We start from the raw sequence: 53,046 nt of genomic DNA on the forward strand, positions 1-53,046 counted from the left end.
GAGGCTAGTTACTAGGGAGATTAGGCTTAAATTATTGTTATTTCTAAGCATAAATATTATATTAAATTAACTAAAGACATATTAACTTCTTTAAGAAATTAATATAATTTATATAAAAATATAGAGGCTAGAGGCTAGTTTTTAATTTATTATTAAAATAATTATAAGCTATTATAATAATATTATAATTTAGGAGTTTTGAACACTTAGTAGTAACTATAAAGGAGTTAACCTACTTAATAGTATCCTTATTATTAGTAGTATTATATTTTATATAATAATTTCTTAATAAATTATTTAGAAGCTAGTTATTAGTCTGCCTAAAACGCTTTTATAAATCTTTAACTAAAATACTTAAGTTATTTATATTTAAAATTTAGTATTTATATTTATTAATAAACTTATATTACTATTAAGTATAAGCTTTATTTAAGTTACTTATTAAAGAATCTTTGCCTAGGAATAAAATTATAATATAGTTTAATATTATTTTTAATCTTTTAACTTTTACTATAGCTTTAATATATTTAATAAAGCTATAGATATTATTATAATTATTTTTATTAAAATAGTTAATATCTAATTAGCGAAAGCAATCTATTAATAATATAACTATCTTCTTTATCTCTTTTATATACATTTAATCTTAAGAAGATATATTTTAAAGTAATAAACTTAAAAAAATAGTTATAGCTATTTTCTTTATTTCTTTTTAGCTGATTTAACCTTAGGATTTATATTCAAATAATAGCTTATATAATCTATACTTTAAAACCTTTATATTTAGCTTTTATAGCTTATTTTTATATTTTAATAATATTACTTTAATTAGTCTAAGCTTTTCTAACTTATTATTTATTACTTTCTAATCTAATATTATTACTTTTATTATTTTTAAAAACTAGGCGTTTGTTGTAAAGGCTTTTAATTAGTTGTTTTATAAATAAGTTATTATTACTCCCTATATTAGTTTAGGAGCTATATAGAGATAGCTATTTTTTTCTATTATTTTAAGCCAACTAGCCTAGTAAAAGGGTTAGGGAAAAAGTAGTTTTTTAATAGTTGTCTACTAAGATACTAAAGCTGTTTCTAGATACTAATATTTAATAGGATAATAATAATACCTAATCTTTTAATATTACTACTATTTATAAGGAAATACACTAGGTACAAGCCTTAATAAGTAATATATATAATATAGTTAATTAATACTAAATTAATTATAAGCTATCTAATAAGCTATAGTAGAAGTAGAGCTTATACTAAGCTAAGTAGGGCTAAGCTAAGCCTAATTAGGATATCCCTATCCTACTCTTATTATAATCTATAATATTATTCCTTTTATTTAGTTAAGTATTACTTACTATAAATACTTAAAGAGTTTTATTTATTTTTTTAGCTTTTAATTAACTTTATTTCTTATTTTTCCTTTTTATATAGGAGTTTAAGTAAAGAGTATTTAAAATTAACTTAATTCTTATAAATATAATATAATTTTAGTAATAATATATAAAATATATTATATATTTATACTCTTTATAGTAATATAAGCCTATATATCTATTTATCTATTCTTTTAAATACTTTATATAGTCTAGTAAAGTATTTAAATAGCTTTTTACTAAGCTTTTATAATTTTAAATTCTTTATTAATAAAAGAACTATATTACTAATATAATATTCTATAAGTTTATACTTCTAATTATAATATTTTATTAATTTCTTTTAAATATTATACTATTTAACTTTAAGATTTTTATAAATCTTTTATAAATTTTATATACGCTATTTAACTATAGGTATTTTCCCTCTTAAAGGGCTATTCTTAGCCTATATCTCTATCTTTAAATAGTATTTATAAAAAAGAAAAAAGGGAGTTTTACTAATTACATTATAAATTAAATTATTATATATAAATTTAATTAATAGTAAGATCCTTACCTAGTTATTCTACTCTTTATTTATATATATATATAAATACTATTTAAGAGATTAATTTTACTTTTCTATTTAATTATTTATTTATAGATAAAAAGCTATACTTAATTACTTTTTAATCTTAAGATTATAATATACCTTTAACTAAAAAGCACTAGTAAATAGCAAAATATATTTACTTACTATTTTACTTAGGTTTTTATATTTAAGGAATATTTAATTTATAAGAAAGTCTATAAACTTAAAAGTTATAATAGTTTTCTTATATAAGAAGTAATAAACTATTTTTATAAACTTATTTATAATTATAAGTATTATATTATATATAGTACTACTATAAGCATTTACTAGAAAACTAGTAATAAAGTTTAATATACCCTTTTTTTTAAAATCTATTTAAAATAAGGAGTAACTATATTTTATTATATAGTTTATACTTATATACTTTTATTCTTTAATATATATTTTTATATTCTTTAAAATACTAAGCTAATTAAAACTCTAGTAAAGGAGCTTTAATATCTTCTTATAAGTAAAATACTTAACTAAAGGATTATTATAATATTTTATAATAAGCTCCTCTCTAAGGGTAGGTTTTTCTAGTATATATAAAGAATTAAGAAATAATAGATTTCTATTAATATTTATACTTTAATTGCCTAGTCTATTAGTTTACTTAAGCTCCTTTAGCTTGATTAATAAGAAAGTATCCCTGCTTTAAAACTATTAAATTACATAATTAATAAGGATTAATATACTATTATAAACTATTTTATTTACTATAGTTATTTATATAATAGAATATAGGAAAAAGTATTTATAATTATTATTCTTAATAATAAAACTAACTTTATAAGACTTAATTAAAAGTATATTACTTAACTATTAAGTAGATATTAAACTATTATTATCTTTTAACTTTATTATAAAAGATTTTTTAAGTTTTTTTTAAAGTTTACTTTTAACTTTATATTTAACTTTAAAAAAGTATATTATAGTAAGTATATTATTTAGCCTTTTTAAGAGACTTAACTTATTTTATAAGATTAGTAATATTCTTAATATACTCTAGCTTAACTTCTTATAATTAGGGCGCTAAGATAATATATTTATTAAATTTATCTTCCTTAGTCTATAAAAGATTTTAAAGTCTATAGTAGCTAGCTTTATAACCTAATAATATTATTATCTATTAAGTTCCTTAATTTTTATAAAGCTTTTAAAATTATTATAATTAAAGTATACTTTTATTAAGTAGAAAACGCCCTTAAAGTAATAGCGCTATTATTTAAAATATTTAATAATTATAAATAGCTTTTAATTGTATATTTTATAGTTTTATTTAGTATTAATTATCTTTTAAAACTAAGAAGCTATAAGCTTTTAATAATTCTTATTATCTTATTAAAATATAATTATAGCTATTTTATAACTAGAAGTAATAGTCTTTATTTTAATCTTTTTTTATATATAGAAATACTATATAAATAATACTTTTATAAAAGTATTATAAAGATTTTTAAAGGTAGTATTAGCTTTATTTAATTATTATAATAACTTAGGCTTTTTACTATCTTTACTACCTTTTAGTAAGTCTATTAATAAGGTTAACTTCTTAAAGCATATTTTAATAAAATAGTAATAAAAGTTTATAAAGCTTAGAAGTATTTAGATATTATAATAGCTTTTAAGAATAAGCTACTTTATAATAGCTTTAACTTTTTTAAAATTTATTAATACTTTTTTAATAAAGATAATAAATCCTAAGAATTCTAAGTAATTAGTTATAAACTTATACTTATTTAAGTTTATAAATAAGGAATACTTATAAAGACATTCTAATACTCTTTTAATATAGTTTTAATACTATTTTTTAAACTTAGAATATATTAAAATATTATTAAAATATATTATATAAAAAATGTCTACTAAACTAGCTAAAACTTAGTTAATATAGGCTTAAAATATAGCTAAGGTATTAGTTAAGCTAAATAGTATAACTATATATTTAAAATAATTATATTTAGTCCTAAATACTATTTTCTATTTATTAATTTTTTTAATTCTAATATAATAATAAATATTTTTTAAATTTATTTTAGAAAAGAATTTTATATTACTTAGCTAATTAAAAGTTTTTATAATTAAAGGTAAAAAATATTAATTCTTAATAATAACTTTATTTAATTTATAATAATTTATATAAAGATATAGCCCTTTATCCTTCTTAAATATAAAGAGGATAGGAGTTTTAGTAAAAAAAACTAAATATTTAATCTATTTTTTATTAAAAATATTATTAATATATTAATATAACTTAACTAATTCATTATTTAATAAGTTATAAATAGATTTATATAAGGGATTCTATTTATCTAGGTTAATAGTATAATTATTTACTTTAAGCTTAAAGAGTCTATTTACCTTTTTTTAAAAAAAGATATCCCTATATTCCTAGATCTATAATAGTAAGGTAATTAGATAAAGCCCTTTCTTATCTATTGTCCTAACTAGTACTAAGGTATAGATATATAACTCTATTTTTAAACTTTTAATAAAAGCTTTAGGTTTTTAAATATAGCTTTTCTATATATTTATACTTTAATTAAAGTACTATTCTAAGTATTTTATATTAAAGATAATAGCTAATAAGTATCTAACTAGTAATTTAATAAATAAGTCTTATTTAAGCTTATCTATAATATAAAAATAATTTTTATAATACTTTTAATAATTCTATATATTAGTAGCAACTTAGGAAATATTATATATAATATTATAATATATATATTTCCTATTAAAGCCTATTATTAATAATAGTTAAGAGTTCTTAGCTTTAATAAAACTAAGTTTAAGTATAAATATATTTAAAATAAGGTTTAACTTTAACCTAAAGTCTAGGTATATATTATTATTTTTACATTTTATTTTTATTATTATTTTAATAACTAATTTAATTCTTTTAATAGTCTTAATATAGGAATAAAAGTCTAGTAATAAAATTATTTCTCTAAGATATTCTTTTATCTTTTTCTAACTTTTTTAAAGCTTTATTAGCTTTGTTCTTAGCTTTAGCTTATATAGCTTATATAGTTTTAACTTTAGCTATATTCTTAGGTTTTTTATATTCTATTAATAAATACTTAAGCTTTTTATAATTTTAATATATATATTATAACTTATTACTTTTTTCTATAAGCTTTCTACTAAACATTTATTAAAATCCTAAAGAAACTAAAATATTAAACTTATACTTCTTTAAGTTTAATAGGCTAAAATTATTTTAAGGTTTTTAATTTAATTTCTATAAATTTAAATTAAAAGAACTTAATTAGCCTTTATTAAAACAATTAATATTTTTTAAGTTTAATATTATTTTTAACTATTTTTTTTAAATAATAAAATATATATAAGGGTTCTTTCACCCTTTTAATAAACTTTTAAGCTTTAAACTTTTTTATTAAAAAGTTTTTTATAAAGGTTTCTAATTTCTTTATATAATAATTATAATTTAAGATAGATTAATTAAGTTTTTAATAAGTAGTTAGGTACTAGTCTAAAGCTTTATTTACTTAATTAAAATTAATAAAGTATAGGTTTAAAAAATAGTTATAAAACTCTTCTTATATTATATTATTTTTATATATTTTTCTATACCCTATATATACTATTAAAACCTTGCTTTAAAAGGCTAGATAAATTTAATAAACTTTTTTAATATTATTAAAATCAACTTTAGCTATTTTAAGTTAATTGTTATATTTATATATTTATTATTTATATTACTTTATTATAAAATTATTTTTATATAATAAGTAATTAGCTAACTTAGGCTTATAATAATAAAAAGGTTTTACTTAAATAGGCTAAAGACTAAAAAAAATCCTTTAGTCTAAAGCCTACTTTTTAAATATTATAAGTATTATTACTAAGATCTTTTTACTTACTTATCTTATACTTATAAATAGTAATAACTAATTATAATATAAAGATCTATCTTATAACCTATTACTAGCTAAGCTATAATATTTAAAATAAGAATTTAACTTATTTATTAAATTATTATAATCTAATAACCTAGGAGGGTCTTTATTTTTATTAATATAACTATAAGCTAATATATTTTATTTATATACTTACTCTAGTCTAGCTTACTATTTATACTATATAATATCTTAATTAAGTTATTTAATCTTATTTTTAATATTTTACTAAGTATTATTAATACTTAAATTATTTAAAGGAGTTAATACTTCTTTATTAGAACCCTCTTAAGAGTTTATTAGAAAACTATTACTTTATATATAAATATTTTATATCTTTATTATAATACTTTAAAATAAATTACTAGCTTTAAAGCAGTATAATAATTATTATTATAATATATTACTTATATTTTATATATATTTTTATATAGGGATTGTATTAGCGGCTAGTATATATATTATAGCTATTCCTTAATCTTATATATTTAAAGTTATATTTTAACTTATTCTAAATTATATAAAGTAAGGAGGAATTAGAATTATTAAGACTTAAATAATATAATATAGAATAGTATTAGAAATATATATAAAAAGGCTCCTATTAGATTCTAATAGGTTTTTAACAAGTATTTAATTTTATAAATATTTTAGAAAAATTATAAAAGAAGAATTAATTTCTATTATAAGAAAGTAGGGATCCCTATTATTTAATATAAGTTCCTCCACCTTTAGTAGTAGGTCTCTAAGACGTTCTCTTACTCCTTAGTAAGCTAGATTACTAATCTACGTTTCTATATACTAGTAAACTATAATATAATAAAATTTTTATATTTATAATTAAAGTTTAATAAAAAATATTTTAAAGAATATTATTAATAATTTATTTATTTTAAAGGTATAAAATACTTTAATTCTTTTAAAAATAATATAAAACTAATTAATATACTTTAAGAATATTAAATTATAAACTATATAAAATAAAAAATATTTTATTAAAAATATTTTTCTTTAGCCTTTATAAGTAAAAGTTCTAGTAATAGTTTATATAAATACTTATAAAAAGTATAAATAGTAGTTTCTACTTTTAACTACTTATATATATAAGCTTAGTAAAAAATTATAAAGTTTTAGTAAAGTAAACTTTTTTTCTTTATTTTAAAACTTTTATAACTTCTTTAATATTATATATATTTTAAAAATTTTTAAAGATTTAAAGTTTATATTAAAAGTAATTTTAGTAAGTAATTTATTAAATATATATACCCCCTATTAAATAGGGATTTTTTATAAAAGTTTTATTTTTTTAATTTATAATTTATATATAGCTTATATGTAGTTTATATATAAAAGTAAATATATACTATTTATACTTTTAGCTAGCTACCTATACTTTTTATATAGGATATTATTTAAAACTTTTTATTAATATTAATAGCTAATAAATCTATTATAATTTATATATATTTATTATATTTAATACTTAAGTTTTTTTATAATTAACTTTAATATTAATTTAAAAGTTTTAATTATTAATATTATTATTAAAGTAATCTTTATTATTATTTATCTCTACTTACTAACTTTACCTCTTTTATAAGAATTATATTAGTTTTTTTAAACTTATTTTATAATTAATTTAATCATAAATATTATTATTATAATAAAAAAATATATATAATAACTTTCTATACTCCCTTCTTAGTACTAAGAGTTTTTTAAAAAGTAATATTAAAGTTTTTTAATTAGATTTAAAATATTAATTATTAAAAACCTTATATAAAATTAAACTTCTTTTTAATATAAGTTTAGCTAGAATTTTAGTTAATATTATAAATTAATTAAAAGAACTTTTAGGCTTATAAGGGGCCTAGTATTTAAGTTTATATTTAGTTTTATCTTACTTACTTTATAGGCTATTATAATAGAAACTTCTATAAGCTATTAAAGTAATATTATTAAAAATTTATTAAAGAACCTTTTCCCTTTATTACTTTATATATTTATATAATTACTTTAAATTAATAATGCCCTTTAAGCTCTAGTACCAGCGGATTATAGGACCTTGAGGGACATAGTAGGCGTTAAGAGAATTTATACTATATTATGAAAGGCAAAGTTCCAATCGTCGATCAATACAGGACTTTAAACTTGGCCCATGTGTGAAGGCCTGTCATTGAACAGCAGATTCCTCATCATGTACGAACTTCAGCTGTTCTATCGCCTTTGATACGAGTCCCTTGATAGATCTGCAAGGGCAACGCACGCAATCTTGACTGATGTCCATTTGTTCCTGTGCGACTTTCATAAGGTGACGGCCGTCTTACCTGAACTCACGACCTGTCCAGCCGAGATGATAGAGCTACATCGAACGGGGATGTCTCCATGCAGAAAGTGCAGGGCTCCAGTCACTACTTGGCGTGGTGATACTCCCACGGAACACCGATACGCTGATTTCTGGGAACTTTTATCGACCCCGACAAATCTGTCCCCGCAAGAGCAAATTTTGCAATGTTCGAACGTAGAGCTGAAGATACCACCTGTGACTTGCGGTGTCGGCGTAAGCGCGCGATCTGCAAAGCCACAACGTGTTATACTAAGCTGACAGCGGGATCATCACGGCCGCGGTCCGTTGACGTAAGTCTGGCGCCCAATTTCTGTGGTCAACAGGAGGGTGGTTGGCTGCATGATGGCGCAGACGCTAGCAGCATTCTACGCGCAAACAAAGAGTCAACTCTGGCTTACTCAAGCCACTTGTCTTGGCTCTCCAACACTATCACATGGTGGTAAGCATTTCGTGGTTCGGTCTCCGTACGCTGCCTTACGAAGGCTTATTCATCCTGTTTTAGAGGAATAGTGCTCAAGGATACTTGGATTCTCCATCTATACCCGGAAATCGGAGATGCTTCGTAGAGGTCCTGCCGAAGATTGACACTGTGTATCCTTGAGCAGATTTGGAGGCATGGATGAATCTTGGATCGCTGATTGGAACCGGGACATTTTTCACAGCAGTGCCGACAGGTGAAATTCTCCGCACCGCCGATAGGCATCCTCAAAGCCCGATTTGGCAGCATCTGTGAGTGGCTCTAAGCTGCATGAGAGTCCCATACGCAGGTCCATTCGAGACATCCCAATCCAATGTACAACTGATCGAATCTCTGGATCCAATGATGGCTAAGAAATGGGGGACCACTCCTTTCCCTTGCCTCATTTTTGAATTGGTAGCGTTCATTGCTCCATCAAAGTCATAAATAGATGATACATGAGAGGCCCAGGCCATCTGGAACGTTTCATCACTCTCTCTTAGATACGTATCATGAAGTGACCTCTCTCTAACTTGTAATCTATACTTGTGTTCCCTATACCCCTTGCTGAAAACTTTCACAGCTATCGACTGTTGGTGACAGAACATTCAAATCATACCAAGCACACCGCCGATCAGGAAAGAATCCTGGAAGCCTTCTGGTAGCCTTATCTGTCAGACATGGACAGCGCTCTAATGAACGATATTGACCGCGTGAGTGGGCTTAGCAAGCAAGGACACTATGACTTCCTCATTGTTGGAAGTGGCCTGGCCGGCGGAGTTCTTGCAAGACAACTCATTGGGAACGACAAGAAGGTTCTCTTGATCGAAAAAGGCGGATTAGAATTCTCGACTCACTGTCTCAATACATCCCGCCCTCACTGGCAAATCGGCAGCACCGAAGGACCTTCTCAGGACAACGATGCAGTATATGCAGCAGTGAAGCAAAAAGTCCATACCGCTGCAGGCTCTGACCCTTACGCCGGCGGTCCAGTCTACAATCTCGGCGGTCGAAGCAATATGTGGGGCTTGTACAGTCCAGCACTGGCCGAAAGAAAGCATCGCAAATACTTTCCCAGCGAGATTTCCGACTACCTCGAAAAGGGAGGTTATCGGAAAGCTTTCGGCCTCTTTATAAATGAATCGCAAGATTATGTCAAGAACGTGTACCCACAAAACGACATTGCAGTGACCGAGATGAGCGACGCTGAGACGAACTTGAATGAAGCTATGGAGCAATTTTACAAGAATTGGATGCCTACCACGAAATCATTCCCGAAAGTTTCTTTATCGCCAATGGCAGCAGAATTCAAATCTTCCGAGCTGTACAATTTTCCACAAGGCGCCTACAGCACCGTCGATTTTCTTCTCGATCGCACCTATGCTCGAGATGCGAACCTAACCATCCTACTAAACACCGAAGTCTTAACTTTCCCCATCGATACCGATAAAGATATACCCTCGGTGATAGTAAGATCCTCTTCCAACAGCGGTATCTATCGCCTTTTCGCCAACAAAATCATCCTCTGTGCTGGCACCCTCGGAACAGCCGCGATCGCCCTCAACAGCGGTCTACAGAAGTCGGTTCCCCTCGTCGGCAAGGGACTAACCGATCACGAGATCTGGGGTATTCGATTCCTCCAAAAGAAGAAGTCTGACGATGTACTCAAAGACCCCATGAAATGGCAATGCAGAATGATAATCGGATAATCGGATACTCGGACGAAGGCGGGAGCCGCGACGTACTGCTGAACGTCGCGATCAATGCCAACTCCTTCCTCGCCCGCGGATTTTGCACATCTTAGATCATCAGCAAGAACGGTCATCTTGTCCACCAAAACGCCGCAGCAGACGACAACGACAACGACGAACACGACACGATCAACATCACCATCGAAACCCACACCGACCTCTCCCAAGTGAACGAGGTCCTGAACACCCCCACCTCCGACCCAACCGTCTATATCAAACACGAAGTCAAGAACCAGAAATCCTACGCCAACAAGCAAACGGAGATGCAAGACCTCGCCACCCAGATCCGCAACAAACTTCTGATTATCAGCTGCACCGATCCATCGTCTCCGCTCTCCAGGGCAGGATTCGGAGCTGTGGCGCATGAGGTCGGGACCATGCGGATGCAAGGGCCCAAGACCAAGGGCAAGGGCGAGTATGTGATTGATAAAAACTTAGAGTTACAGGGTGGTGGCGGGCTGAACGGTATTTATGTGTGTGATTTGTCTATTTTTCCCTTCAGCCCCCCTGCAAATCCGTCGTTGACGCTGGCGGCGATTGCGATGTGGCTTGGAGATAGACTGGTTCAAGGGTAGGGAGAATGGTGGTAATCTGCATAGCTTCTTGGATAGGTAAATGTGTGTGTGTATTTCTCTCTCTTTGTGCATTCTCTTCTTTTTTGCGTTGTTATGATGGACGAAGCTTGGTAGGATACGAAACTATACGAACGATTTAGGTAATGAGAAAAAAGTCAGCGAAGACTAAACTAAAGATTCAAAGAACGGAGAATTGAACTGGCGGGGGCAATCCACACTCTACATCTCGCAATATTCAAAACTCGCTCATCTCAATCACAGTCTATATTTGCGCTCCGTCAATGTCAGTCCAGCGCCCAACTTCTATGATTCATCTAAGGTGCGTTTTCAGCGTTGATTACGGGCCCAAGTATTCTCCACTCTGACACGCACAGTAAGCGATGGCGTGATGACAGGCTGGCAAGGCTAAGAGCCTAGAAGGTCCATTTGGTATCACGTTGGCAAGAGAAGAAAAGTCACCGAGACTCGCAACAAGGATGCTGGGGAATTCCCTAACCCTTGATTTGGTTTGACAGGTCCAAACAGGTATGGTGCCGTGCTGGAAAGACTTCAAAAAGTGGAGCATTACCCAAGGTGGGCGCTGGGACCGACCTCCCGATCTCCTTTCTTCTTCATTGGCTACCTTGACCGGGCATCCCATTTCCTCATTCTTCCGCCGCCGCCCAAAGATCTCACCCCTGTTTTGTACTTCCTGACCACACCCCACAGCCAACAGAGGAGCTCGCCAAGCAGCAGCAGTGCTATAGGCAGGAATGGTCCGCGGAAATCCCGTGCTACTCGATGAAAATGGTACCATGTTGATCAGAAATGGCTGGATGAGATCTAGAAGACTTAAACAGCCGCATAGATAGATTAACCCCATCTCTTAAGTCCTCAAATAGGAATGAATCTCGCCATGGAACTTGATGCTAAAGCCCGATTTCTCCTTGAAGATTCTTTCGACCACCAATGGAGCAGAGCGAAGGGCATCTACCAGAGTCCAGCCGTCTAAGAACATCACGTAATTCAGACTAAAACACTGCAGTGTATGCAGGTCATTTCTCTACTTGACAGACGGACTCGAGGATTCAATCCTATTGGGACAACATGCTATAGAACCGTATCTGTAGCTAGCTGACTCCACACCGCTGAGGTTGATGTAGGTCAGGAGCATAGACCTCCTCTTTACTCATGAAGATCGGTGAGTCCATGCTCATTGATTTGGCGAATGACAGATAATCCACGATTGTCTATGTGACTGCAGGAGTGTATGCACAACTAGTCTGAAAACCTTCTCAACCAAGTAGGCTGGTCTCCCAAAAGAGACTGACACTTGCATGCTGGGCAAGAAACTTCTACCTCTCTGGTCAGGCGACTATACATCTGTGGTAGGCAAGTTCGCTTTCGACTTTGACACAGTTTTCACTTCCGGCCCGCGGTAGGACCCATCACCGTGATCGCCGGCATGCATTAGCCTGATTGAAACGAAAGAACTATACTCTCGGCCAGCCACTCAGAATGCATCTTTGCCTAAACTCTCCGATAATGAGGCTGGCGCTAGATCAATATGACAGCTGACACATACCTTATTTAATGCAGCTGAGCATGCTATGCATCTACAGCAGTTGGCCACGGAAGTCTAGCCCTAATGAACTTAGTGCAGTTGTTTTCTCCGCTACTAGTTGCAGGTGCATGCACAGGGAACGCGAGAGGACGAGCCCTTTCACCATACGAACGGCTTCTTTCAAGCACACCTTCCAAATTCTAGACAAGGATCAGCGTCTTCAACAGCGATTTCAGCTGCTCAGAATGATATGAGGCGTTCTATCGCTAGACAAGTTCAGTCCATGCAGCTTTATCACGTAATTGTCCCGAATCGATGATGAATCTTTGACGGATCATGGATGTATAAAAAGTCGAGAAATCGTTGGCGAAACAACACGGTATCTCTTCTGACCAACAGCCAAAAAACAATCTAGGAAGGAATTTTCTCAATATCACTCGGAGCTACAGTGCCTCTGTACGACAATACCCTGCCTGGAAGCTGAACCAGATACTGACCTTAAGGGGCAGACAACGTTCTACTCCTCTGCAAACATAACTCGCTTAGCTTGACATCTCCACCACAAGATGGCTTGGACCTCAACCCACGGCATCGGAGCCATCCTAGGATCAGGCTCAAAGTTCAACATCGCAGTCAAACCGGGGTTTGCTCTCATCACCCCCAGCGACGCCAGTCAACTCAGCGGAGAGATCCACTTTCAGATCCCCCGCCCACCAAAAGGCTACAACTCCGTCTACGCCATCAAGCTGGAGTTCTCTTCGCAATCCGCCTCCGTGGACAGCTTCGCCGTCTACATCGGGAACAAGAACAAGCAATCGGAATCGAACCTGCAGTGGACTACGACGGAACAATCTAGGTTCGCCAACGTACTGGCCCTGGGAGAGGAAAGTGGAATTGAAGTGGTCATTGGGATTTCTTTTGATGCCATCGGCTCTTTGCTTAAGTTTCAGTCCGTCGATGTTAAGTATGATTGAGGAGTTATTCGATGGGCTCCAAGAAGCTGTGGCATAATCGCTGCCAGCACCAATCCAATAAACTGGTCGCATTTATCTTAGCCAGCAGCGCCAAATAGTTGATGGAAAGCAGATATTATGATGAGATGAATACGAAATGCAGTAATCATGAACCCTTTCATTTCATCCAAGACTTGCTTGATTTAAATAATCTGCTCAAAGCCCTCCCGACCTCTCGAATTTCCATTAAACTTGCCTGACTGGTGGCAGTGTTCGCGCGCAACCCTGAATGAAAGTGTGCCTCTAAAATGATGTACTAGAGGAGTGTGCTGGCTGAGCCCTTCATCAAGCCCTAAGCCCTCCCCTTTCCCTCCTAAGTATTAGACAAACGGGGGCTTGCCTCTCGCCACCTACACCTAGGCGCCTTTAAGCCTCCTATCCCTGAAAAAGCAAGGGAAGACGAGCGATAATGGTGAACATCACACTAGCGGATCAAGAAGCCTCACTGCTGAACAGTCGAAGCCAAAGAAGAGGAAGAGGGCAACGAGCTTAAAGGTAGTAAAGAAGGAAATATCTAAAGAAAAGATAATAAAGAAAGAACTAAGAAAAGAGGGGATTTAAGTAGAAAAGGTAAAATAAAAATAGAGAAGTAACTTTATAAGACGCAGTATTATTTATTATTATAATTAATTACAATAAAATAATAAGATAAATAAAACCTATTGCCGGATAAAGAAACTAGAAGATCCTATATTATAAATTTATATAATATTCTATCCTGCGATCTATAGTAATAAAAGATAAGATAAAGTGATAACCAATTACAATAGACTACACGAAAGACGCTTATATAGCTATATATTAGTCATAAAGACGAAAAAACGGTTAGACAATACCACTACAGACTCTGTAAAGAATGCATACCGCGCGTGCAAGTCGGGAAAAAATGTGCGTGAGCATCTCTGCGTTGTCCCTCCCTCCCTCCCTACCCTTCCCTATACATGTCACGGCAAAACATCAAACATCTCACAATAATTTTCATCAATCGCAAACCTCCATCCCGTGTTGCGATTAAGTGGTAGACCTATGTCCCTGGAGAATCTTGGAACTTGTTGGAGGGGGGGGGCCTTCTTTGACTTGGTAGTCAACGAACGCGGCCGGAGCTCAAGAGGAAAGTGCACATATTCGTGAACTCGGGTCTGCACTCGATCAGAGGGTGAGGATATTCAGGCAGATTCCAAAGGTATATATGACACGCATTGTTTGGGTTTTCTATGAAGGAGGGCTAGAGTGAATGGCACGAGAGCTGTGTAGGAGGATGGTAGAATGTACGAGAAACACTGCATAAGATTGTGTGCAATAACTTCATTCATACCAATGAAGCACTTACCCGACTCATTACCCCTCCCGATTGTCTGGGTACCATCATTACGCTTGCGCCACCTTCCTTCGTGACGCCAGACACATCAACCCTCAACAGCATCCACGGGCACCATCTTCGCATACGAGAACGCATTGGCAGCCTTAATCTGCAGCACAGTATCGACATGCTCAAACTTCAACGGCTGATTCTGTCTGGCGGCCAGCAACAGCGCCGGCTTAACGACATTCTTAATCTGCCTGCCATTCAACTTGTGCTGGGCGAGCACGCGCAATTTCTCGTCCGAGAACTCGCCATGAGCCGTCTCGCAGGTCTGTAGGAAGCTCTTCCACACATGCTTGCGACCTTGGGGCCCGAGGTCTTCGTATTGCAGCGACAGGTGGATGCGCGACTCGAATGCGGCGTCGATGTCTTGGATGCGGTTCGTGGTCAGGAAGAGGAAGCCTTCGTAGTACTCGAGCACGCGCAGGAAGATGGAGACGAGCTTGTTGCGCTCGAGATCGTGCGCGTTGCGGGAGAGGAGGAAGACGTCGGCTTCGTCGAGGAGGAGCACGGCGCGCCATTTGGTCGTCATCTCCAAGGTTCTGTTGAGTGTCTTGTCGACCTCCACGGGATCGGTGCCGAGATCGCCCGCCGAGAGCATGTACAGGGGTACTTTCATGACTTCGGCCACAGATTCTGCGGTAAGTGTTTTGCCGACGCCTGGAGGCCCGGATAAGAGCATGATGGTCCCACGACCTTTGCCTTTGATAACATCATCAAATGTGGGTTGACGTTTGACTTGGCTCTCGGCGAAGGCCAGGATGAGATCCTTGGTATTTCCATTCAAAACCAAGGAGTCAAATGCGGCGTCGTCCCAAGCCACTTCAGTAACGTCATTGATGAAGACAGAGAGCCACTTCTTGTCTTTCAGAGAGTATGCTCGCACGGTGTCCCTGCTCAAAAGGAGGTTCTCGCGACTGAGCGGGCGGTTCCTGCTTCCGCCCTTCTCGTTGTTAGATCCCTTGGTCTGGAAGCTGCTGACTTGGACTTGGGAATTGGGGTTGAAAAGATTGTACGCTGCGTGAATATTAGTCATCAGTGCACCAATGGTATCCCTTGCACGTACCAGCGGTGTCTATGATGATACGACCTTGCACGTTGTATCGAGCCGCCTGTCCGTCGACGTCTTGCTGTCCAAGTCCATCATAGGCTTTGAAGTGATATCCCCGTAGACTTTCAAAAGTCTTGCCACGCTGCAAGATTCGTTGCTCGATGTCCGTTTTGTTAGGGTGGCGCGATAGAGGCATAGCATTCAACCGTGTTAGAGGCTTGGTGCCCCGGAACGAGGGTAAAGCAAGAGACGTCATGGCCGTTCCGAAGCGCTCACCGTCCCAGTCAACGTATTGAGCCTCTATTGTACAGCAATCATTGTTTTCCGTATCCACTTTCAAACAACGATATAGTCGCTCGCTTCCGTCTTTGGAACTGAGCACAAGGCAATCAGGCTCAAACAGAGTCCACAGAAGTTCGGCATCAATGATGTTGTGGCGAGCATAGTCCTTCATCTTCTGAAGCTTGTCCTTAAGATCGACTTCTAGGATGTTCCATAAAAGTGCCAGGTGTTGCTTGGTTGCAAGATCGGTCTCATTGACCGTCGCTTGTTCAAATTCGCGCCATCTGTGGACGAATGGTGGAAAAGGGGCCTTGAACTCGAGACGTTCGAGGTCTGTGGTGATCCCGGGATAGCCTGTGAAAATGCCATGCAATGCGCGTTTGAGCAATGGGCTTTGCACCACGATCGATTCGATCTCAAACTTCTTTCGCGAGTCTGTGCTTCGCTTGTTACGCACAATGACAGCGTGCGAAATCGTCTGCTGATTCTCAGGTGGATTCTTCACGAAGTAGGGATATTTGTCGGTCCATTGCCCTCGTTTGTCCATGTAAAGATTCTTGACGGTGCATTCAAGCCCGCCACTAGAAGCTGCATTGTTCTTGCCCTTGGGTTGGGCATCCTCGCTTTTTGTTGATTCGGACTCAAGTATGGTCTGATCAGCTCGAGCGGTTAGTTCATCAGCAGACAAGGTCTTCGGAGGCTTCAAGTAGTCCTTGACAGCTGCAACGGTAGCGTTGATACCCATGATAGAGGTACTAGTCAAGCAAGGTCTTAATGATGAGGGTTGAAAAAGAAAGTAGATAAGTTGGACGAGACAAATTGAGGTTGATGTTGAAGTTAAGTATTGCCAGACAAGGCTGTGTAGGGCAGGCAACAACCCCACCTTAACGAAAGAACAGCTTCATTGGAGGATTGAAAGAACAACATCATGAGAGGGTTTGATGCAAAAGTGCGATAAGAGAAGGACCTGGTCAAGCACCACACAAATCAGGCGCTTCATTGCTGGCAATTGATTGGAGAATGGAGCAAGACGTGGGGCAGAAGTGAGCCTTGTGGTCAGTCTGGACAACGACCCCGCATCTTGCTGCCTGACACAATGCATCAATGGCACTACTCATCTCCATTGGGCATCGTGCAGAGCATTCGAAGGACCTAGTGCATATGGGAGCCTGGAGCGGCACCTTCCATCGTATCTAGGTGGCCTGAAAGATGCGCTTAAACGAAAGGGAGAGTGATAATCTCGCTATTCCTTTACTCCATATTCATATTGCAAGATCGGAGGTTTCGCATCAAGGAGCTTTGTGATCGATGATTACCAGGGAGAGGAAAGATTTAGACAGCAAGTTCACTCTTCACACGGTGTTAAAATTAAGTCCGACAAATCAAGTCTGGCCTTCTTGGCGCGCCAAGAAGACTGCAGGGCTTGGCAATGCGAATTTCACCGCCAGACCCCTGCTTGCGGGTGAGGAGAATGTGCTACCATCATCTACATTATTTATTACTGCATCTATAGATAGGTAATACCGCGACAGTCCTGGTGTGATTCGAGACAATGCAGGGTTCGACGATTCTGGACCACGATCATTTATTGCTCGTGTCTACTGGCGTTACTCTGCCCCGCCGGTTCACGCTGTGCAGTCGTTGGTCTAGACACCACAAGGCAGCTGCCATGGTGCAAGTCGTGTCTAGGGCTTGTGTCGTGTCTAATACAGACATCTTGAGGGCTCACTGCCCTCATCAGCAGAAGCAGACTCCAAGTCTCATTATGCGCAAGGCCACGGAGTATCTTTTCTAAAGGCTCCCCCACCATCCATTGTTCTCGATCCAGCCACTGACTTTCAGTTCGTTGTCAGAGCTCAAGAACCATGGTAAAGCGTGTGTCCCACTCTTCATGTGAGGAATAAGGAGATCCCTAGCAATTGGCGTCTTGAACCAAGCCCAAGACCGGTGATGCACTGCGAAGGGTACGGCAGGAGCGTGAAGTTCCCGGAGCATGTACGGTCCAGTGGGCATGGTCATTCTTAAAGCCCAGGATCGATAACGTGATGGTAATTTGAGGAGGGAGTCGATGTATGGACCGAGATGCGCTTGTTCTTCGCGAGTCGCTGGTCTCTCGGGAATTGGACCGTTCGGAGGACTCCCTGGCTGCCGGGTTGTTGGCTGGAATCCTGTTTCTTTTTCTTATCACTGGCCTCTGCGATCTGCCATGGGGCAGGCTTAAGACCATAGTGCAGAATCATGTTACCCATCTGCTCAAGAGCCGGATGACTGACCGTGCGCCAGTGTTTGCTCGCTTGTGAAAGATTGAGGAGGGTTTGAGCTTCCTCATCAAAGCTCGCTAAGTCTTTAGCAGCATCTCGCCCCTCTGGATTCGAAAATTGCTTCAGGGAGTTCGTTGCGCTCTCGAGGAGGCACTCGCAGATAATGATCTGGATCTCAGGTGCGAGCCTATTCATCGACTCCTTGGCTGGTGGCAAGTCCAAAGCTGCAATTAGATTACGATTGTGGTTTTTGGAGTTTTTGAGATCGGCGTGGGTGATGAAGATGATGGTACTTTAGCGATGATTGACGGTGTTTAAAAAGAAGAGGTGGGGGACTCAAAGTATTGTTGTAGTACGAGATTGACATTGCCCAGTACTACGTTTACAGATGGATGGTAGTGCAAGCAATCGGCCCAAGCTACTAAGCCCAATCGAGAGTGTCAAGGAGTTATAGATCGAGGACTTTGATGGGAACGTGAAAGAAGGTCATGTCGTTTGACTGACCCAAGCGTGTTACGTACCTACGTCCATAACGGGCTGAAGAGTACAACACGAATCCTCTTTCGCCACGGGTCTCTCTGTACATTGGAGACACAGCAGCGGCCTCGTACCTCAAAGTGAAACTACATTGATACCGTCCTCTGCCGAAGCATGATCCGAACAGCAAAGAATTTGGAGACCAGTCTCGAGAATATCACCTCCGAGTCTACGCACGGGCGTTCAATGTCCGTTCGCTGTGGAGACCATCACTCATACAATTTGAATGGGATAGAGACAGTCAATCCTACTGTTTGGTTAGAGTTTCTGGGTAAGTCCACCTGCAGCCCCACAGACCTGTTGCGCTGGAACACTTACTCCACAATTCTGTCAAATATGCCTGCTTGTCTCATAGTATAGCGCAACGGTTTTCGGACACTTCTTCTACTCGCCAAGGGAAATGAGACATTCAAAGCGTGCATGACACCTGTCGGCAGACCTCTCGCGACCGCCAGAAATCCCACCACGGACAAAAACCGGGCAATTCAAATACCTACATATCTCACCCTGCTTCACGGCTTCAGCGAACGAACGGTACACCAACATGTGGCTCCACCCAATCCTCACCTTCCTTTTCACCACCATCCTGCACGCACATCCTTCTCTCACTTTCCCCACCAACATACCCAACCTTTCCTCGGACACAGACGACCTATCTTCCCTCTCCATCCTCAACACCACATCCTCCCCCATCCCCATCCCCATCCCTTCAAACAACAGACCGACCTGCTACCCACCCCCACCCCCTCTATCCCCCTACTTCCCCCCCTCCTCCTCCACTTCCCCCTCATTCACCTACAACGCCTGCGCCACCGCGCTTCTAACCTTCCATGCCTCTCTCCTCGCCCGTATCACCAACCCTTCCTCCCCCCTTTCCCCCCTTCCCCTCCTCCCCCCAACCCCAACCCCGGCCCCCCCATCCGCTTCTTCTACCCCCCCGCCCCCCTCCGCCGGCCTGGAGCTGCAACTCCCCGTCTTCCACAAAACAGCCAGCTGTGCCTTGGCGGTCGTGAGCACTAAACTCCTCGACGAATTTTCGAGGAGGGAGAGTATACCGTGGGATTGGGGGCCGTTGAGCCCGAGGGCGGTTAGGGCGTCGGAGACCACGGCGACGGCGGGGATGGTGCTGGGCGATCGAGGATTTTTGGGGGTGTTGGGGTGTTTGGCGCGGGGAGAGGGGGAGGCGGAGGGAGGGGGCAGGCGGGGTGGGTCGCTGTTGGTGAGTTTTGTTTTTTCGTTTCCGGTCGACTTAGGGGGGAAAGGACGGGAGGGGAGGGAGGGGAGTGGAGTTGCAAGCTAACGCGATCATCGGCATGTAAGAAGGGACGTATCTGCACCTCTTTGTATGGCCGGGAGAGGGCACCAAATTGGCGGGCATATTCGACATACCTGGCGGGACGGTTTTGTGATGGGCGTTCGGATGACGATGGTGGATGAGAGGTGTTGGATGGATATCTATGCAAGTATGTGTGAGTGGGATAGTGAGGAGGGGATCGTGCTGCATTGAGAAGGAAAACTCCTCCTTGGAAGAATCTGGCAACTGTCTTGAATCATGGCAGAAAGTGTGTTGCTCATCGGAAGCTTGTGCGGGTGCTATCAGATTGATCGGGACCAGAAGGAGAGGCTGGGGTCATCGAGAACTGGGAAGAATGTCAGCGTCTGTGGGCCTGGCATTGCCACAACCCCCTTGCGTCCGCCCCCTTGCATCCGCCTCCTTGCGTACAATTACAACCGCTACGACGAAACGCCTCTACATCTCCTCCCAACCCTTCAAACCCTGTTGACTGAACATCCAAGCCTTCGCATCTAGCGAGACCAGAAGAACACCCGACGAAGTCCACAATGCAACCAAAGAACAGAACCCATATCTCAGAGCTCCTCTACGGACCCGCCGCGCTCCCCTGCTAAGTCCTCACCGTTCCCGCAGTCTTTATACCCTAGACTTACTACCCCTGCAAAGATCACTCTAGGTCTTAACGCAATTGCTTCCTCAATATACCTAGCGTCTACCGCACTTTCGATCCTGCGTCTCACTATTAGGCTCTAATACCCACCAGACATAATGCATTCCGGTCCAGGTTGGATGGCCCGATAATAAACGGGCCACTCCGTAATTAGGTTACCCCATTGTCAGTGTGCAGGGAACAATGTAACCTTCTATCCTTTTCATTAAGGGTGCGGCAGAGCGGTGCGGCACATTCTACCTTATTCATCGCATGGTCTAAGGATAAGGTAGACGCTGTCACATGTGACTGACCACTTGATTCCTTTGACCAAATGTCTATCTTGTTGACGAACTTATTAGATTAAACAGTCCATTAATTGACTACTTATCCATCTATCTTGTTCATACTAACGCTGCTTTTAGTGGAGCAACAGTAGTTCTGGGCAGTCTTACCTGATTAGTCTTTAGAAGGTATTTACCGTCAATATACTATACTGGCTTTGAATTCAACACTTCCGTTGATAGGCTGAGTATCAACCTTATCATCGATAGGCCAAGAGGTAACCGTATTATCCGTATGCCAAAAGAATAGGTCAGCCCAGTGTCATTTGAATCTTTAGATTAGCCGACCCGCAGAGGTACTTTGTATTGACAGGGGTATACAGAAGCAGCACTGTCTAGATAACGAAAAGGACACTTATCTATCCAAAGGGACGCTCATTGGATAGACGTTTGATCAATAAGAATAGGCCACATGGTCATTTACACCCATTGGTCAATGAGGTGTGACAGACGTTGTCATCGTCCACTAACGTTCGGGCGATAAGAATGCTTGTTTCACGACGATAAGGCGGCATCTTACGTCCATGAAAGTTGCCAGTCCGCCCATGTCTATGAATCCCACCCTCCAGGCTCTCCATCTGTAGACTCTCCTCGAACACTTTCCCTCATGGCCGTTCAGGGCTCTTGTTACGTGATTGTGTCGCCTGATCCGACCAAGTCGACACTAGGCATCGATGTAAGCTGAATTTGTGCTGTGCTCCCGAATTATTCTGACCGAGTTTTCATTAGGATGGTGTTGCAGGACGATATTTTTTTATCAAGTTCGGCGACGGCGCAGTCGCTGGGACAACTCGGTACAGCACAAACAACCCGTCGTACTGGTACGAAGACCTAGATTCTTTCCGATTGGAGTCAAGGAGAGTTACTTACGTTTGCGACAGGCAGGTCCAAAACAACAATTGCTTCAGTGGCTACCAGTATACTCACGGGATTACCGGCAGCAACGACACCAAAATTGGAATCTCTCTACAAACTACGATTCTACAGCGCACCAGAGCTGCCGGCGGCATGGGTCTGACACGCGTCGGTGGTGAGTCTCTCTAGCTTCAGCACCCTTTTGGCGCACAGATTTCTGACCCACCATTTGTACACAGATACAGAGTGGTTCGAGATCCGGCAGCCAGCGGGACACCCAAACATTTTAGATCTTGGGACAGATCTGAGCAACATGCTTGCCGGCTTCTCTACCGCCGACCTGGGATGGATTAATAGAGTCCCGAATCCCAGAACAACAGCAAATGCTTGGATGACCAACAGGGTCAATCGGTGGACAAATGTGGGACATATCTAATCGCTAGGCTTTACGAAAAACAATCTCAAAGCATGTCTCTAAGCAATTGGCCTTCATTTCTTGTTTTTCTTGAGACAGACGTTAAGTATTCCCCAGGCCTGCATGCCTACATACCGAAAAATGGGCTGTGCGAAAGTCAAGCGAGGCACTTCTACTGTCTAGGTCCCTGCGCCTTCTCTGTGAAGAAAATACTACATCTGAAGCCGGTGGGAGAAGCCTGGAGGACATCATCCTCAACGATTGAGCTTTTCTTCACCTTCATATCAAGATCATCATGAGCCAGCGCAGGCATAAAAGGGGTACCTGTCATCGTGTGATCGCCTACGAATAGTACCAATTGGCATACATCTGAAGCCTAGAATCGGAACTATCTAGCTGATGTTCGATTCGGGCTCGGCCGTGCTGTAGTAAGTAGAAAGAAAAGTTGACCCGGCAATCCAAGGGATACTAGTACTTAGTTATACCTCTGCCGTCGCAGAGGTGAGCGAGCCCGTATCCGTAACTCCAGTGAGGCAGTATTTACGCAACAGGATCGATCAGACCAAAAAATCAGGAATTCCTCGACGCCTTATCAGACCTTCAGAGGCCAACATATAGATTTTAGTCTGCTTAACTTCACTTGCAGCTCAACTTCAGACATGCAAAGTTCATATCAAATAGAAGCTCAGAAAATTTTTTGCTCGCGACTCGTCCTCAGAGGCTCTTTAGTCTGAACTTATTTACCTATTTGAAGAACACGTATTCATACTTCATACATTATTTGTCCCAAGAAATAAGAAGAGATACGCGTACAGTCCCATCCAGCATCACGAATGCTGTGTACAAACGCGATCTTCTTCATGACATACAACCAGTTCTAATGCTCGACTAGCCAAATGCTCTCATAACGTCACGGACACGAAAAGCCAGTACCGCACATCCAATTAAAGGTCCGACAGCTGGATCAACCTTTGAGAGTAAGCTGATCACTCGAGGCAAGTGGGTTTTTCCGAAACCATGTGTATATCTTGCCATGACATTCCATGCCCAGGAGACTTTGTAGGACAGTAGCCAATCCAAGAACGATGTCCACGAAGCGCTGTAGTAGAATAATAGCGCGATAAAAAGACCGACCAAGAGGCACATGAGCTCCGTCTGTCCCTGGCTACCGTCCATCGTACGGGATAAGAAGTTTTCCAATCTCATCATGTAATCGATGGGCTGCACTTCCGCTGCTGCCAACGCAGCCCTTCCCTTTTCTCCGACCGCCGTTTTTCCCCGGAGGAGCAAGGTAGTTCGAGCATTACTACTTCCCCCTTCGCCACACCTCCTCCCCCTTCCCTCAATCGTCTGAACATACCTTCGATGAATCCCCGCAAAGAAATCCCTACACGCGCGCCAACACTCCTTCCGATTGAGTACGACACGAACAGCGATCTGTACAGCAACATTCACGAGGAATCCTACCTCGCTTCTAGGTCGGGAAATCACCCACCCCCCATCATCCTCCACTTCTTGCACTTCACAAGCCGTCCCGCCCGTCATGATCTCCACAGAGTAGAACACGTAAACATACATCACGGTGCCGTAACAGCACAGCAGGACCGCCGCGAAAGGTACAGCGCGAAAAAGATTATTGTCGTCACTGATCCCCCCTCCCCCCCCTCCCCCCTGCCCCCGTTGGCGGTGCTACCGCCAGCGCAAGCACGAAGAGGGCTCCTCCTGCAATAATGAAGAATAGAAGGACTCCCCAGGCAGCCTGCGCGGCGGGGATCCAGTCCTCATTACAGACTTCTGGGAATCGTAGCCCTCGGACTTGGGCTAAGAGGTGTATGGTGGTAAGTGCTGGGTATGTCAGGACTACGAGAGCATCGAGGTCTATGGAGCCGGAGGTGCGTTTTTGGGGGTCGCAGGACCAGGAGAGGAGGACTGCGAGGGCGGTGAGAGTCCAGCAGGCCGTTGTGCTGGGGCCGTAGAGGATGTTGGTGAGGGCGTTGGTGTTTTGTGACATTGTGTCGTTGGAAGTTCGTGACTAGTTGATAAATTGAGAAAGCTGTTTGTTCCTCGGGAATTTGGGAGACACAGTATTTAATTCAATTTAATGCGCCGATTCGGGGTGATTTGACCAGTAGTTAAAGAAATGAAATTGATAAATATGAATTCGTAGAAGAAATACTTGCGAGTTATGCAAGGGCAAAGGACGCAAGGGGGTTGTGGCCATACACCCCAAGGTAGCCGGCTAGGCTGACTTGGATGCACCGGCACAATTTGCATGTCTCAGTACATACCTGACTGCGAAATCATAAGATACAAGATTCCACTCTTTGCCCTTGTTAGCGACTGGAAGCCACGTTCAACCCGTCCTCAAACCTTACTCCAGCATGGTCAAGCTGCTATTCCCTCCACCATCATGTCCCTGCAAAGCACCTCAGCAAAACCTCACATCGCCCTTCCATCCCTCGCCTTAAGGCTAAGCATAGCCCTCGGACTATTCGAAACATCATCAAACTCCGCACTCTTCGGGAACTTCCACTTCTCCCCATCCACCACTTCAACATCAAAACCCTGCAACAGAGTAGCCACAAACCCCACAATCTGCCTCTCCGCGAAAATTCTGCCGGGACAATACGAACTTCCCCCTCCAAAACCCCTGGTCGACGTCTGCGGATTCTGCCCCATGCCCCCATCCTCCTTACTCACAAATCGCCTCGGTATAAACGTCTCCGGCTGCGGGTTGATTTTCTCATTGTAATGCAAAGCGGAAGAAGGCATATTTACCACACCGCCCTTCTTGAGCGTGTAGGTGCGCGGTTGTTGGTCAGGTCCGGCGGGCTTCGTAGTGATTGATGTCTCTTCGAGGACTTCGCGAATGGAGGCGCTGACGGTGTGCATGCGGATGGCTTCGAAGTAGCATGAGCGGAGAAGCGGGAGACCGTGGGGAACGAATTTGTATTTTTCGGAGTCAGGGGCGGCAGAAAACCCGGACGCGTTCATTTCGGCGCGTAAATCATCTACGAGCCCAGGAACGTAAAGGATGTGCAGGAGGGTGAGGTATGTCGAGGGCGTGGAGTTGGAGGTGAGACTGGAGGGGAGAAGTATTAGTGCGTTTGCGAGGATGGGATGAGATGGGGTAGGGTGGGTGGACTGACCCAAACAGAAAACTAAATTGCTGCGTTGCAACACCTTTATCGCTGAGGACTGTTTTGGTGAGTGCGATCTGGTCGCGGGTGAAGGCAGAGACATCGTCGCGATCTTGGGCGGTTGCATCGTCGACGACACCGGTGAGCATGGCTGCCATGATTCGCTTACGCGCCTTATCGGCATTTCTGACAAACATGGCGGGCACGCCGGAGAGGAAGAGCCAGAAGCCTTTGGCTACGAAAGTGTCCATGTCTGTGGTCATGTCTGGATTGGCGTCTAATGGTTTCCGGCCGAAGTAGGCCGTTGTACTTGCTTTCGCTAGAGTGTCGAGTAGCAGTTGGAATGCATCCACGCGAAGAGTGCCCTTCTCGCTGGCGCGCACCTCATCCGAAAGGTGGCGCATGCGCTCCTGAAGATCCTTGAAGTATGCGATTACTACTAGAGTATACTGTTCTGGATTCAGGAGATGCTTGTTGTAGAGTGCATGCATTGAGTCATGAAGGCCCTCCAGACGGGTGGTTTCTGACTTGGTGTATCCGAAGAGTGTGACACTCAAGATCCGAATGAAGGGTGCAATGCTCATGACTTTGGCTTTGCGAAACAGTGTTGCGACGTCGGCAGGATTGCTGAAGACATAGTGTTTACGTCCGGCTAGAAGCATGGAGTATGGCTTATTGTTTCCTCGACGTCTGTACTGTCCTGTCAGAGGTCAAATTACAAGGATAGATCAGGTGCCTCACTCTCCCCAAATGAAAAAACCTCGACGATCTTTGGCCCAGGCTATGGCGTGCCCCAGGATTGGGATCGTGTGAGAGATAGGACGAGGCTCCTTTGGGTCATAGCTAGGGTTGAGAAACCACAACAAGGCAAGCAGCAGACCGACTACTGTTGTGGTCACAAGGGTTGAAGCCATGTCGGCAACGGAGTATTTAATCAATGAATGCTAACCAAAGCACCTTTCAATTGATGATGATGAGACTTCTTGATAGTGGACAGTTGACGAAGATGCTCGGTTTCGTTCGGGTGAAGGCAACAAGCAGTGAATGGTTGGTGGATGATGTTCTCGTTGCAGATGGCGCTAATGCCCAGCTAGTGCTATGGTGCGTCAGTCTGCCCCTCGCCTTTGAGGGGTATACTCAATTCAATAAATGCAGCGACCATAAGCAGGTCGTCAGAATGAAGAATTTATGGTAGGAAAGAAGGTCAATAATAACAATGTCAAAGTGCTGGCAGCTGAAACCTAGGTGAGATTTTAGTACCACGCCATCTTGAGCCTACCATCCTTGTTCCCGGTCAACCTAAAAGCGATGATTTGATGATATGCAAGACAGAGGGCACCTTTCGTAGGTCATTATTCGAGAAAGAAAAGATAGATTCGCTACTCCATTGGAAGCTTTAAGATGCTTGAAGGTGCTTGCGCGGCGTGCCCAGCCAAGCGGAACGCAAGCCGCAAGATGCAAATGATAGTAGCCAATAGGCGAAACAACCGTATTGAATGCAGATGATCTCGCATTGACTCTTCATATGGGACAGGTTTTCGGGAAATGTACCGCATATTCACTGCTCGGAGGAGGCAATGATTCAAGTCGTGAATACTATATAATCAGACACTTCTCAATGGCGAAAGGTGATATTCTTCTATAGCAACTCATTGCACAGACTGTGTATCGTTGAGGCATCAGAATTGTAGGTTTGCTCTAAAAGCGAATTGGCAATTGAGGAGGCAACAGCCCACCTAAGAATCAAGAAGCGATCCCATACGAGGCTTCGGGGCCAAGACATCAACAAAGCACGTGATCAGTATAGGGCTTCCTGAGAAAGGGATGTCACCCGAGAGGCTGAACCTCGGATCCCACGCGTGCATCAGTGTATGGCTTATGCCAAAGATTCATGCTGAACAACAGTGATGGAATCTCCGGAAGGGTCTCAGTGGCGAGAGTGTGAGCGCTACTCAACTGCGACCTGATATCGTGCTAGATAATATATGGCGCGCGCAAGTGACAGGCATCAAAAAGTACGACGATGGAACGATGGGAATGTTCATGAAGGCCGATGGCTCCAGTGAGCCAATTTCCCGGATGTCTTGGCGGATAGGCATGACGTAGTTTATGCAAACAGGCACAATTCTTATGCAAGCTTATGTTTGTTGGAGCTTGAGGGGGCGCAATGAAATTCAATTGTCTTCCAGGCCAACGTACTGGCTTTCCTTATGGGGCGCAGCGATTGCTTACTCTCAAGGATCAGACACTTTCGTCTCTATTCCCCATGTCGAAGAGGGCGACTATTGCTTTAGCGATGTAGCATCCAGTCAATCCGAAGCCTCGTGTGCGGCGTACCTTCCTATTCGATCAAATAAACAGTCGTGACTTGGCTCGTTGCTGCCATCGTACCTCCTCGATCAGTCCCCGCGGCAGTCTTGTTGAGCTCACATTACCATTGCTATCAATACACTGACTCATTGCTGCCTTGTTGCCTCTCCTTTCTATGCTTGACTCATCTGCAAGACTCACAACTTAGATTTCCGCACACCACATAAATAAGCTTGATTGATTCGAGAACCTCTAGATTCTTGAAATTCCATATCAGGCTGTATCTTTCCTTCGCCTGGCAAAGTGCGCCTTCTTTTACAGCCATCATGGATTCATCATGGCTGCAAAAGCCGACGAAAGACACAGAGAAGACTGAGACTGAGGCACGAGCAACTCCATTTGCCAATACACGGAAGCTGTTTGCTGTAGATGCGTCAGGCTCCACCAGTGGGGCCCCAATGGAAGCCGAAAAGCACTTTGTCCTTGGCCTTAGCAACCTCAAGGAGGATGTCGTATGCAAGTGGGGTCACAGCTGCAACATTCCCCAGACTATCGACTCTGTACCCTCAAGTTATTTCAATGGCTGGGATGGAACAGCGCCGGCTTGTATCCTACAACAGCCTGCAGCTGTTGACGCGATTCAGGCATCTGATTTCTGGGTGCTGCTCACTGATGGAGAGATTGCAGCTCGGGACGTCGAACAACTCACGGTCCTAGCAGAACAGCAGAATATCACCCAGATTCCGGTCATCCTGTTGATCGTTGGCCCACGCCGGTCTGAGCCAAGAAGTGAGAGCATATCGGTCGGTATCTCATTCTTTGCTGGCGCCCGTGACGCTATGATTCTTTACAAGGACATTTACAAGAAGACAATCTACCTGATTGATGCCAAGGGTGCTTTTCAATCTCTCAAGGGAGCGACAGACAGTGACTTGACAGATTGGAACAAGCTTCCAGCGTTCAAAAGCGAGCAAGCTCTCAAAGATGAACTCATTGCACATAATATTTCGTTTGAGGCGGATCGTAGCCAAAGACAGCAGCAAGGAATCTCACTTGGCCCAGAGTGGGACGCCGCAACGGATCATGCGATAGTCAAAATCGCAGACCTTCTTGACCAGGCTCATATTAGCATCGAAAATTTACGAACTCTGCTTCAAGAGGAAGCGACCAACCAGCTAGCGTTAGCCTGTAAGATTAGGGGGCGCCTGAATGACCTGCGTAATCTGTTCATTCGACACAAACAGCAGGAGGTTGTCGTCCGCCTAGAGGACCGCCATGGCGCCGGTGAAATCATGAGAAAGCTGCATGGGGCGCCGGATCCTATACAGCGAGCTCCTTTGGAGGACGAGTTGAGAAAGGCGCATACTTTCAATCGAGCCACGTATCAGCAGCTACGAGACTCCCCGAATGAAGACGCAAAGCGTGCAACAGAAATCAATCGGCTCATCGACCGGGCTCTGCGCATCATTTCGGGCTTTGAAAAGGCTTCCTACACCGCTGATATTTTGGATCGTAAAAGTAACCGAGCTCGGCGGGCTGAGGTCGTCTCGACTGCTGATACAGACGTCAAGCTTGCGGCTTTGGATCTGGGAGGGGATGTCCAGGCTTTCCGCGGCGACTGTCTGATATGTTGTGGAGACGATGAGATCATGTCCGTTGCCTTGAAGAAGCTTGATACGGTTGAAGAAAATACGAGCGACTTCGCTCTGAACTTTCCACTCGCTGCAGCTCAATCAAAGCGAAACACAAGCATTGTCTCCGCCCAGGCCATTTGTTTTCAATGCGCACTTCTGCTGGAACGATCGATATACCAAGAGGATATCATTTCAGTGATTCCTACCCTTCACTACGACGGTGCAAACAGAGCTTACATCAACCATCAGCTCTATCTTGCCTTGACAGCGGGACTTGCGACTGGTGTTTCAGGCGTAGTGCAATTGTTTCTAGGGATCCTCGACGCAACCCTAGAGACCAAGACTTGGTGTGCGAAAGGCTCATCCTCAGACCCGGAAGCTCTGGCTCGAAGAGAGACGCTTGAATGGCTTCTAAAGGACATGCTAAAGAACTGTTCATGTCGAGAGACCTTTTCAGAGACAGGTCAATGGGTGAAATATCCCAAAGCATTGAAGTGGGCCGCTGAGGAGTTCAGAGAAGCAAAGTTCGACAGCTGGATCATTCAATACCCTATCGCTGGCTTCACCCAAATGATGCGTTGGTTTGAAATACTTGACTTGAGCGTCGATGGCGAGCTCTTGACCGCAATCCGTCATGCGAAGCTCATGCATTTCATCATCAGCCAGATCATGTCCCATCTACTAAAGTCCGACGCCGACGAGAGAAAATGGACCCAACCATTCCTCGCACTACTCTATCAATCCTTCAATGCGCCCACCGTACCAACAGACCTCGGCCAGAACTCGATCGTCGCCGCGCCAGATTTCTGGCAAAGGCTCCCCGCCGCTCTGCCCGACTGGTCAGACGTCAAAAGCTTCTTGGGTCTCTACAACTCCGGGTGCGACGACCACGTCGTCAATCGTATCCAACTAATAACATTCTACGCCCTATTCACCCAGAAAGCCCACACAACACCGAAGACATTCTTCCGCATCACCGCACCAAAGGAGCCTTTAGCACACGCAGCTCTCGACACCACAACCCCCAATCTCCCCTCCGCCGCCGTGGCCTCCGTCCTCCTCTCAATCTTCACCCAAGAGAAGCGGTCCGACCCAGCCTTCATCCTGCACGACGAGGGCGCCATGGTCCCCTTCGTCAGCCCCTACGGCCCAAGCGTCCTGCACTGCGGCCAACCAGGCTGCCCTGTCTCATTCTACGACCCCACCCCCCACCCCCCACCTCCACCTCCACCCTCTCAGAGACAGAGAAAGCGAACGCGCTCCGCGAGCGCCGCGCAAAACACCTCACTGACGTTTTTAGAGCGAATAAGGATTTCGTCAGTCAGACGGGTCTGCCGGAGAACACGATCGCGCCAAGTCCGCCGACGAGTTCTCATAATAATCTGCATATCAGCACGGCGAGGGCGTGGGCGAGACTGGATGCGCGGCAGCGGGGGATGATTATTGTAGCCGTTGACCGGGCTGATGGAGGAGGGGATGGGGGGGATGGGGGGGATGGGGGTGGCAAAGAGCGCGAGGCGTTGGAGAATTTCGTGACAAATGTGATGGTGGAGATCTGCGCTACGTCGCGCAGGGGCGATGTTTATGATAGCAGGGTTGAGGGGCATGTGCGCGCTGTGTTGCCGTCGTTCGTGGAGGCGTTGAAGAGGGCGAGTTCGAGAAAGGGGATGGAGGATGTGAGTGGGGTGGCGTTTGAGTTTGTTTGGACTGATAATACTATTTTGTGGAAGATGGTGTATGAGTTGGGTCTTGATTCGTGAGTTCTGGGTAAGGGGAAGGGTGGGATTGGTGGGGAGGGGGGGTGGTGTGTCGTGCAGGAGGTAGATGTGGATGTGGTATAAAAGGGTTGAGGCAGATGTGTTAATAGGGGTTACATAGCAGAGTCAAATTTAAGTATACTTCATATGTGAGAAGTCAGATTTAAATTATAAGACTATTGCTTTAGCCTGTGACAGGGTCGTGCCAATTCATAGTAGGATGCATGTGTTTGTATTTTGATAAAGGCGGCGAGCACTACTCATCTAGTGATCAGATAGGGGTAAGTGCAACCTCTAAACTTCGAGGAGAAGGCGCTAAGAATAGCTTAGCAGAGGGTTCAAGGGATAGAGACGTAGAAGATAAAGGGGGGTAAAGGTTGAGAAGGGAAGCAAGTGATAGAGGAGAAAACTTCTTTGAACTCTAGAAAAGTAAAAGAAAACCACTTTCAAATCTGAATTATTAAAAGAAGTCTTCTGCAAAATTCAATTAGGTATGAGCAAATTTATTTTAAAAGTCTAGATATGTAAGAGAAGCCATTTGCACCCCCTCTCCACCCGCTAAAACCCCCTTGCCACACGCCAAATTGACGAACTTGCCGAATCAACCTTTGTCTTGGCGCGCCTAAGAGGTGTTCGAGGTAAAGACCACTAGCACGGCGGCATATGCTACACACCGCACATCATTAGCTCAGGCAAACGATGAAATCAAGCAAACCAAAACGTGACCTACCAGAGTAAGCCGTGAGTTGCTGCAGACGGGTTGCACGAGTCGTCATATTCAGCACCGCAGAAAACGCCATAGTAAAGCCAAGTATGATGAGCAATTGCCACCTGCGTTCCTTGACAGCGGGCAGAATCGCTGCAGGAGCGATGATCGTAGCGGCGGTGATGAGAGTGAGGAGGAGGCGGATCAGGAAATTGATTCGGGTACCGCTGCGGATCGTGAGGTAGCCGTCATCGACCTTTTGTTTTTGTGCCTTGCCGACGAAGGGGTTCTGGGGTGGAGAAGGACGTGAGTAGGAAATGCGTAGCGGTGGTGATGGGACTCACATTCTGGGGCAGACGATTCAGGATGCTGCCGAGCAAGGTGTCGAGATACTCGTCACCGTCGCCCTCCTTCAATGAGACGTAATCATCTGCGTACAAGAGATCTTCGCACTCGTCTTGAAGCATGGGTCTTTCGTTATCCAGCCATATCTTCACATCAGCGAGTCTTTTCTTGGGAGGTGGTCGCAGAGCTAGATAGGATTTAGATCTCTGGACGAGGTCATCTGGATGCGTCCGCATTAGCAAAGCGAAGCGGAGAACAGATGAGAAACGGGTATTACCATAGTCTTTCAGCTTCGTGGCTACAGTGTCAAGAAGTGCAGCCAACTCCCCTGGCTTCTCTTGCTGGGCTTCCAAATGCCATGACATCAAGCCTGTTTCCTCAGCCGCATGTACTTGATCGTCCAATTTGAGAATCTTCTCCTCGAGATACGCAAGTTCTAGTTCGCGCATCAAGAGCAGACGACTTCTCAAGAACCCAAAGTCCCTGACCATTGCGAAATTTGAGTGGCTGGAGAAGAATGCTGCTAATTTGCCGATGCCTCGGGGATGTCGATTGACTAGGTCTCGTCAGAATGTTGATTTGAGTGCTGAGATGATGCATACTATCTTGTACTAGGCGTCTGCTACTCATTGTGCCTGATGGAGCTGAGCCAGAAGTTGCTGGGTGTAGGCGGAGATGAAAGTTATGAGCAAGTCGTGTTCTTATGCTCTTGAATGCGGTAGTCTGCTGTTCACTGCGAGTTTTGCGTTCTGTCGGTAGAAGTTCTCAGACGCTTGTTCGCATCCAGAGTCGACAAATTCGTCTGTATCTGTACTACCTGGGCTCTTGGCACGAGCACGTTCACAAGGGTGCTAGTGGATGTTTCACAACGATTAGGCGGAATGCGCTTGGAGAGCTTTCATTCGCATCGTACTTTCGCCACCGACAAGGGCGATGCATATCCGGCACACGCTTGACGCCCAATCAGATCTGTGGCGCAACCTTGTTCCCCGCTCAGGAACATGAGAGACCCTTCCGCCAGCACGTGAGTATGGTCCGAAGAGAAGTCAGATGAGCGAAAACAACAGGCTCGAATGGCTTTGAGCGCATATTTCCTGGGTTTGAGATGACAGTGTTGAAGATTTTCAGATCTCAGGAACCCTGAATCCAACTGCACAGAGCAGAATACGGTTTGCTGTACAAGGCATCTTTAAAGGAGGACCATAGGAGCCTGCTCTATTCCAGCACTACCCGGTTATCCCATAAACGATCATTGTAAAAAGCCTTAAATGAAGGCGAAAATACCATGTCTCAACCAGCTTGAAGCTGAATAAGTCCTATGAGAAACCCACATATTGTTAGATGCTTTGCGGATATGGTCTGGAGGCCGAGGCAGTCACTTGACACGACGTTTGGAGACAGTGCCACTGAGAAGTTTAATGCAATTTACATTTATGGGACCAAGTCTGCAAAAAGGGGCAATGCTTTTAACACTGGCAGATTCCCTCGTCAAGATATCAAAAGGGCGGGCGCTAGGGATCTCGGGCGCTACAGGCGCCACCCGAAAGTTTGCTGGAGCTTGGGATGATATCGATCTTGCATATGCCTGTACCTCTAGATGCTGGAGCCCGTCTGCTTTCTATTCACCGGTTGTAGACTCGATCATGATACAACCCCTGTCTCGGAAGGTAGATTGTATGCAAGGATCTGCAGATCCATAAAGTGATGTAAGATTCACAAAAGCGGTCACGGCGAACGCCCTTTGTCCCATTGTCAGACGCTTGGTCCAACACACATTCCAAGAATGCAAGCATTTGGTAAGAGTCTCCCTCCCTTCAATGTCTGTCTGCCGCTCATGGCTCACTCTCCTCTCTTTCAGACCTTTCACCATTCACTAATCACCCTATCGATAGTCCCAAAGACAAGACGAGTAGATCCCACTTGCTCCTCTTGTCAGGGCCGAGGCTGACACAACTCGTTACAGCCGAAATTCGACCTCAACCTCACCATCCATGACCTGAACAACGTTCCTCTCGTGACTGGCACATCCTACGTGAAATGGCACATACCCTCCTACGCCGCCTCAGCCGAACACCGCGGCCACACACCCCGCGTCCTGATCCGAGACCACAAAGTGACGTGGGACTACACGAAGACCATCGGCGTCCGGCTGACGCTTGACAAACATGGCTCGCTGCAGGATTCTGAAATACACTTCGAGGTGCTGCAAGAGTACTCACCAAGCGGGAGGGGAGAGAAGATCGTGCTCGGCAACGTACGACTTAATCTGGCCGAATACTGCCTACCAGAAGGCGAATATGGAGGCCAAGACTTCAATGAGCAAGGTCAGGGCGAAGGCGCTGGAGCGGGCGGAGAGGAGGCAACAAGGCCTGGCGCTGGTGTCGTGCGACGATATCTTATGCGTGAGAGCAAAATCAACTCCACGCTGAAGGTATTTCTTTTTCCCCCTTGTCCCCTTTCCAGTCTTCTGCCTTCGCTAACGTACTCATCCTCTTTAGATAGGCATCCATATGCACCAAACCGAAGGCCTCACGACCTTCATCCCTCCCCCCTTAAAGTCCGGCGGCGCCTTCACCGGCATAGCAGGGATAATCGCCGGCTCCACAAACCCGTCTCACGACTCCGCCACCGACGATGACGGCCACATGCCCTCCATGTCTCGTGGCGCGCAAGAGTCTGGAAAACTGCAGGACATGTACCGTCAGAACCTCGCCGCCACCTGGGCGGCCCAGGCAGGCGAGCTCCCACCAGATAAATGCATCGAGGATATCTTCCGCGGCGGCGACGGATGGGGCGACGTCAATGCCGGCCCAGGCGGGGATCTCCACACGAGCGATGGTGCTGGTGGGAGATACGTGGGTGGGCACACGAGGGGGTTGAGTGGGGAGGTGGGGAGCGATGATGAGAAGGGCACAGTGAGGGGCCATAGGAGACACGGAAGCAGTGGGACTGTCAAGGCGGGGAGAGGGGCGGAGAGGAAGGGAAGTGCCGTCAGTATTATCTCGAATAGGAGTGGAGGGAGTGGGTCAAACACCCCGAGCGTGGGTGTCAGTGGGCGGACAAGCATTCAGCAGCAGGTGCAAGGGGCGAGCGTTGCAGAGAAGAGGATGAGGAGCCTGAGGGCGAATGAAGTGGATGAATTCGCGGAGCGGGAGAATTTGAGGAGTTGGGTCATTGGGGGGCAGAGCTGATCATGCTCTCACCTAGCCTTTTCACCGAGTCTGGATTTCCTCAAGCAAAGCAAACCATACATAGCCCTCCCCTCTCCCTTTACTTTCACACCGTAACAAGTCAGCAACAACACGCCTTAACCTCCCCATCCCTCCCCCTTTCAAAAGCCCCCCACATCCCCTCCCTCCCTCCCCTCCTATCCCCCAGCACCTCCAACACCCACGCCCCTCTCGCCTTCTCCCCACCACCCAATACCGCTCCACCCTCATCACCCAACCCCCAATCCCACACCCTCGCCCCTACCTCCTCAACCGGCATCCTCCCCACCAACACCGCCGTATCCACCACGGCCTGCGCAACCCACCTCCCCATCCCTGGCCTCCCTCCCCTCCCCCCCGTTTCCCCCCTTCCCTCCACACTACCCGTCCCTCCCAAACCCGAAGCAAACCCACTGACATCATCCCCCCACCTTCCCCTCCTCCCTCGATCCCTAAACCTCGACCCCTCCCGCACATACCCCGTGTATGAATGCGCATTTGGGTTTCGCAACGCCCTGGACGCGGTGGTAATGAGGGTGTTCGTGAGGATGGTCGCGATGTTGTGTCTGCGGGTGAGGTGGCGGAGGGAGAGGAGGAGGGAGGAGAGGAGGGATTGTGTTGATGAGGAGGGGGCGAGGGAGGGGGCGGAGGATGTTAGGAGGGGAGGGAGGTGGGAGAGGAGGAGGAGGCCGATTTTTTTGGAGGGGGAGGGGGAGGGGGAGGGGTTGGTGTTGGGGTTGGGGTTTGCGGGCGGTGCGGGAGGGATGACGGTGGTGGTGGTGTTTAGTGGAGGGGAGATAGGAGAGGAGGAAGAGGAGGAGGAGGAGGAGGAGGAGGAGGACTCTTCGCTATCTGCCACTTCTCGCTTCCTCTTCCTAGCAGGCGATTTAGGCGGCGCCGGAGCATGTGCGGCGACGGGCTTTGGTGCAGCCCAAGGGACGGGGGAGTTGATATCGCTGATCTCACCGATCGACTCGACCACGCCTGCGAGGTCGAATACGCGCATTAGTTTTACGCGGTCGAGGAGGTCGAGGGCTTCTTGCGTTGCTTGGTCGCGCTTTTGGAGGTTCGAGTGGATGTCCGCTGGGGCCCAGCGCGCTCTCTGGCTGATGCGGACTATTAGGATGTCAAGGAGTTGTTGCGGGGAGAAGGTGCCGAGAGAATCGATGTAGGCGATGTTGGGGCTTTTAGTGGGGGTAAGGAGATGAGATGCCATTGCGTGGTAGAGGAGCTGTGTTCTGAAGTGTCAGTCGATGGAGAGAGAATTGGGCGCGTGGAAAGTGGTGAAGCATTTGACAAGCTGACGCGTTCTTCATTTGGCAAAGATTTCTTAGCCTTTTACGGATGCTGTATCAAGATATGAACTGAAAAGACTTGCAATAGGACCTCAGATCTTGAGATCCTTTCAGCTCTTTCACGATCGTATTTTTCTGCTTTGGGCGAATGTCAAACAGAAATTTACGAAACTCAATGTACCAGATGTACAACACGTACTCAATGCAGTCAAGTTCGTCATACCAGAGTTCTCCCCTCTTCTGCCTCTGATCCCCCAGCCGCTATCGAAGTGATCTCTCCATAGCGAAAGCCTTCAGCTTGCAGAGCAGTCTTGTCAAGTTGCAAAGACCCAGTGCTGACTCCTCGGACTCCTTTCATCGACACACTGGAAAATGTTTTCCTCTCATTTTCTTTGAACTCTGCAGCTTCGAGCAGCTTCGAGCCCAATTGAACCGTCATAGCTGACAAAATGATAGCGAAGCCGTCAAATGCAAGGAGGCAGCACGTACCAACTGGTGCCTCTGGTGCCCTGGTGTACCTTAGCCATCTTTCTTGGCAAAGCTTGGCACCACAAAACATGACAGTACCTATCACCCCACATGATTTTGTGAAATCAAAATGATGGCGAAAGGAAGCAACCATTCTATTATATTGAAGAACAACACGCTTTTCAACCCCCACAAAAAATGATGATGCGTGAACCCAACCTGATTTGAACAGATAACCTTTCGATCTGGAGTCGAACGCGCTGCCGTTGCGCCATGGGTCCTTTGTCGTTCGTAATGTGCTCTAAGCTTGAATATATAGCAAATTTTAAAAGGTCCTTCACCATCCCTTTTTTCCCTCTCTGTTTTACAACGATTGCATCAATTCATCCGGTAGTAAAGTGGTGCTTCCTCGTCAAATTCGAACCCCGATTTTAAAGCCGACAATCCTACGTACTCTTCAGGAGAAAACTCGAAGCGTACTCTAAACGAGTCGAAAGTATGGAAATCATCATCTACTAATTCTCAGCTGCATATCTATGGGTCAATACTCAATTAGTGATAGCATCTTTTCGGGTCCTCTTTGCTCAAGGCAAAAAATGTGGTCGATTATCGCGACTGCCTGGCATTGATGGGACTACAACAAGACGAGGCTACAAAAATTGTTGAACCCATAATTGGATCGAATTACATATGTTTAAAAGATGCGAAGCTGAGGTGATTATAGTAACGTCGACTCCATTAGAGCTTCCAACCGTAAACATTCAAGCTCAGTCCTCACACTAAAAGTCGTAGCCTCGCGGGTCTTGTTCCATCGTCGATTCTCAGATCCCCCAGAGCGTCTCTTATCCGTGCTTGTGATATCAATATCCTCACGCAAAACTGTTGTAACCAGATTGGTCAATGAACGTGTTTTGACTGTGGAACAGAAATGTTGCGAAGTGGAAATCGTAAGCTCGTGACAGTCCAATGCTCAAATATCATCCTGCAAGAACAATGATCTGAGCTTTTGCTTTCTTTTCTCCTTTCTTTGGCCGCAAACCTGACTTCTGTATGGCGACTAGGTCTGGTCGTCCATCTCCCGTCATATCCGTCATAGCGAAGTCGTAGTCCACATGCGTGTTCAGAATTGCGGCTTTCACTTCAGCTCTGACGAGAAAGTCTCGATAGTCTGCAGCTCCAGCCAGAATATCAACTGAAAAGGCTGAGCCGTCGGAGGCCTTACTGATCGCGACTAAGTCTAGGGTTCCATCGCCGTTCCAGTCGGTCATGACGAAGTCGGCCTGTTCAGGGATCTCATCAAGCGCAGTGTACTTGTGAGCAAGCCAATTCTTGTAATCCGAAGCGCCATCTAGCACATGGATTTCGACCTTTTTGTTGATAGTGTGGAATTTTTTGATCGCAACAACGTCATGTCGCTTCTCTCTCGCCTCGCCTTTCCAGTAGGCCAGGAGGAATGACCAATTGCCATCAGTCCCTGGAAGTGGCGTTTCAATCGCATCTAGTCTCTTGTTGCCATTCGATAAGGAATAGGCTTCAATCACTGTGATCTTCTCGAGAGTCCCACTTTGCTTGAGGACAAATAGACACGGATCCTTATCATCCTTTTCAAGTTGTCCTACGACGTAACGGCTGTTCTGAGGAGATCCTTGTGGAATACTGATCTGCTGAGTGGTCACCTCCGCTGTCAGATCATCGACTTTATTCGTGAAAAGAAAGTCTATGTTGTTGGGGTCTGAGGCCGAGCTCTTAATGGCAATCAGTGCATTTCCGCCCCACTTTTGCCAATTGAGGATAAAGAATTTAGTGGTGCTATCAGTCAACTCAAATGACGTCGGTTCCTTTTGAAGCGGCAAAGAAAAGCTGGACCAAAAAACCGTCGATCTCATAGTTGTTAGTGTAGTCCTCATCATTGCGACTTGACCGTGAGTGAACATGACGGTCGTGTCATCATCACAGTAATCCATGTAATTCATAAACATGTCACCCCCTTCGTTCGCATTGGTGCTCCCGTTTGCCAAAGAATTGATCTTCGGATAAAGCGGCTTGGAGTAATTCTCCTCACTCCCTGGCAAATTGGTTGTGTCAGTCACCTTCCCCGCGTGCTCATCAAACACGTGTGGTAGATTGAGGTAATGGCCAACCTCGTGGACCAGAGTTCGCCCCAGATTATATAGGGGGAAAGCGTATTGCTAGCTGTTTGGACTGTGCCAAAAGCAGTATACTGAATCACGACCCCGTCCAGTTCCTTCTTGGCGCCCGGGAAAAACGCAAAGCCCAAGTTCTTGGCCATGTTGACGACCCAGATATTGAGAAATCGATCTCTGTCCCAGGTCGGTGAACCTGTCTTTACGTATTTCATCCTGACATCATTTTTACTGAACTGCTCGACATCGGTCTTGGCCCATGTTACACCATCGTGTGGTTGGCCTGCTGGGTCGCGTCGAGTGAGAAAGAATGTAATGTTGGGGTTACCCACTCTTTCCTTCCATGGTAGAGGTACGTCTTCAATGTCTTTATTTTGGGCGTTGAAATCCCTGTTCAATGCCTCGATTTGGCTAGTAACTTGCTCCATTGTGACTTTCTGCTCTTCTTCCTTCCATACCACGTGAACCACGACGGGTACGCGGATGCGTCCTGTAAACCTATTTGTACTTGTTGAGATATGGTCAAGGGTGGCCTGCACACTGGTACGAGCAGCCCTGTGTTGAGCATCGGTGGCCAGGAGATGGCGCTCAATCTCATGAGTTGAGCAAGAAAAGGCTCGGTGTACCGGAGACTCTTCCATGCTGCCAATGATTTGATTACTAGCGATGATTGTTTTCAATCACTGGCCTCAGGCCGCAGCAGCGAGGCTGTCCCAAAGTCGTTCTGAATACAAGAATCACAGCCGCCAGGTATGAAAGTTCTAGAAAGGTAGACAATTCTGCTCGGGGAGAGTGTGTCCATATGTACACTGTCCAAGGCATTGCACGTCGAGAGTTAGCGTTGCAGTTGGCCAATGCGAAGGCGAATGCGCTCTGTCCATAGCGCCACAGAACACGTCGCTCCAGAACGGAAACTCGATGGGTAAGCGACAATAAGCGAGGACTGCTGCCAGATATCCTGACAGGTAGCCACCCACTCACGTTGCAGAGGGGGCCACGATGGCTTCCTGAGGGGGCCTTGAGGCTGGAGTTCAGCTCTCTCTATCGAAGCCACCATTGAAATGTGATAATGCATGGCATCGGGCCAATGGTATGAACCTTAAGAGGTGCTCTAGGCTCAATGATTGATAGCTGAACGCCTCTGACACTAGTGCCGCATTAGCTCAATATGCAGTTGCTTACTTCAACAATATTCATAGCTTGCCTATATGCAGGATGAGAAGGCTTGCCATCTTACTGCGTGATTCATGACGCCGAGAAAAGATCGAAGATCGATGGAATATTGCCGCATCTTAACTTATCCCTACTCGCTCTCCCTCTTTCTTAGTCGATGAAATGTGAATGTAATGATATTCGAATTCCTTCGGATTAGAATGGGAAAGTAGCTTACCAAACTCGCAAGGTCTGCTGACTCGATGTGGGTGAATACGTCCACGCTCTCAACGCAAACACTGTTTGTTACTCCCTCGTGTGCCTATATCCTAAGGCAACCTTTGTCTTTCTGGATATATTTTTAGAATATTTCTAATAATCAGAAGACGTCGAAGTCCGATATCTGGGCATTTGTGCTATGGGCTTGAATATTATTTTTCACGTCCGTAGATCATTTTCAGCTAAGGGCACTGAAACGCGCGGTATGTCTCATGATAGCAGTCCGTCTTCGCATGATCAGGGCTGTCAAAAGCAGCGACAAGTGCAACTTGGAGCATAACAAGCAATTGACTGGCGCTAGCTATCCATGTGAACAATAAACTCCAAGAAGTGTTCGTAAGGTAAAGTGGTATGGCAACTATCGCGGAGAGAAAACCCAATGCTATTAGGATCCATGTGCCCATCCAGTCTTTTGCTGCAGCGCCCCAATAGACCGAAATTACTAGAGTGAGAAAGCCTGCTATTTGTATGATACTGTTGATGAGTTGCTGCCTAAAATCTGTATCATTGACTGACCCTCGCCCAGGGGGAGATAATGTCATTGCTCGAAACAAAGGGTAGATACTTCCGATGATCGTGACGGCGACTGCTGCTTGAAGCAGGAGGCTATCTTGACGATGCTGCGCCGGTGATCTGTTCATGGTATGTCTCTCATGCGTGGGGCCCACTTTTGCCTCGCTAGGATGATCCCGAAATGTCTTGACTGTACCAAGAATTGTAGTTGAGTTCTTGTCTTCCCTGGTTGACTATTGCCTATCATATAAAAAAGGGAACCAGTCTAGTGTGCCCAATTGGGTCTGGATGGCGCCGGATGCATCTGAAATTTTCTCTATATCGTAAACGTCGAAGTTGAGCGCTGTCACTATCCATTGGCCTCCTAAATATAGGAAAATTGCTGACTTCGCCTTTACTTGAAAAAAAGAAGGCCTCATCCTTGTATGCGTCAAGTTCACAGAGAATGAAATTTATAGTCCTCCAGACCCAAAGACTGTTTCCTTGAGTTGTAGATGCTATAATTTCATCGTCCGTCAGAGGTCGCGCTCGAGCTTAGCCTTACTGTAAATGTGAAACCACGCATTATATTTGTCAAAATGTTTGCTGAGACGTGGCTTCAGGCAGTCGTCACCTCCTATTAAGTCACTACCATCGATAATATACAGGGCTGCTGCATCTATACTTTGCTTCATCTTTGTTAGATCTTGCAGCCAATTTCTTCAGAGGCTGGACTGAAACTGGTTCGAAGCAGCATTTCCTTTCTCAGTGAGCTCCTGTAACCGTAGCTATGTTGAGTTGTGCCTCATCTGTCGACCACTGAAGAAGGTGAAGTCTATCTGGCATAATTGTTCACTGTTTAGAATGACACTATGTGAAGGCCCTGTCGTGTTACTTGGTCACGATACTGCGCAAGCGAGGTGCTTTCGCACCGCCTTTCGACGACCACCGATCTAGATCATAAGAGAGAACAGCCAAAGTACGATTGTCTACGTACCGATCGTGTGGGGGCAAGGCCTGATAGTTCATACAGGCTTGTGACAGGCTAATTGTCAACCGGACCCTGAGTCGCGAAATGCTTGGCAATGCTTGGCAACAGGAATCGCGATCAGGACGTGATTGAATCTCCTCATCTGGCAAATATTTTCTCATCACAACTCTCACTCGACTAAACACTTCACCGGACTACTGACATGATTCAACTCAATGAGTCTCAGCATGTGAATACGCTTTCGCGACTGGCAACACTTCCCAATCACTATGGCTAACGTTTCCGACCTGTTGAACCCCGCTCCATCTTCCACTCAAACTTCAGAACCAACCCGCCCACAGCCTCTCACCATGGCCTCTCAATCTCCTCGTCATATTCGCAAAGATTCTATCACATCACCTGGTCTAGATGCCCTGGCCGCTGCAGCCAGCAATGCAGATCCCATCGTCTCTCCTCCAAACAGCTCTGGGTTTGCGACGAACTATCACCCCAGTATACGGCGTCAGTCTGGTGGCGCGCAATCATATGAGAGTTTCCAACCGACTTCGCAATTCTCCCCTACCCTTGTCCAATACGGCCATGTCCCTAGTGGAGAATACAGACCTCCGTCCTCCGGAGACCCTCGACAGAGTCTTCCACCCTACCAGCCCTCAGGTTTTGTACAACCTTCTCAATTGCCACAACAAGATGCTTTGAATAATACGACTTTGTTCCAGACTCAGGAAGGAGTGAATCGAAGAAGCCCTTCTCTTCCACATGAGGGCGAAATAAAATTCAGCGACCAGCATGATGGAGCGCTAACAGCACAAATACGTGAACCTTTACCTGGACCAGAGCATTCACTGCCCGAAATTGCGGTTCCTGAGACACAAAGTGAGCAAGTGGAAGTCAAAACAGAAATGGGCGATGTTCCAATGCAAGAGGCGCAAATGCCCAACAACCCGGAGTTACTCCAAAGTGATATGACAATGGTGGGCAAATTATCCTGAACGATTGAGTGTACGGCGCTGACTATATGCGCAGGACGGTTTCGAGCAGAATAAGATAGAGCCAACACCTCTTCCCGAAAAGCCCGAGACGCCAGTAAAAGCCTCTCCAAAACCAAAGGCTCCTCCCAAGAAACGCGCCCCACCCAAAAAGGGCACAGCGAGTGCAGTCAAGAACCCCGCAAAGAAGCGCAAACTCGACAATAGCACCGAGAGCGTTGAAGGTTCTCCATCAAGAGGTACACCCGGGACGAACCGAGCAAGCCTCACACCAGCACCGAAGAACAAGAAGCAAGCTTCTGATACTCCTACGCGAAGCTCTTCTATAGCTGCAGACGATGATGACTACGATGGAGGCTCTGACAACGAAGTCTTCTGCATATGCCGCAAGCCTGACGATCATGGCGTCATGATCGGATGCGATGGTCCTTGCGAGGATTGGTTTCATCTAAAGTGCGTGGACATGACAGAGGCAAAGACGAAGCTGATACAGAAATGGTATTGTACGTACAATCTAGTGTCCCTGGCTTCTCCGCGGACTTCTATCGATATTAACTCTACAATCAGGTCCCAATTGCTCAGCTTCTGGCCATGACACCCTGTGGCGCCGCATGTGCAGATTACCAGGCTGCTCCGAACCAGCACGAACGGACGAAAAAGGCAAAAATCTCTCAAAATACTGCAGCGACGAGCACGGAGAAGATTTTATGCGGCGTCTTGTCGAAGGCAAAGGCTCCGAGCCCGCCCCGACAATAGAACGAGCCACCCGACGAAAGAGCCAACACCAACAGCTCACCCCAGACAAAGGCCCCGAAGCCTACGAAGACCCAAGAGGCGGCGTGCTCAAACCTGCAGACCTCAAAGCCATCACCGACTACACCAAAGACGTGACCTCTTTCCACGCCCTGGGCGAAGCCTCTGTACCCTCTCCACCACGCACAGCATCCCCTAACCTCCTGAACGGCAACAGCACACCCACCCTCTCAAAACCTGACCCCCCTTCCCACACCCATACCAAAATCACATACACTCCCTCCGAGCAAAGTACCCTCAGCGCCCTCGCGCAAAAGAAATCCCACCTCCTCTCCCGCCGCGAAATGCTCACAGATCGCGACAAATTCGTCGCCCTAGTCAGCGCACGGCACAAGACCATCCTCGCGAAACTGAAAGAGACGGACAAATCCCTCAAAGACATCTGTGGCTACGACAGCCGGCTTACATGGTCCGACCACGAATTCGACGCCTGGCGAACGAGCGCGGATGGCGTGCAGGCGCTCGAGAGCGGTGTGCTAGGGGAGCCGCCGCGGGGGAAGTTGCATGCGATGCCGAATGGTACGGCGGTGGTGAAAGTCAATGGCGTCCTCCCACCACCAGTACTCACGAATGGCACAACGCCCAAGGCCGAAGGAGATGGGGATGGGGATGAGGAGATGCCAGATGCGGAAGATGGGAAACATTCCACCACCAACGCGGAGATTGAAGAGGGGGTGGAGGAGATAGGTAAAGGCGTGTGTAAGAAAAAACGCTGTGAGAGGCATAGAGCGTGGAATAAAAACCAGATGAACGATAACCTGTTCGAGAAGAATCAGGTGAGGGTGGCGCTGAAGAAGGTCGAGGGCGAGGAGAAGGGCGTTAGGGATTGTGCTGTGCTGAGGGGGCTGGAGGATGATGTTGGTGCTGCTGCCGGGGGGAGGGAAGGAGATGGTGTTGCGGATGGGGACGGGGAGGTATAAGGGTTGGAGGATTGGTGGGGGGTGGGGGGGAACGAACGTACATATCGCATACCACATGCTTGGTGATTCAGCGGGAGGAAATACCCCATCTATCTCATCGTGAGCATCTCGTGCCATGGAAGTCTTGTACTTATATATATATCTATCCAGTATAAATATGCTGCACAGTACTCTCGTCATTCTCGTTGGCTTGGGTGGTCTGGATGTACAAATATTATCAACTCTACATCCTCTCTCAACGATGGCAAAGAAAAGACTAAGACTGAGACTTGGAAAGGGGTAAGATGTCGAGTCGTGTAGCTTGTCATATGTCCATTGATTAACCTCTTATGTCTAAAATTTCTTCACATTTAATGATCGAAGCGACAACCCACCCATACCAAAGCCAACCACACCAACCCAGGCCAGTTAAATATTTACGACCCCTTCCCCCCTCTCCCAACCCCAACGTCCGTTTCTCCCCGACAAACCCAAATGCGTATGGGATGGAAGCCAGTGACGCCTGTTGCAGCATTAAGCCAGTATGTAGATGGGTTCCAGGCACTCCACACCCGCAGAACTTTTCGGGATGTAATCCCCCTCTTCCCCTGGGTTTGTAGGAATAGTATGTGTATGTGCGCAGGTGAAATGTACATCGTCGTGTCATGTCGTGGGAGTATGTAGGTGGTTTTGTCTCCAGACTTTGTGTACTGGGTCAGATCAGAGTCGGGCGCGATCATGTCGGACAAATGAGGACGAGTATGCAAGGAGGAATTTGCACCCCGGTCTGCTCGCATGAACCCCATTCCTTCGCTCCCATCTTCTAATCACCCACATCTTCGACTTCCTCATCCTTGTACTCGTACGTGATCTCGCCCTCCACCCCGCCGTCGTCTTCGCCGGGCCACTGACTCTCCACATCCTCCAGTCTCCCGTCGATTAGAGCGTCAGCGTTGATGCGAACGCTGTTCACCACGTTGTAACTGAACCCCTTCTTGCGCACATTACTCGCCTTGCCTCCCTCCCCAATATCACTATCCTTATTCGCGCCCCCGGGGGGCTTGTGGTCCGCAATAATTTGCGGAAAGATACTGAAACACTTGAACCCCCTTTCTTTCTCAGAGCACATGTCGTGGAGCCCGAAATCGACGGGTTTGGCGTACACGTCCATTGACATCCATTTCATGATCTTCTGGGCGCCGTGGTACGATAATGCGTAGGAGTATGTGCAGGTGGCGCCCTTGGAGGGCATTACGATGCGCGTGTTGTTCGGGTAGAGGGACATGTCGGGGATGTTGGCGAAATTCACACGGTGGGACAAGGGAGTGGTGGTAGGATCGTTCTTGATCAGGAAGCGCTGCCAGGAGCCGTTGAGGGGCTGGGTGCCGCAATGGCCGAGCCAGAGGAGGTCCCAGCCATCGCCGTACGGGCTATCGGGCGCTGGGTCAGCTTCCCCGTGGGGTGTGTTGAGGAGGGTCTGCGAGCCCAAAGCGAACCGCTCGAGTTGGTTGCGGAAGTCGACGTCCCAGTCGGCGTCGTCCTCCATGATCAAAGCAGACGCGTGTTTTTTCCGGATTATAGTCCGCGCGAAGTTCATGTGGCCTCGCCAGCAGCCGATCACGCCGTTTATGCCTTCTTTTTCATAGTCATAGATGCCTGAGACGGCTTTTTTGGGGACCTCGGCACCGGAGACGCCTTCCATTATGTCGAAGGAGAAGTTGGAGAGGGAGGCGGAGAGGCGCATTGCATCCAGCTTGTCGGTGCGGCCGGCCATGTTGAGGACGTAGATGTGCTCGAACTACGAGGCAGGGGGTTAGCAGGTGGGTCAAGCTGGGTAGGGGTGGCAGGGGAAGGGAGGGGAGGGGACTCACGCCGAGGGTATCATTGCGAAGGTCTATGAGCGATTCGCTCGAGAGTTTTCTGTTGTCGAAGACGGGGCCTGGGGCCACTGGTTCCTGCTCTTCTTCTTCTTCTTCCTCCTCTTCCTCTGGTTCACTTTGCTTATGTGATTGTTTGCTGGATTTCGATGAGGTCTTGCCTGCTAGCTTCTTATCTTTCTTGTATTCACTGTTGAAAGAGGAGGGCGAATTCTCCAGCGCTTCGTCGTCAGAGGCGGTGTCGGAACTTCCCTGATATGTGTAGGAGGTGGTATTCTTCCATGACTGTCGTTGGTTCTGTATTATGTCTCCAATCTCATCATGTTTTCTAAAGCCAACAAAGGAGAGGATGAGGATGCCGCCCAGCAGCAGGAGGAGTAAGACTTTCCGCCGTGAGTCGCCGAAGCCTCTGTTGAACATGGTGGATCTAGGTGACGGTGCGTCAAGGTCGTCGAAAGCGCCCATGACCGGCTGTGGAAGATGTGCGATGGAAGATTGACAGTGAATCCAATACGGTCGTTGAGAAGGGGTTTGCAAGTAGGCAGAGAGTGAATTCAGGAGTCGGTTAGCGACCTTTGGGCCAAGAAATGAGAGACGGTGTGGGGTTGGCGATTTTTGTCCCCAATGACAAGAGTCAAAACATGATAAAAGAGGCCTGTGTATTACTTCGGCCGACAACAATGTGCTTGTAAGGAGGGATGAGGTAGACGACGGACGGATAGAGAATGTGAGGGATAAAGAGGGAAGGGGGTGGGTGGGTCAACCCGAAGATAGTAGTCAGCCGGAAGATAATACTACTACTACTAATATCAGGCCATCCTATTTTCTTATTCTCCCTAGTGCCATCCAGTACCAATCTTTAGCCAAGTACCAGTCAAAGCCAACGCCCCTGATCTAGCAGTGATCTAGTCCTTTCCAGGCTACAATTCATCTTGAAAGACACAAGCGACTCCACTGAGGGAGTGCACTGGCCTTTAGCTCGCATTAGGTGGATACTAATCCCGCCTTAAGTGTCATAGTAGTGTGTGATGTTGGTGTTCCCTTCGGTAGGACCCTAGACCTGCCCAGAAAATCGTACATGGTGCATGGTGCATGCATCATGCACAGTTGATCCACCGGCTCCAGGAACCCCATAGGACAATGGATCCATGACGTCCGCATGAGCTTGCAGGGAGTTCCTGTACGCAGATTCGTAGGTGAGCGACAGCATGCGACCTTATCGTCGGGTCCCCGATCGGTAATCCTCGGCTGCGACGGCCGTGGTAAGGCCTGCAGGAGACATTTCGACCTGCTGCCTTTTTTGTGAATCGCACTGCTCTACGAAGAACTGACACTAGAGTCTCCTACATCTCGTTGCCGTGTCTTGCAGTGACCTCCCAAACGGGAGGTGTGATTCAGATTTGCTCTTGGCTGCACGAATCAATGGAGCGGAATCTGAGACCTCGCTTCCCACCCCCTATCCGGTCCAATCATCCAAATCTCCAACCCTCGCTGCAATGAGCAGTATGGACAGCGGAAAGCAAAAGCGACACATACAGTCTTTTAGGCCAGATGCCTTCGAGGCTTCGAGAGCAGCATCGTAATTAAGCGCCGTGATGCCAATGGTTTTGCCGTGCCACCAACAGCTTTGTCATGCGGTTGGCGGCATGGGCATGCGTACATTCTGGCCGCGCAATTCGGATACGACAAAGCCGTGCACAGGCAGTGACAGCGCATGAGAGTTTGCCTGCACGGCTACCTGCATGCTCTTATGCAGGGTTCCCGAACAACAACGCCACCAGAAGGTGAGCCTTCTCCAGGCACTTTAACCACCACTTTTATGAATGAACTGGATGTCGGTGATCGTGTGCTTCTCTGATTAAAACACAAAGGCCATTCGAAGCCTGTTATTTGTGGATTGTGGTTTGAATACTACATTTAGCACTTATGGGACACATCCGCTTGAAGCCTTGTGCAACTGATATCTTGCGCAGTAACAGCCTTATTGTGGTGACCTAGGCTTCCATAACGTCGATGAGAATCATTCTTCTTGCAAATCATTGGCAATCGGTTCGGACAAGTATGGCTTACGAGACACCATGCCTGACTCCGGCGGGAGTGAAGTCACAGTTGCTCTCAACGAATTACTGGTCTTCAGGGATGCCGTGAATCCAATGACGATGCAAACATTACATTTCATCGACGAAGATGCCCAGTGCAGTACGAATGACCTATCTCAAGCCACTTTGCCTGCCAAAAAGGCAATCGCAGCCTCTTTATGTCTGCTGCCGGTTGCCAGGCGCTTCGCCGTTCAGGCGGCTAGGCACAACATGGTCGGTGAGCTTGCACAAATCTAGGTCATCGCTCGTGTACATTGCTTATATCAGTCGGTAATTCGATTGCTTTTGGAAATTCTGGAGCTAAGCTTAGCATTTCCCGGTAGCCTGATCTCCCACAATGGATCTCGTCAACATTCTGGGAAGTAATGAAGGCATAGCCAGTCTGGGTGCGCAACTCGGACAGTTGTTGCAAATGGAGATGGTTCATACGCCCGAGCCACCTTTTCAGATTTTGGTACTTATGGCTAAACTGGGATCAACGAGTGAACGTGTAAGCCAATTGAATGAACTGCTTAAAGAAGACATAGCGCGAGATGACAAAATCATCAGCATACGTGGCATCCACAAGTTCTACACACTTCTCGGGGAATGTAACGATGGCTTCCGCAGAATCGCTATCTTGATTGCTAAAGCGGGACCAGGAGTCCTCCTGAGAGTCAAAGAACACCAAAACAGGTGCAACAGCCAGGCGAAAGAGCAGTCTCAGGGTTCTCAAGAGATGCAATTACAATTCGAAGTCGCATGCTCTGATGTTTTGGTCTCTTGTCGGACGCTGTCAGGCATGCAGGGATACAACACAGCTTTAGATGTATTGGAGAAGGATCTGGGCTTTTGCGTAAATGTACTGCGCTATGCTTCAATGATGAGGCTGTGTCAATCTGAGTAAGAGCCCCCATCTCAAGCACCTTCCACTTGAAACTCACACGCAATCGTTCAGTCAGGCTTCCGACGCACGTAAAACAGAAGCTCAAATGTTCTCCTACATGTGTGAAGCATACAAGAATCTCCTTGAATACACGTCCTGCCAAGATTCGACTGATGATAGACAAGCCATAGAAGATAATGGACACGGTCCGAACCAGGAAGACTCTGCTGTGGCTGACGTGACGATCGACGATGAGCGGGAAAAGCAAGCCTCAGCGTTCGTTCAAAACTGGTCTGCTTCAAGTTGTGACGAGTACGTTCCTCATTTCTGACTCCACAAATGTAAAGTGCTCTCATTAAAGACATAAAAGCTAACATGGCCTATCCTAATCTTTATCAACTGCTGACCCCTCCCCAGGCAGACATTCATCGAGCAGATGCACGACTTAGGCATCGAATTCAAGGGCCTTCAACTCACCGTAGAACCTCACCGAAGGACGTTTCTAGAGCTACCGATTAATACTCACGAGCTTGTTCAAAGAATGAAAAAGTACGAAAGAAATGAAAATGCCGAGCTTGTTAGCACCTTTGAGACGTTCTGCTCCTACACAATCATCGAAGCTTCTCCACCTTGAAGTTGAGCACAGAAACGCGTCGGCCGGCACATGGTTTGCCAAGCTGCTCCCGTGGAAGAAGTCAACGCATCTGTCCTTGGTGATAGCTCTTTTCGAAACTTCGAAGCCATCTTCGAGGGAATGTAAAATCTCGGAAAGGAACACGTTCGAGGCTTCGTTTCTATCGGAAGACGGCATAAAGCCCAACAAGACGCTGCTTGACCGATTCAAATCATTGACGGGTCTCTGGGGCGACCAAAGTGCCGCAGAGATCCATCTCCGCCGCGTCCGATCATCAAGTATTGATTCAATTGGCCTACGACCAGGGATGTTAGGAGGTGTCAGACCGGAGCACTGGCTCCGTTGCCCTCTAGCACGTTATCCCAACGTCCCCCACAGTCACTGCCGCTGCGATGAGCCAAGTCTGAGGAGTAGAATCAGCCAAACCAGTCACGAAGCGCCAACCATTTACGAAATACGGAGGTCCAGCAATGTAGGGCTCTGGACTGCCGATAATCCTCGCGAGCGTCATAATCTGGCTTTATCACCAAAATCATTCACTCTTGAGAAAGAGATGAAGGACATCATGGGGAATTACTTAGACGAGTGGACGACATTGAAGTTTGTGAGCGAGATTGGAGATGATGATGATCGCGACCACAGAGATACTGACGGAAATAACGACCAGTCTGACCTCGCGTGAGCAAATGTGACAGATGGAAACCGCCCCAGAGGAGTCGCTGCCACGGTCTGCGGGTGATGGAGATTCAAATAAGAACAGGGTCAATTTTTCTTCCCTTGGTAACATTAGGTGTCAGTATCAATTGCGAATTTCTTTGGCGTGATGACAGGATGGAGCGGAGAAAGCTGAAATCTTGAGTTTCAAGAATGGGCGATGCTTGGAATACTATCTCCATCATCTTTCTACGACAGCCGAAAGAATAGTTTTGAGAAACAGGAGGCGGAAATCTAAGGTAAAAATGAAACTCAATCTTCTAAAGCCAAGGTGATGGTCAACCTCACATAGCATCACCATCTTCTCTCGTCCCGAATCATTTGGTTTTTTCTCCATCTTATGTGTATGTAGACGAGGTGACTGACTTAGGCGAAGGACATTGTTAGCCTGATCTAAAGGCTGGTAACAGCAACGTGAAGTCGAGTCCAGCCAGCCGCGTCCGGTCAAGATATGAGACATTCAATCTTAGGATGGTCACAAAGTCGTGCCGCACTCTTTCTAGAGCTCTGGGTAATACGTTGACGGGATGTTCCCGGAAGAATTCTCACGTTGATGCTAAGTCTTCCTTTCGACGCAGGAGATGCTGAGGCTAAGTAGTGTCTGACTAGATACCTTGAGGACCTGTCCTATGATATGAATACCTTGGGCTTGAGAACAAAGAAGTTTTTTCATGGATATCTTAGAGCAAGCAATGACGACAAGCGACACAGGAAATGGTCATGGGATCGTCAAGGTGCGGTCGAACACCATGGCCAAGCCCCACCCCCAGTCAAAGAGATATTTATAGCCGGCGTCCACGCCCTTGACGATGATCACTATGCATGTGTGCACATGATCAATATGCACAGCAATTCGTGGCTTTGACGGAGTGATCACCCAAGTTGGCTGGTGTGATGCAAGGCATGGCAAAGCACGGGAAAACACCTAATCTCCGAAGCTATGAAAGATAGTGGAAGCCTTGAGGGCTCTTTCTAGGCCGCCCACTATCAATATGCCGTCATTCAGCTTTGAGCTGCATAGTCAAAAAGGTACAATGACGGGCGGGTCGGAGAATTTTGCCGTGTCTGCTGTGCTTTACCCCTGCTGGGGCATTCCGTTCCAAACAAGCCCACAGCACCCTATCACGAAGTCGAACGACCCGCAATTCTCCTGGCGAGCAGCACTTCAATTCAGCCTACTGATATGACGGGCGAATTCTTTGGCTTGCCCCCGCGTCGTCAGCTCATAGCCATCTTCGCCTCCCTACTACAGTGTCCAGGTCTGCTATCACACCTCCGATGACGGCAAGCAACAAGAATCTACATCAGTACATGCTAGCTAAAGGCCAATAGAATGTTTAGCCGTGGTTGTGGTGCTCTCGACGGTGGCACTTAAGAGTGACGGTTCTTTTGCCGTCCACCAACGCTGAATCCAGCTGAGAATGATGACTTGTACCCTACCACACCCGAGAATCTCTAGATGCACCCCTTACCTTGAACTTCCGCTAACTTCAGGACGCCCATCTACCAGTCACACTACGCTGATTATCCTAACCAGCATGAGGATAAAGAGGGGGGATACTATTCAAATTACGGCACC

The 53,046-nt window shown here is 45.2% G+C and overlaps 14 protein-coding genes and 1 non-coding gene across 15 annotated transcripts; 7 read left to right on the top strand and 8 right to left on the bottom strand.

Moving 5' to 3' along the window:
- Nucleotides 1–9,405: 9,405 nt before the first annotated feature.
- Nucleotides 9,406–11,047, top strand: KY384_000858 (uncharacterized protein; the record flags this gene model as incomplete). The annotated part of the gene is made up of 2 exons (XM_044809392.1): nucleotides 9,406–10,386; nucleotides 10,530–11,047. Coding segments are annotated over 2 exons (1,499 nt in total), but the record flags the coding sequence as incomplete, so codon positions are not given.
- A 2,113-nt stretch (nucleotides 11,048–13,160) lies between these two features.
- Nucleotides 13,161–13,568, top strand: KY384_000859 (uncharacterized protein; the record flags this gene model as incomplete). Its single annotated transcript, XM_044809393.1, has 1 exon — nucleotides 13,161–13,568. One exon carries the CDS (start codon nucleotides 13,161–13,163, stop codon nucleotides 13,566–13,568), a length of 408 nt encoding a protein of 135 aa, XP_044673300.1.
- Nucleotides 13,569–15,013: 1,445 nt separating this feature from the next.
- On the bottom strand, nucleotides 15,014–17,048 carry KY384_000860 (uncharacterized protein; the record flags this gene model as incomplete). Its single annotated transcript, XM_044809394.1, has 2 exons — nucleotides 15,014–15,987; nucleotides 16,037–17,048. The coding sequence occupies 2 exons, from the start codon at nucleotides 17,046–17,048 to the stop codon at nucleotides 15,014–15,016; spliced, it is 1,986 nt and encodes a 661-aa protein (XP_044673301.1).
- A 1,276-nt stretch (nucleotides 17,049–18,324) lies between these two features.
- KY384_000861 (uncharacterized protein) lies at nucleotides 18,325–19,150 on the bottom strand (the record flags this gene model as incomplete). Its single annotated transcript, XM_044809395.1, has 2 exons — nucleotides 18,325–18,856; nucleotides 19,086–19,150. 2 exons carry the CDS (start codon nucleotides 19,148–19,150, stop codon nucleotides 18,325–18,327), a joined length of 597 nt encoding a protein of 198 aa, XP_044673302.1.
- Nucleotides 19,151–21,995: 2,845 nt separating this feature from the next.
- On the top strand, nucleotides 21,996–22,679 carry KY384_000862 (uncharacterized protein; the record flags this gene model as incomplete). Its single annotated transcript, XM_044809396.1, has 4 exons — nucleotides 21,996–22,064; nucleotides 22,118–22,209; nucleotides 22,270–22,418; nucleotides 22,483–22,679. The coding sequence occupies 4 exons, from the start codon at nucleotides 21,996–21,998 to the stop codon at nucleotides 22,677–22,679; spliced, it is 507 nt and encodes a 168-aa protein (XP_044673303.1).
- Nucleotides 22,680–25,097: 2,418 nt separating this feature from the next.
- KY384_000863 (uncharacterized protein) lies at nucleotides 25,098–26,712 on the bottom strand (the record flags this gene model as incomplete). The annotated part of the gene is made up of 3 exons (XM_044809397.1): nucleotides 25,098–25,740; nucleotides 25,808–26,488; nucleotides 26,540–26,712. 3 exons carry the CDS (start codon nucleotides 26,710–26,712, stop codon nucleotides 25,098–25,100), a joined length of 1,497 nt encoding a protein of 498 aa, XP_044673304.1.
- A 1,722-nt stretch (nucleotides 26,713–28,434) lies between these two features.
- On the top strand, nucleotides 28,435–31,502 carry KY384_000864 (uncharacterized protein; the record flags this gene model as incomplete). The annotated part of the gene is made up of 2 exons (XM_044809398.1): nucleotides 28,435–30,876; nucleotides 30,984–31,502. The coding sequence occupies 2 exons, from the start codon at nucleotides 28,435–28,437 to the stop codon at nucleotides 31,500–31,502; spliced, it is 2,961 nt and encodes a 986-aa protein (XP_044673305.1).
- Nucleotides 31,503–32,182: 680 nt separating this feature from the next.
- On the bottom strand, nucleotides 32,183–33,041 carry KY384_000865 (uncharacterized protein; the record flags this gene model as incomplete). The annotated part of the gene is made up of 2 exons (XM_044809399.1): nucleotides 32,183–32,494; nucleotides 32,550–33,041. 2 exons carry the CDS (start codon nucleotides 33,039–33,041, stop codon nucleotides 32,183–32,185), a joined length of 804 nt encoding a protein of 267 aa, XP_044673306.1.
- Nucleotides 33,042–34,333: 1,292 nt separating this feature from the next.
- KY384_000866 (uncharacterized protein) lies at nucleotides 34,334–35,741 on the top strand (the record flags this gene model as incomplete). Its single annotated transcript, XM_044809400.1, has 3 exons — nucleotides 34,334–34,369; nucleotides 34,514–34,981; nucleotides 35,049–35,741. 3 exons carry the CDS (start codon nucleotides 34,334–34,336, stop codon nucleotides 35,739–35,741), a joined length of 1,197 nt encoding a protein of 398 aa, XP_044673307.1.
- A 1,029-nt stretch (nucleotides 35,742–36,770) lies between these two features.
- Nucleotides 36,771–37,493, bottom strand: KY384_000867 (uncharacterized protein; the record flags this gene model as incomplete). The annotated part of the gene is made up of 2 exons (XM_044809401.1): nucleotides 36,771–36,875; nucleotides 37,278–37,493. 2 exons carry the CDS (start codon nucleotides 37,491–37,493, stop codon nucleotides 36,771–36,773), a joined length of 321 nt encoding a protein of 106 aa, XP_044673308.1.
- Nucleotides 37,494–37,731: 238 nt separating this feature from the next.
- KY384_000868 lies at nucleotides 37,732–37,803 on the bottom strand. Its single transcript has one exon. It is a non-coding gene; the product is annotated as a tRNA-Trp (tRNA).
- A 696-nt stretch (nucleotides 37,804–38,499) lies between these two features.
- KY384_000869 (uncharacterized protein) lies at nucleotides 38,500–40,307 on the bottom strand (the record flags this gene model as incomplete). The annotated part of the gene is made up of 2 exons (XM_044809402.1): nucleotides 38,500–39,587; nucleotides 39,635–40,307. 2 exons carry the CDS (start codon nucleotides 40,305–40,307, stop codon nucleotides 38,500–38,502), a joined length of 1,761 nt encoding a protein of 586 aa, XP_044673309.1.
- Nucleotides 40,308–42,930: 2,623 nt separating this feature from the next.
- On the top strand, nucleotides 42,931–45,299 carry KY384_000870 (uncharacterized protein; the record flags this gene model as incomplete). Its single annotated transcript, XM_044809403.1, has 3 exons — nucleotides 42,931–43,551; nucleotides 43,604–44,069; nucleotides 44,134–45,299. The coding sequence occupies 3 exons, from the start codon at nucleotides 42,931–42,933 to the stop codon at nucleotides 45,297–45,299; spliced, it is 2,253 nt and encodes a 750-aa protein (XP_044673310.1).
- Nucleotides 45,300–46,101: 802 nt separating this feature from the next.
- Nucleotides 46,102–47,575, bottom strand: KY384_000871 (uncharacterized protein; the record flags this gene model as incomplete). The annotated part of the gene is made up of 2 exons (XM_044809404.1): nucleotides 46,102–47,076; nucleotides 47,150–47,575. 2 exons carry the CDS (start codon nucleotides 47,573–47,575, stop codon nucleotides 46,102–46,104), a joined length of 1,401 nt encoding a protein of 466 aa, XP_044673311.1.
- A 2,016-nt stretch (nucleotides 47,576–49,591) lies between these two features.
- Nucleotides 49,592–50,753, top strand: KY384_000872 (uncharacterized protein; the record flags this gene model as incomplete). The annotated part of the gene is made up of 3 exons (XM_044809405.1): nucleotides 49,592–50,136; nucleotides 50,192–50,431; nucleotides 50,537–50,753. 3 exons carry the CDS (start codon nucleotides 49,592–49,594, stop codon nucleotides 50,751–50,753), a joined length of 1,002 nt encoding a protein of 333 aa, XP_044673312.1.
- Nucleotides 50,754–53,046: the final 2,293 nt, after the last annotated feature.

The sequence above is a fragment of the Bacidia gigantensis genome, assembly GCF_019456465.1.
Source record: "Bacidia gigantensis strain McMullin 20006 chromosome Unknown contig_125, whole genome shotgun sequence".
In the NCBI taxonomy this organism is placed as follows: domain Eukaryota; kingdom Fungi; phylum Ascomycota; class Lecanoromycetes; order Lecanorales; family Ramalinaceae; genus Bacidia; species Bacidia gigantensis.